At 39.4% G+C, this 72,089-nt stretch overlaps 1 protein-coding gene across 5 annotated transcripts; it reads left to right on the top strand.

The window, feature by feature from the left end:
* Positions 1-41,302: 41,302 nt before the first annotated feature.
* On the top strand, positions 41,303-66,892 carry LOC100551817 (kynurenine/alpha-aminoadipate aminotransferase, mitochondrial). Of its 5 annotated transcripts, XM_008115224.3 has the most exons (15): positions 41,455-41,514; positions 49,787-49,875; positions 50,319-50,435; positions 50,821-50,989; positions 52,684-52,816; positions 54,903-54,977; positions 60,138-60,347; positions 61,359-61,424; positions 62,057-62,139; positions 62,357-62,453; positions 62,816-62,877; positions 63,463-63,527; positions 65,217-65,323; positions 65,455-65,556; positions 66,419-66,892. In XM_008115224.3, exons 3-15 carry the CDS (start codon positions 50,369-50,371, stop codon positions 66,458-66,460), a joined length of 1,278 nt encoding a protein of 425 aa, XP_008113431.2. In that variant the 5' UTR covers positions 41,455-41,514; positions 49,787-49,875; positions 50,319-50,368; the 3' UTR covers positions 66,461-66,892. The 5 variants fall into 5 exon arrangements, with proteins under 5 accessions (XP_008113429.2, XP_008113430.2, XP_008113431.2 ...); XM_008115222.2 differs by lacking the exons at positions 41,455-41,514; positions 49,787-49,875 and adding an exon at positions 41,303-41,439; XM_008115223.2 differs by lacking the exon at positions 49,787-49,875 and having other exon boundaries at positions 41,365-41,514.
* Positions 66,893-72,089: the final 5,197 nt, after the last annotated feature.

Genomic DNA, 72,089 nt, shown 5'->3' with positions numbered 1-72,089 from the left:
TTCAGGCAAGGTCTTTGAAGTGACCAAATACACAAAATGAAGATAAAAGACCAGGAAGCCTAGGATGTTGAATCCTATTATGTATTTCCCAAGTTACTGAAATACTAAGGTGATTTCATATTTCAAAATGGCATGCCATTTGCAAAGGATGCCTCTTCTTTCTTGTTACTGAGGCCCACGTAATTACTATGAAGTAGCTTGGGACTTGCAAGGCTGGAGAGAGAGGTGCATCTTCGAAAAATGTTAGCCAACTGAGTTCCAACTAAGCTTTATTAGTCTGTACACACTCAAATTACATTGAAATATATCCATACAATTCTGCTTTTGCATATCCAAAGGCTCCAGTTTTGCATACTTATATCTTATGTTAAATAGGCATAGGATTGCACAATGCACTTTTTTTAAAAAAGAGTGCTTAAATCCACACTTCTTGAAATGAATAGACTATTTCCACTTGAAATGTAATTACCCTATGGGTTGCATAAGCCAGAACCCTCAAATCCAACATCACCAGTCTTGTCCCAATAGAATGCTGTTTGTTTTCTATTATTTGGAGAAAACCCCATCCTAATTTAAATGCTGGCATTTCAGACTTGGGATTGTGCTGTGAGAATCTGTCAGATCAGAACAATCACCATCCATATGTCTATTTCTGGTGCCACTTGTTCCCTTTCAGTCTCCAGCACATTTTTTTCATTTTGCCTTGTCCATCTGGCACACTGTTTGTTATATCATTCATTACACACAGAGCGGGCTTTGGACATTACCAAACTACTGGCACTTGAATGGCAAGCAGTAACGCCTAACAGGCTTTGGCTAGTTCTTGAGAAGCGTGCTGGGTAGTTGATGCAAAAATAAATTACCTCCACGTATTTAATACAACTGTTTAAAATGTATCCATACAGTCAATGTCACCAACCACAATACATGTTTATAGAGCAAATAAATCCTGTCCCTAGGAGCATACAATCCAGACTTCATCAGTAGAAGGGGAAAGGGATGGTGATTTAATCTGAAACTGGAGCATGGATCTTTTTAATACATAAATAATAGAGAAACCATAACAAGAAGGATGGATGTGAAATGCAGTAGCGTCTTTTTCATGTTTATTGCTATCACACATCAAATATATTGATCTCATGGGTTTCTGTACCAGGCCAGACCAGGCCAGAACTGGCTCCGTAAAATATCAAGATATCCAATGTTTCAAAATCAATTGAACAATCCTACTGAAATAAGATCAAGAAAGGATTGATCCAAAATCAAGTCTTTGGCATATTGAGGGAAAGCCTGTTCTCCTGCCATTCTTCTACTTTTAAACATCTGTCCTACACATTTCTACTGCTGTTCCAATTTGTATATACTCTGCAATTTTTAGATTTATTTATGTCACCCCATAATATGAGCAAGCGAAAAGGAAAATAATTTAGGAGTTAAATATTAATACTAAAGTGACATAAAATGAGGCAACAAAATTATATTCACAGAGCTGTTCAACCTGCCTCTGCCCATTAAATGGATTTTAAAACTAAGAACTCTTCCACACAGCCATATAACCCAGAATATCAAGACAAATAATCCACAGAATCTGCTTTAAACTGGATTATCTGAGTCCATACTGCCATATAATTCAGTTCAATGTGGATTTTATACAGGTGTGTGGAACGGGCACAAGAGGTTTGGACTTCATATGTCTGGGGTAAGCAAAATGGTTTTGACTTTGCACAGAAAGCACCAAAGAGATGGACCCAGGTCTTGCATATAGAGGCTCAATAACCTTCAGTGGCAGAGCAGTCACTCCTGGGTGTCTACATGACGTCCTGGGACTTACAGCCCTTATCATGGGGTAAATCAGGTTAAACTGGTTTAGTATGAGGGAATGCTACGGAGTTTGGGCAAAACTTTGGAGCAGCGACACGTTGGGCACAATGTGGACAAAAAGGTCAGATCCAATGTGGAGCAGTTTATGGGCCACATGGGCCACCATCACATTTTCCCTGAACTCATCAGCACAGGATACCTGCAAGAGGTAGGAGCTCTTCTGGAGCTCTGAGAGCATCCGGGTGAAGCAACAGGGAAGGGAAGGCAACAGTTCAGTGAGACCAAACTGGTTTCAGGCCAGGTGGATCATGTAAACCTCACTCTGCTGTCACCACAAATCACCATCTCCAAGACCAATTCAGAGTGTTACTGCTTCAGATTGACCACAGTTTAAATGACCAGTTAACATTCACCCTCAGATGAACCACATAAAAAAGCTTATTCAACTAAATGCACATACTTCCAATACACAATAATATTAATTTTAATGGGAAGTCAGGACCAGAGAGTCACAATAAAGAAGCAATTGCTGCCATCATTTGGTCGAGAGCAGGTGTGGACAGATGCCATTGTATTAACAGAAGCAGTAGGCAACAAGCCTGACTACCTGTCATCTTCTTGAAGTTGGCATTTATGTACAAATTCCTGAAGAAGCCAGGACTGCATTTGTAAGGAATATACCCAGCCAGGCTAAATATGTAATTCTCTACCAGATTTGTGTACTCTAACTGGCAGTAGTTTGGCTGAGTTTCAGGGACCTCATCTGCTACCTAGTGTTTTTCTAACTACAGATGTCTGGAGCTAACAGATGACATCCTGCATTCAATGTATTCTCTTCTATTGGGGCTTGGCTGCTATGATAGATAGATAGATAGATAGATAGATAGATAGATAGATAGATAGATAGATAGATAGACAGACAGACATACAGACAGACATACAGTCAGACAGACAAGTAGATCAGGGCTAGATTATGTTTCAAACGGTTCAGGACCTGCTTATCTCCGTGATCGCCTCCTCCCCTATGAACCCACGTGAGCCTTAAGATCTTCCGGGGAGGCCCTTCTCTCACTCCCACCTCCGTCCCAAGCATGGCTGGTGGGGACGAGGGAGAGGGCCTTCTCAGTGGTGGCCCCTCGACTCTGGAACTCTCTCCCCAGGGAGATCAGACTGGCACCTTCATTGTCCACCCAGAAGGATTTAAAAATGTGGATGTTCTGGTGCGCATTTGAGTAGATAGTCCTGCCAGTTGGCAGCTTTTTTACAATTCTTCATTGCACTTTATCTCTGTTCCTATTTTTTACTTTTTAGATTTCCAGTGTCTTGATGAGACTGTTCTTTTTATTCCTATCCTTGATCATCTCTGTACTTCCCACAAACCTTACTTAGAGTCCTGCACTAGTCACCCTCCGCATATGCTGTACTTGAGACTAGATTTTAAGGTAATTTGCTGTGTTTTATGTATTTTATGCTGTTGTATATTTGTTTTGTTTATATTGTTTTAATCCATGTACTGTATTTTAAATCTATGTTATATATTGGGCTCATCCCCATGTAAGCTGCCCCAAGTCCTTTCGCGGAGATGGTGGTGGGATACAAGAATAACGTTGTTGTTGTTGTTGTTGTTGTTGTTGTTGTTGTTGTTGTTGTTGTTATATTGAGCCTAAGGATGCCCAATTAGCATTCAATTCTAACCAGTGTTCAGGACTCTTGTTTTCTAAATTTACATTGAAACAACAGAAACAGTAATGAAAACAAAACCTGTAAGATCCTTCAAATGCAGGATTAATATTGCTGGAAAGGCAAACTTACTTACTTAGGCGATCCCTTGTCGTTCGAGGACGATAGTCTTCCAACCTTGGTATCTTGGGCATGTGTTCTTAGGTGACTGAAGAGACCGATTCTTGACCCGCATATTCTCCCGCAGTGAGGACATCGGTTTCCAGGTGGAAGGCGGTCCCGGTCGGGGTTAGCTTGACGCTCCTTCCTCTTGGCACGTTTCTCCCTTAAGCCCTCCATTCGTGCCTCTTCGAACTCTGCAGCACTGCTGGTCACAGCTGACCTCCAATTAGAGCGCTCAAGGGCCAGGGCTTCCCAGTTCTCAGTGTCTATGCCACAGTTTTTAAGGTTGGCTTTGAGCCCATCTTTAAATCTCTTTTCCTGCCCACCAACATTCCGTTTCCCATTCTTGAGTTCAGAGTAGAGGAGCTGCTTTGGGAGACGGTGATCAGGCATTCGGACAACGTGGCCAGTCCAGCGGAGTTGATGGCGTAAGAGCATCGCTTCAATGCTGGTGGTCTTTGCTTCCTCAAGCACGCTGACATTTGACCGCCTGTCTTCCCAAGAGATTTGCAGGATTTTCCTGGGGCAACGCTGATGGAAACGCTCCAGGAGTTTGGTGTGACGTCTGTACACAGTCCACGTTTCGTAGGCGTAGAGCAGGGTTGGGAGGACAATGGCTTTATAAACAAGCACCTTGGTCTCTCTACGGATGTTCCGATCATCAAACACTCTCTGCTTCATACAGAAAAATGCTGCACTCGCAGAGCTCAGGCGGTGTTGTATTTCAGTGTCGATGTTGACTTTTGTGGAGAGGTGGCTACCAAGGTAGCGGAAATGGTCAACATTTTCTAATGTTACACCGTTAAGCTGTATTCCTGGCTTTGCAGAGGGATTAGCTGGTGCCTGTTGGAAGAGCACTTTGGTTTTCTCGATGTTCAGTGAGAGGCCGAGCTTCTCGTATGCTTCTGCGAAGGTGTTTAGAGTGGCTTGTAGGTCTTCTTCTGAATGCGCACAGACTACGTTGTCATCAGCATATTGGAGTTCTATAACAGATTTTGTGGTGACCTTGGTTTTGGCTCTCAGTCTGCTGAGATTAAATAGCTTGCCATCTGTCCGATAGATGATTTCCACTCCGGTGGGAAGCTTCCCATCAACAAGGTGAAGTATCATAGCGATGAAGATGGAAAATAAGGTGGGGGCAATAACACATCCCTGCTTGACACCTGATTCCACCTTAAATGGGTCACTTTGGGAGCCGTTGCTGTCCAAGACTGTTGCCATCATGTCATCATGGAGGAGCCGCAGGATGTTCACAAATTTGTCAGGGCACCCGATTTTTTGGAGGATGATCCAGAGAGCGCTGCGATTCACTGTGTCGAATGCCTTTGCAAGGTCAATGAATGCCATGTACAGAGGTTGGTTTTGTTCCCTGCATTTTTCTTGGAGCTGTCGAGCAGTGAAGATCATGTCCACTGTTCCTCTGGAGGGGCGGAAGCCATTCTGGGATTCTGGGAGGGTGTCTTCTGAGACAGGGAGAAGGCGGTTTGCAAGGATTCTTGCGAGGATTTTCCCGGCAGAGGTTAGAAGGGAGATACCACGATAGTTCCCGCAGTCTGTTCTGTCCCCTTTCTTGAAAAGGGTGATGATGGTGGCATCCTTGAAGTCAGCTGGGATTTTCTCGGTCATCCACACCTTTTCAATGAGCTGGTGGAGTTGTTGTATCAGCTCAGGTCCACCCTCTTTGAAGATTTCAGCAGGAATCCCATCAGGTCCGCTAGCTTTGTTGTTTTTTTGTTGGCTGATGGCATTGCTGACTTCTTCCAAACTAGGCAGTGCTGCAAGCTCATCCCTGGTTTGTTGTTGCGGGATTTGTGAGAGGGTCTCTTCGGCCACATTGGAGCTGCGATTCAGCAGGTTCTGGTAGTGCTCTTTCCAACGTAGTGCAATTGATGTTTTGTCCTTCAGAATTTTGGTTCCATCTGATGAGCGTAGGGGCTGTATGCCATGGTTTCTTGGTCCGTAAATGATCTTTGTGGCTTTGAAAAATCCCTGAGCGTCATGGGTATCTGCAAGGTGTTGGATTTCTTCAGCCTTCTTTGTCCACCAGATGTTCTTGAGTTCTCTGGTCCTTCTTTGGACCTCAGCTTTTGCACTGGCATAGATCTTTTTCTTGGCAGCACAGTTGGTGTCTCTCTGCCATGTTTGGAAGGCTTTCCTTTTGTTATCGATCAGCTGTTGGATCTCTTTGTCGTTATCATCAAACCAGTCTTGATGTTTCTTAGTTAGGTATCCAATGCTTTCTTCGCAGGCTGTGATGATGGAGGTCTTCAGTTTGTTCCAATGTTCCTCAACATTTTCGGGGTGTTCTGTGGGTAGATGATCTTTGAGTGTTGTTTGGAGAAGGGCTCGTTTGGAGGGCTCCTGAAGGGCTTGGGTGTTCATTTTGCGCCTTGTTTTTCTTCCTTGGAGTCTGCGTTTGGGGACGATCTTGATAGCCATCGTGGATCGGATTAGCCTGTGGTCTGTCCAGCAGTCATCAGTACCTGTCATGGCTCTTGTGAGAAGCACATCGCAGCGGTCTCTGGCATGTGTGATAACATAGTCCAGGAGGTGCCAATGCTTTGACCGAGGGTGCTTCCATGATGTCTTGAGCTTGTTTTTCTGGCGGAAGAGCGTGTTGGTGATGACAAGGTTGTGCTCTCCGCATTTGGTGAGAAGCAAGATGCCATTTGAGTTGCTGTTTCCGACCCCGTCTTTTCCTATGATCCCTGGCCACAGGTCAGAGTCCCTTCCGACTCTTGCATTAAAGTCCCCCAGGAGGATGATTTTGTCCTCCTTAGGTGTTCATGTCCCTCTATCAAGAAAGGCAAACAACCCTTGATGGCAACTGTTTTTAATGATCGCTCAAAGAAAAGTAACTCAATTTTCTTTAAAGAACTAGCATTTCACAATTAGTGAACGCAAAAAACAATTTCCTAAACAATCTACACAGTCAAAAGGAGGGAAATAAAAATGAGTAACAGTTTCAAAACTGTGCACTACCAGAAATACAACTTTTCAGAGAGTGCAATTCCACATTTGCTCTCATCTCCTGAAATAATGTTTCTTAGGATCAAGTTGATACCCATTTGCACAATAAGCCAACAGTTGGTATTTTCTCCTTTATATGTCCTTCTGGGCTTCAGATGAGGGTAATAAGCTGAAATCCCATCAATAATTCCACCATTTAATGCTTGCAGCAGGAATAGTTATAGCAGCATAATGACAACACCCAGATTCACTGTTGCTGAACAGATTGATTACAAAAGGCTAGATGCTCCTGCAATGGAAAAAGCTAATGAATTCCAGAAGCAACTCATATGGCAGCCATTTAGCCACCTGGTTGCTTTTCATTAGTTTCTGAGACCAGCAACCTAAATTCCTGTTTCAAAAAAAAAGAATACACAACAGAGAAAGCTCTGTTGCAAACAAAGCATTTTGCAAATATGTGGCATGCTGTTTCATCCCTAGTTCTTTCTCATGCTTATTGGTGGGTTTTTGTTTCTTTTTTCTCAAAAGGACTTTCATGTGTTCATGTCCCTCTATCAAGTATACAATCCAGTCACTTTGTGCAAACTATATACATTTTCAGAACCCTCTCCACTAGCTTGGGTTGGCTTTTGATCATGCCCTACTGCATTATTTCTATTCCAAAAAATCAGATTAGGATCCCAGGATGGTCAGATTTGGCTTTAGGGCTTGGGGTTTTTCACTCGTGCTCTACACCATTTCCTTTCCTTTATATAAACAGAGTGTGCAACATAAAATATCTCCAGAACTCTCCTGTGCCTCAATGGGCAGAGCTTGCAGCTCAATTGATAAGAGCACATGCTTTCCACACATTCCTGAGGTTCAAACCCCAGCATCTTTTTAAAGCAGTGGTTCCCAACCTTTGGGCCTCCAGTTGTTTTGGACTTCAACTCCTAGAAATCCCAGACAGCTTACCAGTGGTTAGGGAGCTGAAGTCCAAAACACCTGGAGGCACAAAAGTTGGGAACCACTGCTTTCAAGGAACATTAAAAAGCAAGCGGGATGAAAAATCTCATATTTCTGCTAGACAGATGTCTAGTCTGACCTGAGATCAACACCTTCCTAAATTTACATTACTGGGGAAGTTAGGCAGTGCGAGACAGAACTGCATGCCTAAGCAAAATACCATGCCGAACCATATGTGTCCTTTTCAACCAGATTTGTCCAGACAGTTAAAACAATGGTTATCTTGCTATGTTACTATGCAAAGATGTATGGAGCTGACTTGCAGCAAACTGCCTTTAAATTGGTCTGCTCACTTTGAGGGTCTCAAGGCCAAGCCTCATGGTATGTTTTCTTCCATTTACCTTCAATTCAAGTAGTATAATTTCACATTTTCACATATTTCCCATTAAAATGGGGAAAATATGAGGTGATGTTTTCCCCTTGCAAAGAGAAAAGGGCCCCTGCAAAGAGAAGTCTTCTGTTTCCTAATATATGTGGGTCTTTGGACCTAGGAAATGTTTGCTAAGATCTTTTCAGGTTGCTGCTTTTCAATGCAATGTGATGGGACCAGGGAAAGCATTTCTGGGTCACTGCCTTTCAATATCCATCAGATCATTATGGTCTCGTAATTGTGTGCATTATAACAGTGTCACAAATCTGAATTACTGTAATTATGTTGTTACCCCTCAAACCATTGGCATTCATTGCCCCGTTATAAAGCCTCTAATGTGCAATGACCAGCCCCTGAGCAATATCTGCTCATTTAACTTGCATATCCATTCCAAGCTATAGTCCTGGGTCTATTGTCCAGCATACAAAATACACCTGTCATCTTTTTTCACCCTTTTCTCTCTGCTCAGGTAGAGAGTTCTGATAATAAGGTGTGCTTAATGGTATAACTTTTGTCCCCATGCTACAATGACTATCTTGCCAATATCTGTAAATAAGAACCAAGAATGGACAATTACCAAAGACGTTGCTTGATGAACATAAACCCTGATGAGAACCAATGTCACAAAGGATTTTGGATGCTCTTTCCCCAAGCAACAGGAAGTCAAGGATGACCTTTGTGAGGTCATTTGAAAGAAATTCAACAATTACTATTTTGTTCTGTTTTTTTAAAAAAAAATCATGTTTCAAAATGGTTATAAAAGAAATTAATGATTATCTATACAACTAGGCCTGACCCAAAATAGAGATAGATAAACTAACGCCATTCTGAACTTCACCCCATAATCACGGTCCTGCCTAGTATTCCAGACTGGACGTTTTATTTTGGCACTTTGGACAGAAAATCCAACAAGAATTTCTCCCCAGGAATAAAAACACAATAAAAAATAAATTAGCTAACAATTGGCTGCCCTTTAAGTGACATCCAAAACTTTTCCCAGGCACTGAAAAGAGGAAGGGAAGTTTTGGCAGGCACAGAGTTTCATGTGCACCTCGTAATCCTTGTTATCAGACCAGAGCCAACAGATGAAGATGACATTAGGGAGTTATTAAGAAAAGCTTGCGTAAAAGGCGAAAGATTTATACGATCTGAAGAGCGTAGGGACTTCCGGTGAGCGTTTGATGGCGGCGGACGTGGTGTACCAGGCTCCTGGTAACCGTCTCGATGTCGCGTTAAGGGGTCACTAAAACCCCTCTCCCTACCGTGGATCGAAGCGGAGGGAGATTGCAGAACCCAGCTAGACACTCAATGGCCCCGGTAGCGTTCCTCCCCTCAAGGTGGGATTGCTGAGTGGGTCCGGGAAGGAAAGCTGGCGGCAGACGCGACACGGGGAGCGGTAGATCGACCGCACAAGCCGACCGCCCCGCTCACTTAAAAGCTAGAAAAGGATGTTTCCACAAGAAAGAAGCCGGTCTAGGGGGGACCGACGGTGAAACGTAAGTTTCCATAAATCTTCTGTTATTCCAGTGGGAGAAAGAGAAACGGAGAGGAGAAAGAAGGAAGAAGGAAGGAGTGGGTGGTAGAAAGGAGGGGTTATCCCCCACAAAACTCGGAGACGAAAGATTTGGCTGGAAGAGCGGAGAGTAAGAAAGGAGGTCTCGGGAGAGAGTTATCTTTGCAAACCATATAAATACTCTGGAGGCTTATTCAAAAGATCAACTCTCACCGTCAGCCCAGCCGGTCACGTAATAATTAAAAGGAGGAGAAAAAAAAAGACGGAAGAATTAAAAATCTGGATTTGGCAAACGGGAGCCTTCAGAGAGGCAGAAACTAAATATACACAACGATATAAAGTCTGCAGCAACCGCGGATCGTGGATCTGGGAGTTATGGAAAGGACAATTTGAAAATTTGTATAGCGGTGGATTAACTACAAAATATTAAATGTTATGGAAGTAGGAATGATAAGCGGACTGAGTTATAAATAAATTAATAAGAGGAAGGGCAAAGGGAAAAACCAACATTGACCTTGGAACTACATGCGGTGTCTCCAGAGCAGATAGCGCGAGGGGGAGGCAACCCCCACTGTTGCAAGAAAGGCTGAGGCCAAGACGTGGTGGCCTTGGAGGATAGGATAAACGACAACCCGAGGGGAAGCTTTTACAGGGGACACCATCAATAGAGATGGCAGCATAGAAGGGTCAAACTTCCAGAACGAGAGAGGCCCTTTAAGAAAACGGTCCAGGAGGACTAATACACAGAGAAAACAGGACTGGAACTAAAACTACAGAAGGAAGAAGAAGGAGGAGGAGGAAGCGAAGGAGGAGGAGGAAGCGAAGAAAAGAAAACATTAGAAGAATTGAGAAAATAAGAAGTAGGCTGAAGAGGGGAAAGAAAGAAATTCTGGAGGCCTCTAGAGAATAATAAGGAGGTAGGAAATAAGAAAAAGAGAAGGACCAGCAAGACTGGCATAGCAGAGTGAGTGAATCCAGAAAGAGAACATTAATTATAGTTTTATATACAAACCCTTTCTCATTGTATACATATATTATACAATTAAATATAATCAAATCTCTGGGATTTAATAAATTAATAATTACTTAATTAATTGGAAATATCAGAAATTAATTGGAGACGAAGATAATAATTATTTAATTAATGAGAACTAATTACACAGAGACACTTATTGACTTTTTGGAAGGAAATTCAAGCAGCTAAGTATTAAGTGGAAGAAGGATAGGAGTAAAACGAACAACATCATCCATCGATATCAAAGTTAGGGAAATAAAGAAATAAACAAAACAAAACAAAATAAAAAAGGGGGAAAAAATAACACAAAAGAATAAGGAAAGGGATGAATACACCAAAATCAAGAATAGAAAAAGAACCGAAAGATTGGAGGACAATGACAAGGAGAAATTCGTTAAATGATGACGTCAATTTAAAAGATCTTTTACGGGAATTACAGAATATCTCCAACAAACAGGACACTTTACAAAGAGAAGTGAGGAACATGGCAACTAGTCAAGAGGCATTACAGAAAGAAATTCAAGCTATAGCAGCGAGCCAAGAACAACAGAAAAAATTATTACAAGAAGAAATGAGGGAATTAAAAAAAGAAATGAGAGAAGAACTGGGTTCTATGAGAAAAGAACTGGCACAAAATTCAAAGGACATAAACACACTGAAAATGGAAAAAAAGACAATAGACAAGTCTCAATCAAAAATACAAAAAAAAATGGAAGATTTGGAATTTAAAAATACAAAATTAGAAAAAATACAAGAAAAATTGGAACAGAGCGAATTAGATTATCAATTAAGATTTAGAAACGTCCAGGAAGAAACAAGAGAGAACATCAATGTAGTGATTACTCAAATAATTGCAAAGATATTACATTGCACAGAAGAAGAAGCAATTGGACAACTGGACAGAGTATATAGACTACAGACATACTTTTCAAAACAAAACCGAGGAATCAGAGATGTCATAGTACACTTTGTGAAGAAAAGTACCCGAGATGAAGTTTTGCGAAAAAATGTGTCCAACCCAGTGCTCTATAAAGAAAGAATAGTAATTCTGAAGGAATTTTCTCAATCAATAATGAACAGAAGGAAAAAAAATACTATTTCCTAACGGATGAATTGAAGAGACGCAACATCCGATTTAGATGGGAAAAGTATGAGGGAATAATGACGACATACAATGGGGAAAAGTTCTGGCTGACGACGGAGGAAAAAGCGAGGGACTTCTATAAAAAACTAAGGAAAGACCGCGAACCAGGATTACCAGAAACTTCTCCGGAAGAGATGAAAAATCCGAAACAAACAAAGAAAAGAAGATTTGACTCACCAAGAGAAACATCAAGAGAAACCAAGGAAGTATCAGGACACCAATTAAAGGATGGGGAACAAGACGGAATGACAGAGGAAGAAGAGGTGGAGGAGGAGGAAGGAGAAGATATTCTGGCAGATGAGTAATTTCACACAATCAATAAAATGTTTTTCCAATAACATTAACGGTCTAAATGAACCCAGTAAAAGGAAAAGACTATTTAACTATTTAAGAAAAGGGAGATACAGTATAATAGCATTACAAGAAACACATATAGCCCAGAAACATGCAAAATATCTAATCAATAACCAATTAGGACAAGAATACTATTCACTAGACCAAGGAAAAAAAAGAGTGGTAGTACTTTATATAGACAAGAAATTTAAATCAGAAGAATCATTCAAAGATAAAGAAGGAAGGATAATAGCGGTAAAAATCGATCTAGGAGGTAAAAAGATTCTCTTTTGTAATATCTACGTACCGAACGGCCCCAAAACAAAATTCATTAAATTATTAAAGGAAAAATTAAATCAATCAGAATGTGATCAATTAGTGATTATGGGAGATTTTAATGGAATACTAGATAAAAATTTGGATAAAACTTGGAAAAAGGAAAGTAAAAAGAATTCTGGCCTCCTTCCAAAAAATTTTATATCTTTAAAAAAAGAATTTGACATGCAAGATGCATGGAGAGAACACAACCCTAACCAGAAAGACTATACCTTCTTTTCAAATAGGCATAGCATATGGTCTAGGATCGATATGATCTGGACTTCGAAAACAATTACAACCAAAATTAGTAAAATCCAAATATTGGCAAGAGATCTTTCTGACCACTGCCCAATAATTATGGAGATAAACAATAATAGATATCCAAGAACATGGAGGCTAAATGATAATCTACTAAAACAGGAGGAGGATATAAAGAAACTTAAATTGGTGACACGTGAATTTTTTATGATAAATGACACCCCGGAAGTCAAACCACAAGTAATATGGGACACATTCAAAGCAGTAGCAAGAGGGTTTTTCATCCAACAAGAGGCGATTAAAAATAAGAGGAAACACAAAGAACTAGATAATTTGAGGAAAGAAATTGAAAGGAAGGAAAAGGATCTGAAAGCAAACCCAAACAATCAAAAAGTGAAAAGGAGTCTGGAATTACTTAAAAAAAATAAAAATAATTGGGAATTGGAGAAACTAGCCAAGCAAATGAAGTGGGTTAAACAAAACCATTTTGAGAATGCAAATAAACCGGGTAGATGGTTAGCTAGATTAATAAGAAAAAAAAGACAAAGCCAACAAATTACAAAGATCAGAATAAAGGATAAAATTGCAGTAAGAGAAGAAGATATAAGAGAGGAATTTAAGGACTTTTACCAAAAATTATATACTGGGGACAATATTAAAATGGAGGAAATAGTATCTTATATTAGTAAACAAGGCCTAGAAAAGATAACGGAGGAACAAAGGGAAAATTTAAATAAAGAAATCACAGTTGAAGAAATCCAAAAAGTGATTAAAGAATTAAAGGTCAATAAATCCCCCGGACCTGATGGCCTAATAGCGGGCTTTTATAAAGTACTGCAAAATGATATAGTCAATTTTCTGAAAAAGATAATGAATTTGGCTTTAATAAACGGAAGCATCCCAGAATCATGGAAAGAGGCAGAAATTACAATGATCTATAAAGAAGATACAAACCCAGAGGAAGTACAAAACTATAGACCCATCTCGCTACTAAACAACGATTATAAAATATTTACAAAAATCTTAGCAAATCGATTTAAAGACTTCCTGAAAGATTGGGTATCAGAAGAACAGACAGGGTTTCTACCCAACCGAAGTATAAGAGATAATGTTAGAACAATAATTGATACGTTAGAATACTATGAAGTCAATCAACAAAAAAATTGGAATTATTATCACTGGATGCGGAAAAGGCTTTCGATAAATTGAATTGGGATTTTTTTAAAGTACTGCTGCAGGAATTGGATGTAGGGTGGCAGTTCCAAAATGGTATCAAGGCTATATATATAAAGAACAGTCAGCTAAAATTCGGATTAACGGTCAAACAACGGAAACCCTATCAATAAATAAAGGGACCAGACAAGGCTGTCCCCTCTCTCCCCTTATATTTATTTTTGCGTTGGAAATACTAATCCGCAACTTAAAAGAGGACAAAAACCTAAAAGGATTGAGAATAGATAAGCAAGAATTCAAGGTACGGGCTTTTGCGGATGATATAATTTGTATTATAGAAAACCCCAAACATAATATTCAAAAATGGTTAGATAAGATAGAAGATTTTGGGAAGGTAGCGGGATTTAAAATTAACAAAAAGAAGACAAAACTCTTAACCAAAAACATGACAAGAAGCAGCAAGGATGAATTGAAAGAAGAATCAGGACTAGAAACTCCCTCAAAAATAAAATATTTAGGAATTTGGATTTCAGCCAGAAATAACCAATTATTAGAACTAAATTACATCACAAAATGGAAGGAAATAAGGAAAGATTTAGACGTGTGGAAAAATCTAAACTTGTCTCTTTTAGGAAGAGTAGCCACAATTAAGATGATCATTTTGCCTAAGATCCTCTACCTCTTTCAAAACATACCCATAATAAGGAATAACAACATATTTAAAGAATGGCAACGGGACATTTCTAGATTTATATGGAACAACAAGAGACCCAGGATTAAACACAGTACGATGATTACCCCTAAAACTAAAGGAGGTGTAGGGCTCCCAGACTTAAGATTGTATCACGAGGCCTGTGTTTTAGACTGGATAAAAGATTGGACAAATCTCCAAAAAATAAAAATTTTAACTTTGGAAGGCCATGATCTACGTAGAGGATGGCACGGATATCTGTGGTACAACAAAGTGAATGTGGAAAAGAATTTCCGAAACCACTTTGTGAGGTCCTCCCTGATAAAAGTCTGGGACAAATATAAAAGCTATCTATACACAAAAACACCACTGTGGCTTTCCCCTTTAGAAGCCAATCAGAGAAGGCTGCTAGGGTGGACAGAGTGGCCGACTTACAAGGAGATCCTAAAGAAAGACAGTCTAATTCAAAAATCCCCTCAAATTAAGGAGTTGAGTGAAATACAACAAATTAATAAAAATGTTTCATGGTTCCAATATTTGCAAATTAAAGAAGCTTTTAAAAATGATATAAAGATAGGCTTTACAATGGATAATGGTTTTTGGGATATTGCGACCCAAAGAAAGAACAAAGTAGTATCAATAATATATAAAAAATTATTAGAATGGGAAACGGCAGACGCAGAGATTACTAACTCAATGACAAAATGGGCCCAAAACATAGGTAGATCAATAAAATTACATGAATGGGAAGAAATCTGGACAAAAAAAATGAAATACACATATGCAACAGATCTTAAAGAAAATTGGTTAAAAGTAATTCACAGATGGTATCTGACTCCAAAAAAAATAGGTCTAATGTGGAAAAATGCAAATAATATCTGCTGGAGATGTAAAGAACAAGTCGGTTCCTATTTCCATATGTGGTGGAATTGCAAAAAAGTAACTAGTTATTGGAAGGTAATACAAAAAGAATGTAATAAAATCTTAAAATTAAATTTGGAGCTGAAGCCAGAAATCTTCCTATTAGGCCTTGTAGATCCAAAAGAAAAATTGGACACAAACAAAGATAAACTTTTCACTTATTTTATAACTGCAGCGAGAATCATAATCGCCAAATATTGGAAATCAGATTCTCCACCTACAAAAGATCTGTGGATAGATAAAATCATAGAGATAAAAGACATGGACAGATTAACATTTTTAGTTAAAGAAAATACAGATAATAGAATGAAGAAAACTGACTGGACGGATCTAGAAGAGTATCTAAAGGAAAACTATACGTAAGAGAAATCAGAAAACTGGAAGAAAGAAGAAAGGAAGTCAACCACCCCCCCCCCTAATACACCCCAACCATTAGTTTACCCCTCCTCTCCCCCCTTTCCTTCAAACTACATACCGTAGGGATCTACCCTCTTCCCACTCCCCTCTCACCCAGCACCCTTTCCCCCCCCTTCCCTAGTCGTAGGTTAACCTCCCTCCCTCGGACGATCCTTTCCCAACTTTCCTATAGGGCCTCCTATGTAACTTAAAAGCATCAATAAAAAGTATTACCAAAAAAAAAAAAAAAGCTTGCGTAAATGGGACACAGAGCAATATAAACAAACCCATTCCTTTGCCCCAATGCATCTCCTACCTACACATGTCAATGGCCATGTGAAGTGACTCTAAGAATATATACTAGCCACACTTCACTACGGCTCAGTATGATATGAAATGAATGTGAAAGTAAATATAAGTATTGTAGCAAACACTGATTCACTGAGGAAACATATCTTTCAATTCAATACCCTGCCTTTTGTTACTGTGTCTATGTGGAATGAATGGTAAGGAATGAAAAAGAAGTTTTTACCAGAAATCATTTTTTATTGTAAAGCTAGTGGATTGACTACATTTTTGGTTTGTCTTTTTTCTGCATAAACAGTAAGAACAGATGGTTTACTGACTCTAGAGCATGCAACGTATAATTGCCCATGAGAGAAAGAATTATTTTCTAATTTCAAACCGCAGACTTGCAAAGATTGCCCCTGTGCTTTATTAATAGTCATTGTGATTACAAGGCATATTGGAAGTTGAAGTTGTATGAACTCAAATGCCATGTTGGTCAGAATGAGTGGGATTCCCAGGGCAATCACCCCAACTACTGCGTGTATGTAGAGTTGGCCATGTTGGGTCTGTGTGCCAGGTTTGGTCTAGATCCATTGTTGGCTGGGTTTAGTGCACTCTGGATTAGGGTGAACTACAATTCCCGTAATCTTGATCAATGCCCACAAATTGCAGTAGTATTATCAGTTGGTCATGGGAGTTCTATGTGCCAAGTTTGGTTCTGATTCATTGTTGGGGGAGGTCACAATTTATCTGGAGGCAGGTGAACTATAACTCCTGTCATTCAAGGTCAATATCCTCCAAACTTCTCCAGTACTTTCTGTTGGTCATGGGGAGTCTGTGTGTGTTAGGGATTCCTCCTCTTCAGAAGAAGAAGGGGAGCAGGAAAATGTTCATGAATCTGAGGGTGAGTTGGAATCTGAGGAGGAGACTTTGCAAGTACCCTTATTTCAGGAGAGATGAAAGGAAACATTCAGCTAGAATAGCTGCCAGAAATGCAGCTGAGTAATTAAGAACTGCCCTAGGAACTGGGAGGGGACTCAGGGCTATAAAGCAGAAGCAGGTGCAGCCAGCTCTTGCTGGTAACAAACTGACTCTTTGCTCCCCTTGTGCCTGCTTCAAGTCTGCATCTGGGAAACTGCTCCTAAGGATTTATTGCTGTTTCTTTGTCTGAAGTAAGACTGCTATTTGATTTGGGAGTTTAACAAAGACTAAGAACTGTGTTTACGCTAAGACTTCCTTGCTTCCTTTTGCATTATTCCACTGAGTGTGCTGTACTTTATGTTTTGCTGAAGTAAAGCAGTTTTCATTTACTTACCACAGTGTATTAAGGCTGTTCTTAAAAGACAAAACAGGACAGAGTGCCAAGTTTTGTCCAGGTCCGTCATTTGTGTGGGTCTCAGTGGTCTGTTGAAGTTGGAGCTGAAGCAGGTGAAGGTACTGTAAATCTCATCATTCGTGGTCCATCCTCCTCCTATCAGCACCAGGACATGAAGTGGGTAATGGGGTGTCTGTGTGCCAAATCTGGTCCAGGTCTGTCATTCGTGGAGGTCGCAGTGGTCTGATTCAGGTGAAGGTACTGTAAATCCCATCATTTGTGGTTTTTCCTCCCCTAACCGCACCAGGACATAAAGAGGTGCATAGGGGGTCTGTGTGCCACATTTGGTCCTGATCTGTCATTGGTGCAAGTCGCAGTAGTCTGTGGGAGGTGAAGTGATTGAAAGTACTGCATATCTCATCATCCATGGTTCTATCTTCCCCAAACTCATTATTAAAACACTTGTGTATTGGTATGCCATGTTATGTCAAAATTTCAAGTTGATCGGTTGACTACTTTTCGAGTTCTGCTTACACAAACATACGCAGGCTGTATTATATATAAAGACTAGTAGTGATGTACATACAGGGGACACCACACTTTTATGCTGAAATTGTTCCATGTGCATATATTTGTACATGCATACATTTCTGGAAGGCATGGTGCTTAAAGAAAACAGGTAGTTGACAGATGTCTTCTGTATGTGTCTTATTAACACATCTGAATCTTAAAAGGTCTCCTTTAAGAATGCCTCCCTGCTTCCTGTCATTGAGTAGATGACTTCATCTCCCTATCTCCACTTTGTTTTTTTCTTCTTAAAATTTTATTTAGCACTTTACAAAACAGGATGTTCATCTCTATGTCTGAACATGGTTCAAAATCCTCTGTCAAAATGCACAGTCTTGGATAAGTTCCTTTTTATTTGGTTGTTTTATGAAGCAATCTGGCATTCTAGTTGGTTTTTTTAAAACATCACTAAATTTGAAGCATGATAAATAGCTCTCAAGCTGCAGTAATCTATATTTCTATGCCATTCTGTCAAGATATTCAAAGAGAGCAATTGCTGCAGCCTTAGGAATGATGAAACTGGCTTTATATCCCACAGACTATGAGCTGCATCTTAATGGCAGCTTAGTATTCAACAAAACCTCTGCAAGCCACACTTTCTTTTTTGTCTTCCTTTCTCTCTAGGAATCTACATATTAAAGCAACAGGTTTCAAAGGAAGAAGAGGAAATAGCTTCAGAAATCTGTATCATATTCCTCAGCAGCCCATATAGTTAGTACATCATGGCATCAAAGCACATAAACTAGTAAGGTACAAAGAGGAAAAGTTTGCACAGAGCTCTTTTAACAAACTAACAATACTACTTTTTATTTTATCATTTACTAGCAAAGTACCCAATAACAGGAAATGGTAGGGGTGTGTGGAGGGGGACTGGTGCTTATGCTGAAAAAACAGATATCCAACTGATCAGTCAATCAACAATATTTAAATAAGGAAATAAGACACTAGTCATTCCAGAATCCAGCACGAGCATGCTAAGCATCATTCATGTGGACCTGTTGAGCAGCCACCACTGCTGACCCTTCTATTAAGTTACATGGTTAAGTTCCTGTGGGATCACTATCGGGTGTGTGTGTCAAGAGGAAAAGACTCACTCTGATTAATTGCAAACCACAGGATGAGTAATTAAGGTCAATCGGTTTGAGCCACTCCCAAAGGGGTATAACTAAGGAGTGTTTGTTCTATGATTTGGGCTTACTGAAAGTTTGCTCTTGGGCTTACTGAATGTTTGCTACTAAGTGTAAGCTCCTGACTTGCAGCCCATCTGATGCTGGCAACTTTGTCTCCACATCCAATGATGGAACATTGGAAGAGACCTATTGGAAGAATTGCATGAATCAAATGCATTTATTTATTTATTTATTGACAGCATTTATATTCCGCCCTTCTCACCCCGAAGGGGACTCAGGGCGGATGCATGGACTATATGTGAGTGCAATACTCAGAAGAATTGTGATTGTATTATTGATTTGTGTTGAACTTGCTATTTTCTTGAACTCTGCTTACACAAGAATAAATTTGAGTTTTGCATTCTTCTATTTTGAGTTGCTCATCTTTGAATAAGCAAAGGGGCTAATCTTCTGGATATGCATTCACTGAACAAACCACAACACCTTCTGTCCTCCAGCCTCTTTCTGTCATGCTCATCCAGCGAAGTATGCATGTTTGTCTATTTGTATCACAAAAACTGTTGCTAGGTGAAGTGGCCCTCTGGGATGCCATTGGGAAAGAAAAGGTGACATGTGTATGAGGAAGGGAGGGAGGAAGGAGCCACAAAGAGAGCCATGTTGTTATAAAGATCTTGTGAAATAGGCCTCCTCGGGGTTGGAGAGAGGAGAGAGGAAGGGAGGGAGGAAGGGAGGGAGGGAGGAGAAATAAAAAGGAAGAAAGAGAAATGGGGAAAGGTATGAGGGGAGGGGAGGGGAGGGGAAAAAAAAGAATGGATGAAAGAAGATGGACAAAAAAAGATTAAAGAGTTAGAACCTGAAAATATGCCCAAACCAAGGGCTGCTGCTTCCTTTCAGGTGCTTCCTCTTCAGAAGAGGACTCTCGACCCATAAACCCCAGTAAATGGCAATACAAAATAGTTGTCCATGTTGATGAACCAAGGTCTCAGAAAAGTCTGTTGACACTCACTTCCACATGCAAATCGGCACGCACAGCAATACATTTCGGCAGCAAAGCCAGACGGACCTCTGAGCCTCATGGAATCAGAAGAGAAAGGCTAAGGTGCCCAATTACAGTAAAGAACTCATTATGAGTAAAGGGCTCTTGGTTATGTAAGGGTTCTCACCATGAATAAAACTTCCTACAGAAGATTATGATGAGCTACTGCTGGATATAAGGTTTATTTCCAGACTAGTAAAATTATTTGAATGATATATCTTTCCCAGCTTGGAAGCCAATATTCCTTACCTGCTTGGTCCTTGATCAGACTTTTTACTTGAATTTAGTATGCTACTGTATTCTGAAACCTCTGCTTAAACTCAAGAATTAATCATTTCAGAAACGTTTAACACACTGCAGAAAATTATGAATGATTTTGCATGGGAGGTTTGTTTTTTGTTGGGGTTTTTTTTTGCACTTTGGGACTTTTAGTGCAAAGGTAATGGGAATATGATTTATGTACAAAACGCAACATAGAAAATGGTGTGTTGTGTGCAAAAAATACCAGGGTTTGAGGGCAAATGAATTTTTCACACACAAAAAGTCCAAAGTGAAAAAAATGTCAAAACACTTTTTTATTATTTGTCAAGGACAAGAAATTTTGAGAGGATTCTTCAGACTGTAACATGCTAGCAACTGAACCCAGCAGTGCTTTAAAAGCTCATACCCTACAACAAGAGCCAGAGCATGCCACCCGTTCTGCAATGCCAACATGTGTTCTTCCTGGCAGGGAGAGGAAGGAATCTCCCTGTAGTCCTGACCAATGAGACTGAACTTTATGTGGGAAAAGACAGAGTAAAGTGATTTTAGTTCATTATGCAAGGGCATAGCTATACTGACCCATTACCTCAAAGGGATGTGGTGGGGGGAATGAGCTCTGTGGTGGCTGCATATTCATGTAGAGCTGTCCAAAGAGACAGGAGAGGATGCAGGGCAGGAGCCAGGTTAGCAATTAATGAGAGGGAAATGCCAGGTTGAGAATGAAAAGTTCTGAGAAAAAACAGCTACAGCATTTATTCTACTTTATGTATTTGCATTATTTGTGCAATTGTTGTCATATTCTGTTATCCTTGTATCTGTTATGCAGCATAAATATTTTAATTGGTTGTTTCTAAAATAAAACCTATCCAACACTTTGAAAGAAATCCAGGAGCTATGATGGGAAAATCTGAATATGTACCATCTCGGAAATATTTACTTGCTGGTTTTAACTTTGTTCCAGTGTTCTTCCCATGATGGATTGTTTGATGGCATTAGTTGCCACAGTTGTTGATGGGCAGAATGGACAGAATAAGGTCCTCTTAAGTCAGTTTCAACTAGTACTGATGAAAGTAATATTGCTGTGTAGATATAGGAAGATCCTGGATGAGGCCTGGATGATAATTTCATTACACAAACCACAAAACAGTGATGTTCCTATAGACCAGTGGTTCTCAACCTATGGGTCCCCAGGTGTTTTGGCCTACAACTCCCAGAAAACCCAGCCAGTTTACCAGTTGTTAGGATTTCTGGGAGTTGAAGGCTAAAACATCTGGGGCCCACAGGTTGAGAATCACTGCTTTAGAGCTTTATTTCACATGTTTTTGTGGGAATTTGTTGTGTGGCTACTGCAGTTTGAAGTTAGTTTGGATCTTCATTAAATAGTTAATGTAGCTGGGGCTTCAGTCTCAGATGGGGCCGGGTGTATTCCAGGTAGTATGGCCCACCATTCCTTTCAGTGTGTGTGTGCATTGGCTTAAAACAAGGATTCCCATTTTAAATTTGTTGACTCAGATTTTGAAAGTCTGGGGAAACATTGCTTAAAGGTTTGCAGTAGAAAGAACACCATTAGTTTATTTTAAACCCAAAGAAAGCACCAGTGATCCAACTGCCTGCTTTTAATTTGTCACTAAAATCACAGAGCATACAACATTTTGTTTATTTTGAAACAAATTCAGCCCAGAATGGATTATTTGGTAGACAAATGAACACCATCTTTTCTGCTGTAGACAACCACACAGTCTGTCATTTTCCTAAACTAATAACAATCACTTTAAAATGCACATTTGCTATGCTACAGAGAATAAAGCATTGCAAAATCAGTGACCACAGCTAAAGTGATTAGTAATTCTAACTTATTTTGGTTTATGCCTCCACATTTCATTTGCACTATGCTGGCCCTGGACCATTTAAGTTAATGGGTACCATTAATGGATTTAGTCCCGGTGTGGCCAGCTTCACTATCATGACATTGTGACCCCTTAAGAAAGGTGTTTGGATAGCTTGGTGATACTTCTTGCTTTCCTCTAGTTTACATTTTCTCTTAATGGCCAGAGGAGTTTTAATTTTTTTTACTTTTTGTAATATCCTTTGGTTTTTAGTACCAGGCAAATCCCCTGTTTCACCAGCTCTTGTGCTTTTACACCCTGTATTTTATGTACTTACTCCACCAATTCTTTGGGGAAAGTACTTTGTGGGGCTTTAAAAAATGAACATTATGCAGATATATTGAAACAATAGTGGCAATGGCTACTGATGTACTGGTGCACAAAAGAAACACCCTAAGCTTTATTATTATTGTTGTGGCCACCAAAATTCACACAAATAAAAAGTTCATGGAGGTTTTAATCAACAGCAGAAGGGGATTCCAAAGCCGGAAAACCAGGTTTTAGCACAGCAGGTTAAACCACCAGCTCCAGCTGCAGTAAATCTTATCAATCCAAGGTTGACCGTTCAAAGTCCGGGTCAGAATGATCTCATAGCCTTTAGCCTAGCTTCTGCCAACTTAGTGGTTCGAAAGCAAAAAAAAAATGTGAGTAGATAAATAGGTACCACTTAAAAGCGGGTGAGGTATTTTAAAGGCACCCCAAAGGAAATATGCCAGAGAATGCCAGCAATTCAACCAAAAAAGGAGGAAGTTTACAATGAAAAAAAAGCTCTTCAGTAGGGAGATGGAGCGACAGTACGCCCCCCCCCCCCCAATGTGAACCGAGCACAAGCTTCCAAATTGCTGAGGATGGGAAAAAGCCTATATACACCCCCTTCTATGTACAATTTTCTGTTTTGTCTGTGTATAAAACGGCATTGAATATTTGCCGTATATGTATGTTCTGTGATCCTCTCTCCCCCCCCCCCACCCCGAGTCCCCTTCGGAGTGAGAAGGATGAAATATAAATACTGTAAATAAATAATAAATTATTAAAATTGTATCTTTGTGATATAGTTATAAAAAGTGGATCCTGCTTATTCATGTCTTCATTCAATTGAATCATGGGATGTGTAGCTTGGTGATTTGTTTAGAATTCTCTGCTAGAGAGCTATAATGCAATGGTTCTCAAATTTTGGTCCTCTAGGTATTCTGGATTTCAAGCCCCAGATGCCCCAACCAGCTTAGCAAATAGTCAGAGATTTTGAGAGCTGACAGTCAAAACAAATTGTAGAATAAAGATTGATAACCAGTTCTCCAGTACATTCTACAACACAAAAGCTCTCTCACAAACAATGTTAATGCCAGAATTTCACAAAATGGGGCCCTAACAATTAAAGTGGTTTTAAATTTCTGGAACTATGGCCCCCATATACATTGACAATTTAATGCAATCTGCACTAGCTTTAAACTGCAGTGGCCAGATAACAAACTCCCATGAAAGCATGCAAAAAAAAAGTCCTTAATGTGCATCGGTGTGCTGTGACTTATGTAATCACCATCTGGTGTCCTATGTAACCACTTCCTTTGATACCAGTTTGAAAATGCATTAAATGGTCAGTGTAGATTGGGCCACTGTTATGCCAATATACTCTGAGTTTGGCCACTATTGCCTTAGAGCCTAGGGAAGTAACAAGAGTTCCAGTACCTGGAGGGATCTGCTACTGATGCTATCCCTCAGCCCATCTCTATTTATTTTAAATGACTCAATACTCTGTGCAGGACCAAGTGGCTGAAACATTGTAATGCTGTAGGGCATTTCCACTGTAGCTAGGTGTAGCTAGGTAAGCCTATCAAGGGCCCCAAAGGAAAAAAAGAAGGAACATAGCCTGGACACAAGTCATCCACGGAACTGATTCTTCCTGTTAACTCCATATTTTCACATCATTCATATTGATGTACAAGATGACACTACCAAATCACTATTTTCAATTGCCCAGACTGGGTTCCTGGAGGCTCTCAGAAATATTGTCCACATGCTAGTTCAGCAATTCCATTTATTACCATTACAACCCATTTTTCTTTTGCCTACTTTACATTCATCCATCATCCAAATGCATTTTCCTTGAAATTGGGTTTTATCTAGCCATCTCCCTCTTCTCACTTTGACAATGCAGCCTACTAAATCTAAAAAAATAGAATTACCAGTAACCTGAGGATTTGCCTTCTCATTTTTCAGCCGAGCCGGATTCATATCCTCATTTTGGCTTCACGGCAGTTTAGATTTCTTAAGTCACCAATGCTTTGACTTCCATGGTAATGATCTAGCTTCTGAAGTGTGATCTATTGTCTCTAGGGTCTGACAGTTAGACAATAAAAAATAGAAAGCTGTTATAACAAATACATCTTCTCTTTCCTCTATTGCTGACACCCCAGCCCTAAAGCTCTAAAAAATTCTGAACTATTTTGCTACCTAGTTCTACTTACAACAGCTTTAAGTTCCCTAAGGGGAGAATGGATTCTGTATTAATTATCTGCATTAACACTCCTGTAGTGCTCCAAAACTAGACTATAAAGATGAACAACTGATTCCTACACAGTGTTTCCCCTGCATAATGGATTGCAAAATTCGTTGAAATCTGCAGAAGAAATTCAGTTTTATCGTGGCTCTTTTCAAATGAAAAGAAGAACCAAAGCACTGTGTTCAAATCAAGATGCCGTTTTCCTTCCACTGTTACCAAACCCCCTTATAAGAAATAAGCTAGTGGAGATACTGGCCAAGGTGTTGCATCAGGCTCCATTTACACTGCCATTATAAGGGCAGATTGAACAGGATTAGTATATGGTAGTGTAGACTCAAATAATCCAGTTCAATCTGCATCATATGAGTCTACACTTACCATATGATGAAGTTCAAACTGCATTATATGGCAGTATCGATGGAGCTTCAGAGACAGAGTAAAGAAAACAAAGAGGCCTGTAATGGAAAGAAAATACCCTGGAGAACAGCGAGGGTTCGGAGCGAACCATACAGATGGATTCAGACTTGGAATCTGAAGAGAGCTCTTTAGTTCTTCCTATTGAAAGACAGCCTTAGGAGACACAAATCCAGGCTCCATTGGCAGCTGACCTATCAATGGAATCCGCACAGTCTCCAAGTCCACAGACTTGGCAAGCTGAGAAGATAACAGAGCAGAGAAGGTCAATGAGGCTCCTTGCCAGGCAGCAGGACAAGCATTCCTGATTGGCTGTAGCCTCTGTTAGAGTCACCTCTGGTTGGTGTCATTCACTTCTTCTTGTTTCAAGACTCTAATACCTGTCTGCCGACCTGCTGGATCCCTAAATCCTGGATTGCTGGTGACTAGGCTTGTTTTCTCAAATGGCCCTAACTATACTTCTGCCAAATGGATCTCCACAATCAAGGATGATTTCGGAGACTGTTGATATATTGCCATTGTCTGAGAGGTCTCCTAATTCTGAGGCTGAATCTACATTGCCATTTAATGCAGCCTGAACTGCATTATATAACTCTACACTGACCATATAATGCAATTCAAACTGCATTATATGGCATGCCAATCTAGCCTGAGTAATGACTTCCATTTCTCATTCAGTTTGTGAGTGTGTGCTAGCTAAACCAGAACAACAGGTGTATTAGAAAGAAGAGGATGCAAGTTTGTGGTCTGCTGCCCCAGAAAGTAGGACCAGGTGTAAGTGCTTTAAATTATGGCAGGTAGTTTTCAATTAGACTCATGCATTTGTATAGAATCGCTATCTGTTTCTGTTTGTTTCATTTGTAAGGCCCCCATTTTCGATTTGGAAAGGGGCACCTTTCTGAATGGTTGTTTTTGTTCTGCATCCAAACATACAAACATTTTTTACCCATTGGGCCACTATGGAAAGGCTTCCCTTCAGTTTAGGGCTAGAGGGGTGAAAATTGCCATACATGGAGGACACATATAACAATAGGAGCTCAGCACTCATGTTTGGAAAGAATCTAGTCACATTGCCCTGCAGAGCCCCACTTGCCAGTACTGTACTACAGAATTCTGCTGCTTGGATTAACTGGCTTTTAAGATAGGTTTCATGGGCATTGACAATAACAGCAAAGTTGTAAATGTGAACCAGGAACAGTTACACCATTGTAAATTAAACTTGCAACATCGTAACTGACTAATACAATACCAAATGTTGTTTTTACAAGAAAAATGTATGAGTAAAATCAAAGGTCAGGGCTGTGTAATAACATTAATGGATGACAAATAAAAAATCAAAGATTGTGGGTTCTTTGAAATCTTCTACCAGTATTATACAGGTTGCCAAGGAGAACTTTGCATTTTGCTTCTAGTTCAGTATTTTGTATTTAAAATGCTTCTTATACAAAAATACAGTACTCGGTATACAAATATAAGGTTTCTTTTGGAGAGTTTTTTTTTCAAATATTTTCCAGCCATGGTTTGCTGAATCTGTGAATACAGAACCCATGGATGATGAGAAGGAGGAAGAGGAGGAGGAGGAATAAATGCATTACCCACCTCTTCCTGCCACTTGAGGCAGGATACAACATCATTAAAACAAGAGATAAAACACTATTAAAAACATACAACAAAAATACAAAGTTAAAATACAAGTTAAAATCCACTAATGAAGTGCAGATTAAATTTCGCAACTAAAAATTGACCAGGTAGGCCTGCCGGAAGAGATGGGTCTTCAATTTGTCTTATATTTCAACAACTGTTCTAGCTGTCGAAAGGGCTGTACATCTTGGATTCATACAATCTGAAAGACTTAGGACCTTATCACATTAATGTCGGGATTTGCCACACATTGTGGCAAATCCATAGGGGTCTTACTGGAGTGCATGGAGAACCCGTCGCCCGACACCACGCATCACCTAACTTACCTTTGGCCCCATCTCACTGAGGAAGCGTATGCTGCTTCTTCTCCCCTTTTGCCATGGAACCCTCCTGGAAGTTGATGTATGTCCATGGCAAAAGGGGAGAGGAACCAGTGTACAATGGGAAAATTAGTCTGTATGATATGATCGTATGGGTGTATCTATCTACGCTATAGAATTAATGCAGTTTAACACTACTTCAACTGCATGGCTCAATGCTATGAATGCCTGGGATTTGCAGTTTGATCAAGCACCAGAATTCTTTGGCAGAGAGGGCTGAGACCTTATAAAACTATAACTCCCATGATTGCATAGCATTGAGTTGTGGAAGTTAGTGGTATCACACTGCATTAATTCTACAGTGCAGAAGATGCATCCCATGTCTCTTTATATGAGCCTGAACAAATGTTAACATCCTTGAGGAAGGACTTTTGACATTCCCACAACAATCACAGGCCTGTCTGGCGATGACATGGGGGAAAGCCTTTTCAGTGACTTTTCCCAAACTGTGGACTTCTTTTCCAAGGGAAACAAGGCTGCCCCACACTCCTTTCGCCAGCAGGCAAATATTTTTCTGTTCAAACAGATATTTAATGATACATTGGTTGCCAACATTCCTGTTTATGAGATCTGTGTGCTGTATGTTAGGCTTATGGATGTGTTACTTTTAAAAACAATTAATGGTATTTAAATATAATAACTTAATAAACTGTTTTTTAACATTTTTATTATCAGGATTTTAGATTTCCTGCTTTGATATTTTTGTAAGCCACCTTGGCTCCCTACATATTGGAAAAAATTATGTGATGTAAATTAAATAAATATTCACAAGAAGCTTAAGATACATTGCCAACCAGGAGGCTACGGAATCCAGATTGGTTCTATTTAAAAAGTGGAACATATTCAGTACAGTCCCTGTATCTGTGGGGAAAATATTCTCAGGATTTTGCATAGATATGTGAAACTGCAAAGTATAGTGAGGACTTCTGGCCCAATAATACCATACAGTCACACTGGAGGACCTAGAGAGGACATATTTTGCTGTACATAGATCAGTGATTCTCAACTTGAGAACCACTGATATAGATAAATGAACCCATGGAGATCAGTCCCATGGATATGGGAGGTCATACTGCACTGGCTATTTTCTTCTCAAAAGACCTGAAAAGGATAAGGTATCAACAGACCAGACTTGACTCTAAAATCCAGCCTGATTATGGAGCATATGCAGGTGAATCATTAGTACCTAGAAGAAAAAAGATTGTGTTTTACATCCTTCTCATGCTGCAACATAGATATAAATGGTCAAACTAGACATTCAATGGAATATGTATTCCCTGAACACAACGTATTTTCTCCCACCAATTAAATGTACTCAGAAATGTATGCTGTAACAGTCAGTAAGCTTTCATTCTTCTTTCAGTGACAAGTCACAAAACAAAGCACATCAAATGCTTGCTAACAATAAAGGAAAGGAAAAATATGAACTACAAGTTGGGTATCCTTTATCCAAAGTTCTTGGGACTCAAAGTGTTTAGATTTTGGATCTCTGTACTTGCATATATGTACATAACAAAATATCTTGGAGATGGGACATAAGACTAAACACAACATTCATTTATGGTTCATATACAGCTTATACACCTATCCTGAAGCTAATTTTAAAATATTCACTGCATTTGTGCACGTTGAACCATCAAAAAGCAAAGGTATAACTATCTTAGCCACCCATGTGAACAATTTTGGATTCCGGAATATTTCAGATTTTTGAATTCCAAATAAGGGATAACCAGCCTATAGTTGTTTTTAATATGTCTCAGAAAGTTTTTATAACACAGAATCAGATGGAGCCAGCAGAAAAAAGTGAAGCTAAGTTAGTTATGAAATACTGCTTTTTCATATGAATTTTCTGGTTATCGGTGGCTTGGGAGAGAAAGGCTAAAATCCATGGATTATCTTCACAGTAACTGAATTATTCCAGTACCGAAAACTGATAGACTTCTATATTAAGGTTTGCAAAATACTTGCAGATTGCTAACAAAATAAATCTACACTGGCAGATCCATAGGTTTGTGGGATAGTATTTATCTCCAAATTGTCATGAAAAGTAATTTCATTTCTTGTGATTCGTTTCATTTATATTTTAATATATTAGCTAGATACATTATTGATCTTTGCTCCATCCAATTTTGACTTCACCATAAAGACAAAAACCTGATCTGAAAAATGTCTGTTCTCAGTGATTATTTAATAGAAATGCTGATGATGACTAGTGCTCAAAGTAATTATGGTGAATCTTAAAACAGAACCATACACTTTGGGAAAACGGGCTGCTTGGATATTTGAGAGACGGAGTGTTATAGCTTTAAAATCGTAGCCTTTCTATCACCATCTTCTGTGCATAGTTTTACAATTGGATAGTTTTTGTTTTCCTTCTACAGCCAGAGTCACCTATGTTTGATATAATATGTCAAACATCACTGAATCCATCACAATGAAAAAGCGCATCTCCTTTATAATATGCAATACAGGTTTCAGTTGTACCGTAAGAATTGTCAGAGAAAATGAGAGATGAGAAGCATCAGCAAGCAATTCCATTTGCAGCTCAGGTATAGATCCTCAAAACTAAAAGGGAAGATTCAGTGACGGCACAAGCAAAGCACTATTCTTATTTCCCCTAGTCTTTACTGCCAACTCATTTTCCTCTTCTTCAATCCACCAATCCAGTCCCACACCAGCCATCAACTTCTTCTCTTCTCCTTTTCTCGCCACTCCTTCACACTGCTGCCAGTCTACTGTTATAAAAGTTTAGTTTCTGTGTCCACTGACTATGAATCGAAAGATGCCCAGCCACTCAGTGCAATTGGTGCTTTTTGAAGAGCAGGTGTTGGTGCCAATGGCAAGGAGCATGGTATCACAGAAGGGAGAGAGCAAGGAAATTTGGTACAGCAACAGTGGCACCAACATGGGGTTATAGCAGTGGTTCACAACCCATGGGTCCCCAGATATTTTGGCCTTCAACTCCCAGAAATCCTAACAGCTAGTAAACCGGCTGGGATTTCCGGCTGGGAGTTGTAGTGTTCTGGCTGATAGGAGAGATAACACCAAGAGCGATCGTTTGTTGAGGCCAAAAAGTACGGTTTTGTTTTCAGATGAGACCCTGGCGTGAAATTTCCTCCAAAAGCAAACCAGAGTGAGGATAAAGGCGTTGACTTTCCCTTTTATACATCTCCAAATACAGGCAAAAAACATGCTCTTACATATATATTGTCATCAGTAGGTCACTTTACATGTCTACATACACGGGCATATATATGCATGTCTCAGCATTTTCCTATCTAAGCACTCTAAAAGCCTCTTGCAGCAAGTTAGAGATAACTAGGGTTCAGCTATAGACATCAATCAGGGGCCTATTTTGACTTGTCAGGAGAGGGGAGATGTCCACTCTCCCTCCATTATCCCCAGATGTTTTTGGCCTACAACTCCCAGAAATCCCAGCCAGTTTACCAGCTGTTAGGCCTTCTGGGAGATGAAGACCAAAAACATCTGGGGACCCCAGCTTGAGAACCACTGCTCCAGAGATAGGTAAGGCTGAGTTAAGCTTGGAGCACTTCCAGAAATAGCATCTGCTTTGTACACATTCCAGGAATTTCATTCTAGGTGAAATCATATATCTGTCATCAAGTGTTTTTGGAATGATGACAGCCAAGCTGCTGGGGATGGTGAGAGTGGGATTTTGGGAAGCTGTCTGGTTTTTAAGTGTTGTTTTAAATGTATTTTAATATTTTTATGTCCCATGACACAAAGATTTAATTGTTCTTTATTTTTTATATTCATATGTTAATGCATCTGCCCTGTTTTAATTGTATCATGTAATGCTTGCTGTTAGCCATCTCAAGTCCCTATATCAGGAGAAAAGTGGGAAATAAATAAATAAAGTGATATAGAAATTTAGTTCAATTTCTTCCTCTTCTCCAATGTAGGATCCAGTAAATGACTAAAATAATGATGCGTGATATAATCCAATGTGCAATGAAAATCCAGAGAAAAATGTTCATATCTAAGCCCATTTTCTGCTCTGCAACTCCAATGAGTCCACAGTGGGCCCTTGGTATCTGCTGGGCTTTGGTTCCAGGGCTCCCTGTGGATACTAAAATCTGTGAATGCTCAAGTCCCATTAAGTACAATGGCATACAAAAATGATGTCCCTCATATGAAATATCAAGATCAAAGTCTGCTTTTTGGAACATTTTGCCAGGTGAGGGGATATTTTCAAACCATGGATGGTTGAATCCATGGATACAGAGGACCAACTGTAATCACATTATACACACACACACACACACACACATATTCCACTTGCCTCACTCTCAACAGACTTCTGAGGCCCCTTCCACACAGTCATATAACCCAGAATGTCAAGGCAGATAATTCACAGTATCTACTTTGAACTGGATTATCTGAGTCCACCCTGCCATATAATCTAGTGTGAAAGGAGCCTGAAAATGCCAGCCACAGATGCAGGCAAAACTTCAGGAGAGAATGCTCCTGGAACATATCCATACAGCCCAAAAACCTCACAGCAACTCTGTACTCACATTGACCAACATGATCTCCATTGGTATAAGGTAAAGGTTTCCCCTTGACATTACGTCTAGTCAAGTCCAACTCTGGGGGGGGGTCTCATCTCTGTTTCTAAGCCCAAGAGCTGGCATTGTTCGTAGATGCCTCCTAGGTCATGACCACATGGAACACCGTTACCTTTCCGCCGAAGTGGTATCTATTGATCTACTCACATTTGAATGTTTTTGAACTGCTAGGTTGGCAGAAGCTGGGGCTAACAGCAGGAGCTCATCCTTCCTGCAGATTTGAACTGCCGACCTTTGGGTCAGCAAGTTTTGCAGCTTAACCGACTGTGCCATCATGGCCCCACCACGGTTTAACATTGGTATGCCTTTCTGTTATATCAAGACCTCAATATTGTCTAACCAAGTTATGTCAAACCAGAATGTTGCCATACTGGTTTTAATGCTGCCTTAATGCAGAGCCAATTCAAAAGAGTTTAGGACCTGCTTTATATTGCCCAGGAGATTTTCAAATTAAACCTAAATGCAGGGATTAAACAAAATGACCACCAAGATGCTTCTGACCTACAATTCTGGAAAGGTACAAGAGATTAAAGACTACGACAGTGCCTGCTGCTGTTGTTCTTGTCATCTGTGGTAGAACATAAATGCACATACAAAGTATTCCTCCAAATAACAAGTCTGCCTCTGTATTATCAAGGCCAATTTTTGGTAAAGCTTTCACAGAAGAATATGCAACAGCAGGGGGGAAAGATGAGATTAGGAAACAAGCACTATACCTTGGAAGGAACACATTAAAAGCAGTAGCTGTAATATCATGTAATTGTTTTTATTTTTTTAGTACAGTGAGCTAACATGGGGACATGTTTTGTTTGCATTTTAACAAAGGCCCATCTACACAGACCAGTTTCTGAATGCAGATTATCTGCTTTAAACTGGATTGTATGATTCTACAATGCCATGTAATCCAGTTTAAAGAATATAATCTCCATTAAATGGAGCCACCAAATCATACAGTTGGAAGGCCACAAGGACTATTCAGTCCAACCTCCTGTCATGCAGGAATACATAATCAAAGCACTCTTGACAGATGGCCATTCATAGCCATGGCTCTTTGCTAGTGCTGACACTGGCCAAAGTACTAGTGCAATCGGAGAGAAGGAAAATGACTTTGATAACTGTTCATTCTCTCCCTGAATATTTAGATATATGCTTAGCAAATATGAGAATTTGTAGGCATTGTAACCAAGAACCTCCTAGGTTTCAATATTTGTTTATCTAGATTTTGAAGCTGTGTTTTTTCTTCCAGATGTACACACTCCTCTCACTACATTAATGTCAGATGGCAGCTTTCAGTAGCACCTTTAGGCATGTTAAGAGCAAAGGCAAACAATGTTAAGCACTACTACAGTAGTGTCTGAAAAAGCCGCATGGCTTTCTAGGACTACACAAGTGATTTTTCAAGGAATTCTTCCCAGACAACCTTACATTTCAAGGAACCACTTGGAAGACAGATATTGCACAAACAGGTGGCTTGAAAGCCAGTACTGTGTTACCAACGGGATACCAACGGTATGCTGACTGCAATGTTAAATTGTAGGGATAATTTTGGTCTAATGTGATATTCACTATTGGAATGTAATTCCAAATGGGTGTTTAAGTGTTTGAATTGCGCAAACTGCATGGAAGGGAGCCTTAAGAGAGACTTCCTGGCGTTATGAATGTAAAACAGAGAAATGGACTGAAACAGTGAACTATCCTTTGTTGTTGCATTTTAAACAGGGGTTGGATTGACAAATGGCAGAGTTGCTTTAGCAGTGAATTCATCTACTGGCACAATTCTGATTGGATGACCCATGAGATACCGTCTGCTTCTATGATTACATGATGGCATTCAGATAATATTTTACTTCCTGGAGGTTAACAGAAAAAGCCAAGAACTAATGGGGGTGGGAGTTAAAAAGAAAGAATTCATACATATATGATGAAAATATGCAATACTTCTACGTTTTGGAAACATATAATAGATATAGGAATATACAGAGATGGTAGAAGTAATGCTTCCAAGAAACATCAAGGAAGAGGTTGCTGTTCATTATCTTTGGGGGAGAATAAAAGAAACTTCATTTTCAGTGTATTAAAACATAAAAAGGTAGTTTTATTGTGTGTTTTGTGTTTTTATGTTTAACTGCCTGAAAGCATTTATTATCTAGGCAGTTAACATAATATAAAAATAATTATAACAATGCTGATGTTGTTATGTTTGTTAACTTCCTATTTGGGCAATACACCATCATTATTGGTATTATTATTATTACTGAGATAATAAAATACATGAAACAAATTCAGACAAATAAATAATTCAAAGCATTTGACAATGATGGGAAAATAGAAACAAAAATCAAATGAAGGGTGGATCTACCCGATTTCATTCTCCTTGTGAAGAGAAAAAGTGGAATATAAATAAACATATTACTAATAATAATAAACAGTGTTCAACACTCTGATTCTGAGAAGATATGATATTACTTTTCTCAGTTTGGATTTTCACTATCAGTATGCACATAGTTTTTCTGTACCTTAAATGGTAGTCCAAATGACATTTCTTCATGGAAAGAATTAAAGGATATAATTTTATCTTGGAAATAATCGTTCTGACTATCCATTACACTTAAGGTGCATCTGCACTGTAGTTTGATACCCCTTTAACTGCCAGGGCTCAGAGCTTTGGATTCCTAGAAGTTGTAGTTCAGTGAGGCACCAGCACTTCATCACATTCATTAAATACTACTGAGCCACCGACTTAAGAAAACAAAAACCTACTGTGTTCATCTCATGACGTAGGCTTCAAGTGTATGACAGAGATAGCTTGGTATTTTAAAAGGGTTGCAAAGGGTTATCTTTTTCAGACGCTTTCTAAGCTGGTTGGCAAGTGACCCTTTTGCAAATTATCTGGATAGAGATGGGCAAAATGACCAATTCTGTTGTGTGATGGTATTTGTCGTTCTCAGCTTCAAATGGCTTTCTCAGGACCAGGCTTTAGCCAGCTGGTTAATCACCAGCTGCAATAAATCTTACCAATTGAAAGTCTGGGAGTTTGAAGCCCGGGTCAAGGTAAGCGCCTGACCTTCAGCCCACCTCACTGCCCACCTAGGCAGTTCGAAAATAGCTGTGAGTAGATAAATTCATGTTTGGGTGCTGTGTTTGGTAGGCCCTATGTAGACTTGTTCACAGCTGCGTGGTATACGGCAGACTCCTGAGGAGGTGAGAAGACTCAAGGAACATGAAAGGCACTGCAGACTAACTCAACCAGAAAAGTCAACCATAGCAGAGCACTTGATGAACCAACCTGGACACAGCATATTCTTTGAGAGCACAGAAATTCTGGACCACTCTAACAACCACTATGTCAAACTACACAGAGGAGCTATTGAAATCCACAAGCATGTGGGCAATTTCAACATAAAGGAGGAGACCATGAAAATGAAATCTGACTACCAGTATTAAAAAAAAACCCTCTAAAATCAGAACAGTACAAAGGAATCAGGAATTCCAGACATGAAACAATCAGGGCCAGTTAACATCTCCAAACAAAGGATTCCCCAGGCATGAAGAAGCCATGCTTTGAAGCTAAAAGGCTATTGAATGCTAATCAAGGTGGCCAATTGCAACATTCACACCTGCCTCCAGCAGACAAGAGTTTTTTCTCCCACCCTGGGCATTCCACAGATATATAAACCCTATTTGCCTAGTTTCAAACACACTTCACAACCTCTGAGGATGCCTGCCATAGATGTGGGCAAAACATCAGAAAAGAATGTTTCTGGAACATGGCCATATAGCCCAGGAAACTCACAGCAACCTAGTGATTTCAGCCATTAAAACCTTCGACAACATAATTGAGTTGAATAAAACAGGATCGTTTACTAGAGTGTGATGGAGATAGGAAAATCATCCATTTAATTTTGAAACGGAGTATGCCTTAGCAGTATGGTAAACTGGCTTTTCCAAACACTTGACATGTTCAGTGGGATGAAGTCTTTAGACAGAGAAGGTAAAGGGCTTTGTGAAACGTCCAGGATTCCATAGTGCTACTAAGCCTTCAGCCTTCCCTGCCAAAGAGTGCTAGTGCCTCACCAACCTACAACTCCCAGGATTTCATAGCACTAAGTCCTGGTAGTTCAAGTGATATCAAACTGCATTCTAAAGGATCCCAGGAGTCATCTAGTCCAACCCTCTGCTGGTACAGGAATCCAATGCTTAAGCAGCCTTCATATGTGGCTATCTAATATTTGCTTTAAAAAAAAACCCAACAACGCAGGTGCTATCAATTTCAGAGAGCATCCATATTGCTATCAAACACTTCTTCCCACCAAGCAGCTCAATTCACAGACTCCCTAGTCATGTCGATCCCTTAGAGGAGCCCAAAATAGCTTTTCACAGGCGGCTTTCATCTGCGGGACAGAATTACTAATAGGATTCCAATGAGCAGCAAAAGGTGGCTGGCCACGCAAGGGTAGCCCTATTAAAGCAAAACACCAGCTGGGCCCTGAATGGTGCCTGGTTGACAGCTGATACTGAATAAATGCTTATAGCAGCAGCTTGCAGTTCTGTGGCAGGCTTGTCTTTATCATATCAAAGTTCTTTCTTTGATCATCTATCATAGCCTTACCGATGTCAAAGCAAGCCTTACATATGCACACATTTGCAATGCCCAGCTAACAATATCATTGTCTACAGTTTCTGTTTGGTTATATCGCTAACCCCTAATGGATCCTGACTGGAATTAGCCCTCGCAATGAAATTCCAGGCTTGTAATAGCTCAGGCAGGACTCCTTCCTTCCAGTTTCACAAACTGCCTGCAGTGAAGCAATTACTATCAAATGGAATAAGAAGTTCGCAAATATATTTTTTGCCTGGGTTTGCTTGTTCTCTGTTCTAAATGAAAAGTGCACGAGCGACATCTAGTGATCAAATGAAATGAATTATATACAGAAGACTCTCAGTTAACCAGCACTCATGGGGATTGCTAGATGCTGAGTAAATGTAATAGTCATAAGGAGAATATTACTAATAATGACAATAATAATAATAATAATAATAATAATAATAATAATAATAATAATAATAATAATAATCTGCCTCTTCTTGTGACTCGAGGTGGAGTACAACATGATTAAAAACAGAGAGATAAAACAGGACACTATGAAAATAAATATGACAAGATATACACAGGTAAAATGCAGGTTAAAATTCACCAAATAATAATAATGTAGTTTCTGGTTGCTTTCGAATTACAGTAGAGTCTCACTTATCCAACATAAACGGGCCGGCAGAATGTTGGATAAGCAAATATGTTGGATAATAAGGAGAGCTTAAGAAAAAGCCTATTAAACATCAAAATAGGTTATGATTTTACAAATTAAGCACCAAAACATCATGTTATACAACAAATTTGACAAAGTAGTTCATTACACATTAATGCTATGTAGTAATTACTGTATTTACGAATTTAGCACCAAAATATCACAATGCATTGAAAACATTGACTACAAAAATGCGTTGGATAATCCAGAACGTTGGATAAATGAGACTCTACTGTACTATTAAAAGTAGGCCTAACTCATACTATACATTATATACTACACCATACATTCTGTACTGACTTGATATATATGTTTTTTTTTGTGTCAGGAGTGACTTGAGAAACTACAAGTCACTTCTGGTATGAGAGGCGTTGCCCAGGGGATGCCCAGATGTTTTACCATCCTATGGGAAGCTTCTCTCATGTCCCTGCAAGGGAAGCTGGAGCTGACAGACGGGAGTTCACCCCACTCCCAAGATTTGAACCACCAACCTTTCAGTCAGCAGTCCTGCCGGCACAAGAGTTTAACCCATTGCACACCAAAGACTTGATATTAATATTGAAATACAATATTTACAAGCAAATTAAGATAAAGACAGATTAATGTAAGACACTTTTACTGTATTATGTATTTTAATTTTCATTTAAAGTACGATTTCTTCAAATTTTTGGCTAGATGCTAGAGAGTTCTGGTTAACAGTGGCCCCTTCTACACTGCCCTATATCCAAGGATCTGATCACAGATTATCTGATTATCCCAGATTATCTGGCAGTGTCAACTCATATAATCCAGTTCAAAGCAGATAATCTGGGATCAGATCCCAGGGTAGATCCAGCCTGAGAGTCAAATGTACTTAAAAGAAAATCCACTTTTTTATCAAAGAGCTTCAGAAACTGGGTATCAAATGACTACCTGAAATGTCTAAACATTTAATGACAACACCACCAAGACTACTGGATGGCATATGTTCTGAATCAGAAACTAGAGCCGATGTGGTCTATCCAATGCAATTTTCTGAGTCATTACCCCAAATAACCAAACCAAATCTAAAGTTGATCAAAAACTGATTCATAACCATTTTGGTACTAATGTTGGAGAATGGTGCCTGGTCAAAGTTGCCCCTGGTCAAAAAAAAAAAAAAAAAGTTTGGGAATCACTGATCTAATCCAAGCCCTGGCAAAGAAACAATAGAACAGGAGCAAAGAGAAGAATCTGAGTCATTGGACTTTATATTAACCAGACTGTTTCTGATGACCAAGTGAAAGTTCAATTAGTGCAAAATCCACAGACTCCATTGCCAGGATATGTATTTCCTATGGATAAAGAGAGGCACCTAAGTTTTCAACCTAAATGATTCAGCAGATTTCCCTGGTTAGCCTACTCATTTCATCTACAACATGCACTCTGTAAATACTGTGTGGTGTTTGGAGGAGAACTTGGGGGTAAAGGTGTTCATCAGAAGCTTGGTGTATTGGTTGCTAAACCATTTGAGTGATGGGAAAATGCAACAGAAGTTTTCGACAGACACAAAAAAGCAGGCACCATCAGACCAACTTGTGCTTGGCTGAAAACTTCTTGCTAATTCAGTGGAAAATATCTAGATGGTAAAGGAAATAAAAAGAAAGCAGAAGAAAACAGAAACCTCTGCCAATTGTAGAAACTATTGTTCTTTGTGACCGAATAGAACTGGTTTAAAGAGGGAGGAATGATTCAGGACCTATTACTTGTGAAGAATCTTAGCACAATGATGGTAATTTCAAGGTCTTGTTGAGATCTCATGCCAGATTGGGAGACACAAATTTTCTTTCTGGTTACGGGCCTGATCTATGTACATTTCAGACTAGCTTGGGTACCTGGCAATGCCCAAGTTATTTGAAAAGGCATTGTTTGTTTTTGGATGTTAGGTAATATCAATTTGGTCATATGTTACACTATTTCTTAGAAAAAACCTCAGTCTTTGCTTTTGTTTTTTATGAATACTCCCATTAGAAAATGCATAAGGATGTGGGTGAACTACAATTCCCAAAAATCTTGGGTCAACCCTCCCAAAACTCCCCCAGTTTTCACAGTTGGCCATCTTGGGTCTGTGTGCCAAATTTGGTCCAGATCTGTCAACCGCTGGGCTCACTGTTCTCTGCATAAGGGTGAATTACAACTCCCAGATTCCCAGGGCAATCACCCCCAAACTCCGCCAGCTTGCAAAGTTGGCCATGTTGGGTATGTATGGCAAGTTTGACCCAGATCTGTCGTTGGTTGGGTTCAGTGTTCCCTGGATAAGGGTGAACTATAACTCTCTGATGCCAAATCAATCACCCACAAAGCCTGCTAGTATTCAAAGTTGGCCATGTTGGTTCTGTGTGTCAAATTTGGTCCAGATCCCTCACTTGGTGGGTTCAGTGTTCTCTGATTACGGGTGAATTATAACTCTCTGATGCCAAGGTCAATCACCCCAAGTTGGCAGTGTTGGGTCTGTGGCCCAGATCCATCAGTAGTGGGGTTCAGAGGGCTCACGGAATGCAGGTGAACTATAACCCCAGAGATAAAGGTCAATCACCTCCAAAGTCCACCTGTATTCCCAGTTGACCATGTTGAATTTGTGTACCAATTTTGGTACAGCTCCATCATCAGATGGGCTCAGTGTGTCATGGTATGCAAAGATACTATATATGTGTTAACTGGAAAAACAAATGCATGATGCCAAATGGCTGAGTTTGCAAAAACCTTGCTATCAGTTTGCAACTGTTGCTGCACTGCTACTGGAGAACTGGTTTGAACAGGTTTCTCTGTGTGTGTGTGTGAGTGTGTGTGTGTGTGTGTGTGAGAGAGAGAGAGAGAGAGAGAGAGAGAGAGAGAGAGAGAGAGAGAGAGAGAGAGAGAGTCTGGCTAGAAAGAAGATGGCTATGTAGTCAGAGAGGCCTGACTATTTCTGAGACCTTGTTCACTGCTGATCTTCACTGAAGCAGATGTATGCACTAAGAAAGGACTGCTAATGGCTGCTGAATTCCGTAAGCAATCAGAGGGACTATTGTAAATATCATTGTTCTGTTGATCTCTTGGACTTAGTAAAAGTTCCTGTGTTATTTGTTCTGCAAAGCTGAGTGGTACATCATTCTGCTGGATGACCCTGGGTTCATGGGCACACGTAAGAGCTATCTTACGTGTGCACACCTATCATCCACAATTCCCAACACAGTGTTCTCAGAATACAAGTGAACTATAACTCTTGGATGTCAAGGTCAATCACACCCAAACTCCGCCAGTATTCAAAGTTGGCCTTGTTGGGTCTGTGTGCCAAGTTAGTTTGAGGTCCATCAGAGTGTTGTTATATGTTTTCCGGGCTGTATGGCCATGTTCCAGAAGTATTATCTCCTGACGTTTCGCCCACCTCTATGGCAGGCATCCTCAGAGGTTGTGAGGTACACATTACCTATACATCCCAGGACTTACAACTCCTATAAATCATGGTGAATTCTCCTCAAACCTTTCCAATGTGTTCAGATGCTGATCAATTCCTCTGTTTGCTGTGTACCATAGCAGAGGGTTACGGGAGAGGCAGTGGGCAGGGTCATGCAAATAGAGGGAGAAAGGAACACTGGGATGCGCTCGCTGTAACCTGCCATGTCTACAGAGGGAGGTTTGTTTTGTTTTTCGTGTCGGGAGCAACTTGAGTCGCTTCTGGAGTGAGAGAATTGGCCGTTGGCAAGGACGTTGCCCAGGGGATGCCCAGATGTTTTGATGTTTTTAACCATCCTTGTGGGAGGCTTTTCTCATGTCCCCGCATGGAGCTGGAGCTGATAGAGGGAGCTCATCCACACTTTCCCCGGGTGGGATTCGAACCTGGGAGCTTTCAGGTCAGCAACCCAACCTTCAAGTCGCGAGGCTTTAGTCCACTACGCCATCGGGGACTCCTTACAGAGGGAGTGACTTGGTGGCTACTCAGCACTGTGAACTATAGTCTGTTTGTGGAGGCTAGAGGGTATCTGTGTGAGTGGACACTCATGCCACATGCACACATACAGATTAGATAGAGAGAGTGGTGTCAGTATAGAGGTGCACCTTATAAGAGTCATTTCTACTTCATCCTGGTGCAAGCTGTATTATTCTACTACACTGTAGAATGAATGCAATTGGACAGGACACCCCTTTAACCGTCCTGCCTCAGTGCTATGGAGTCCTGGCAGTTGTGGTTTCTCCAGGTCTTTCGCCTTCTCTGCCAAGAGTGCTGGTGCCAAACTACACGCTTCGAGGGGAGGGAGCGTGGAGTGACGTCTTTCGCGCATTTGGGAAGCCTTCCCGATCATGCGCTGTTTGCCTGCCTACAGGGCGCTCGCTTGCTCTCTTTGCAACTGGAGTTCAAAGGTAAGTAAGGCTCAGGAGGAGAGACAGAAAAGGGGCGGCGGAAGGTTTGCCCTTCTTTCCTTCCGGCCTAGACAGGTAAGGGACAGAAAGCTTCCCCCTGCGCCTGCGCAAGGGACCCTAAAGCCAGCCGCCTTCATTCGCATGGCTTGTGTGTCTGAGACTCTGCACGCCTTTGTCGGCCCCGGTGGAAGAGATTCTTTGGAGAGCCACGCTGGCAAGCCTTCCTAAAATATGGAGACGAGATCCAGCAAGGGTCCCTTTTCTCTCTGTCTCTGTTTGCCCCAGAACCTCAAACCTGTAGACCTGATGTCCCAACCATTGTTCCTGCAGGTGTTTGGGACTCCAACTCCCAGAAGCCCCGGGCAATTTCTCCAACGCCTAGGAATTCTGGGAGGTGAAGTCCTAAACCCCTGGAGGACCAAAGGTTGGACACCACTGAATTCACTATGTAACACGATTTTTCCTGGGTCCTACATATCATTTCCTAATTGCTTCTATAATAAAAACATGGGGAAAGTGTATCCATTTGCAACAACTTTGTTGTGGGACATCCTGCAGCACATTTTGCTATATAGTTTTTCAGTGACGATCTCCTAGAGCAGGCATGGGCAAACTTCAGCCCTCCGGGTGTTTTGGACTTCAACTCCCATCATTCCTAACAGCCTCAGGCGCCTTCCTTTTCCCCCTCAGCCGCTTAAGCGGCTGAGGGGGAAAAGGAAAGTGCCTGAGGCTGTTAGGAATGATGGGAGTTGAAGTCCAAAACACCCGGAGGGCTGAAGTTTGCCCAGGCCTATCCTAGAGTCTCGACGAATTCAGTATAGTTCGTGGCATCTACAAAAACATAGTTTCTGGGATACAACTACTTTGAAAGTTAGTACCACTCAATGAAACCGGAAATAACACTTTCAAACCAAGGACATCATTCTTTTTTTCTCATTTTGTTACATAGTGTTTCTACTGCATTTTGCGATGCAGCTCAAGTCACCTACCTGTCGACTTGGGGCCCTTCCACACAGCCATATAACCCAGAATATCAAGGCAGAAAATCCACAATATCTGCTTTGAACTGGGTTATCTGAATCCACACTGCCATATAACTCACTTCAAAGCAGATAATGTGGGATTTTATACAGCTGTGTGGAAGGGGCCTCAGACAGGCCCTTTATCCCAAGATCTGATCCCAGGTTTTCTATTTATCCCAGATTATCTGGCAGTGTGGACTCATATCATCCAGTTTAAAGGACACCTGGGATCAATCCTAGGATATAGGGCCTGCCTGGAAGGGCTCTTAAGTCCACACTGCCATATAATGCAGTTCAATGTGGATTTTATACAGCTGTGTGGATGGGGCCTTAGGAACTTCATAGGGTTTTCAACATAGTTTGACCCCCGCTCCCCTTGAACTGCACTGGCTCAGTGCTATGGGATTGTGGGAGTTTTAGTTTTATAAGTCCTTTGGCCTTCACTGACAAAGAGTGCTGGGGCTCACCAAACTTCAACTCCCAGGATTAAAGGGCATTAAAAGTGGCATCAAACTGTACTCATTGTACAGTGTGGATACACACTTCGTTAATTTCACAGGGTTTTCCTTGGCAAGGAGGACTTAAGAGTTAGTTTGGCCGGTCCCTTTCTCACCGTAAGGTGCATTTTAATACTATTTACTATCCTCCCCTTGTTTGCTATCCCCCTACACATACACTATGTCAGGGGTTCTTAAACTTTTCCCACTCATGACCACTTTCCTCCCAAGAAATTTTTTAATGACCCCAGGTATATCGGCATATAAAATAGGTATGAAAACCAAACATTTACAGATAATAAATCAGCAATTACAATAAATAATAATAATAATAAGCTTTATTTGTATACTGCCCTATCTCCCCAAAGGGACTCTCGGCGATTTTCTAACAGGTAAGGCAAACATTCATCTGTAGGAGACAAAACCGTACGGACAATAAATCGAAATAAACACATTCAACAATATAACACAACCTAATTAACTTAACAACCAAAATATCATCCTAAAATACCAAAAACCTGTTAAAACACACTAAAAGTAAAAAATAAAATATTTAAAACCCATTTCATTGTAGCTTGGTAGCCTATTTCAAGGCCTGCGAAACAGGCCGATTTTCCTTTTTTATGGAGTGCAGCTGAAGCATTTTCTGCAGAATCCACTGTAAACACTGCAGGTTGATGCCAAAATTTTTGGCATACTTTTGGATACTTTTTACTGTATGCCAAAATTTTTGTAACTCCAACATTGAGCTAAGGGGACCCCATTTGGGGTTGGGGCCCATTGTGTAAGAAGCAGTGCACTATGTCATCCAAGTGTCCCACTTTAGCAGGGACAGTCTCGAGCTGCACCACTTTTTCAGTTTGTTTATGTGTCTGTTTCTCTCTACTCCTCCCACTCTCTCCCTTTTGTCCTCGTCTCATGCCAATTGCTGAAATGGGTTTCAAAGTGCAAATGTTAGTTCCAGGAGGAAAATAAAAGAGATGGCAACATCATCATGTCATATCCTATAGGTTCAGGCAAACTGCTGAGCCTCACAAAGTTTTGTCTGTTCTTATTCACGTTGTTAACTGCTGTCAAGTTAACTTTGACTTATGGTGACACTATAAGTAAGAGCTCTCCTTGGGCACATCTACACCGATCACTTACTGTGGATTGAAGGTAGCTTAGAAAGGCAGTGTTTATATGATACATATAAATGCGCTGTGCAGTGTGCTTGAAGGGCTTTAAACTAAGGTGACCAATGTTAGGGAATACCAACCAAAATAGAGCTTCTAATGTGCACCAGTGAGCTGTAAACCACATTGCATGGTAACAGAGAATTAAGAGACAAAGTACGACAGTCTCAACCACCTTGGCTTCTAGAAAGAGTTCAGGTTTGATTGCTGTGTGTTTTCCGGGCTCTATGGGCCATTTTCCAGAAGCATTCTCTCCAGATGTTTTGCCCACATCTATGGCAGGTATCCTCAGAGGTTGTGAGGTCTGTTGGAAACTAGGCAAGTGGGGTTTATATATCTGTTGAATGTTCAGAGTGGGAGAAAGAACTCTACTCTGCCTGAGGTAAGGGTGAATGTTGCACTTGCCCAGTTTGATTAGCATTGAATAGCCCTGCAGCTCAAAGCCTGGCTGGTTCCTGCCTGGGGGAATCCTTTTTTGGGCCTGACTCTTTCTTATCTGGATTTCCCCTGTCTTCTGAGTGTTGTTCTTTATTTCTTTACTTACTGTCCGGATTTTATAGTTTTTGCTGACTGAAAGGTTGGTGGTTCGAATCCAGGGTGTGGAGTGAGCTCCTGCTGTTAGCACCAGCTTCTGCCAACCAAGCAGTTCCAAAACATGCAAATGTGAGTTGATCAATAGGCACTGCTCCAGTAGGAAGGTAACACCGCTCCATGCAGTCATGCCAGCCACATGACCTTGGAGGTATCTACAGACAGTGCCAGCTCTTTGGCTAGGAAATGGAGATGAGCACCAACCCCCAGAGTCAGACACGACTAGACTTAATATCAGGGGAAAACTTTTACCTTTATCTTTTATACTGGTAGCCAGATTTTGTTCATTTTCATGGTTTTCTCCTTTCTGTAGAAATTGTCCACATGCTTGTGAATTTCAATGACTTCTATGTGTAGTCTGACATGGTGGTTGTTAGAGTGAACAGGGGAATTCCAGATAAGAAACAGTCAGGGCCAGTTAACACCTCCCAACAAAGAATTCCCCCAGGCAGGAAGCAGCCAGACTTTGAAACTGCGAGGCTATTCAGTGCTGATCCAGCTGGCCAATTGCAACATTCACACTTGCCTCAGGCAGACAAGAGTTCTTTCTCCCACCCCGAACATTCCACAGATATATAAACCCCACTTGCCTAGTATCCAACAGACCTCACAACCTCTGAGGATGTCCATCATAGATGTGGGCGAAACGTTAGGAGAGAATGCTTCTGGAGCATGGCCATATAGCCTGGAAAACTCACAGCAACCCAGTGATTCTGACCATGAAATCCTTTGACCGTTCAAGTTTGGTTTGCTGTCTTTTCAGCAATGCAAGATATTGGTGGATCACTCCTCCAACGCTTCACTTCAAATGAATTGATTCTCTTCCTATCAGCTTTCCTCACTCATACCTCTTGCTGTTTTGACCATGGTGTAGCCACACCTTTCTCTGTTGTCCTCGATGAAATGTTGGAGGTATGAAAACACATGCACCCCATCTAATTTATTTTCTATTTGTCAGCCTTATCCAAAGATAATACAAAAGTTGTACTGTTCAAACAGTTATAATCCATTTATATAGTAACCATACTAAAGAAATAGCTTTATTTCCCTTGTCCTGATAGAATGGAAACATACCTTTGAAAGCCTGTGATAATACACAAAATTATTTTTCCACTGAGATTTCAAAGGGTTTTTTTTTTTAAAAAAAACTTGAATTATGAAAAAATTCTTTTCAGACGACATTTATGTTGCAAAAATAAATAAAATATTGCACTGAATGCTGAATAGAAGATTTACTTCTCATCTCTCCAATAAATACACATAATGCCTTTACATACAAAGGAAGATATTCAGCAGGGACATAGAAAGTGAGAAAGAAGAGCAATTACTATGAATTCTGAGTAATTTGTAAACCTGAGGTAGAATGTAGCTCAGCATTCCAAGCTAATATAATGTTATTTTCTATAGGTTCAATAAAAGGTCTTACTTTCCGTATCCCAAATTCTTTGCAGTTTTTGATCGTTTCAGTGTTTGGAAGGCACATATGGCCACACAAACACCTTTATATCTTACTTAAATGGACACCAGTTGGTTTTTCCAAAGTGAGTTTCATGTATTAGATAAAATGTTTTCATTAGATGATAGGGTTGTTTTGAAAACAGAAGGAACCGTGAAATGAAAAACAAACCCTTTGAAATGTTTTGAAAGACTGTTTTCTTTTGTTCTTTCCAGAGACAGAAACTTCTCTTCTAGTGTGATATGTTATGACACCCCACGACTGCTTGCGTTGGGTGAAACATTTTAACATACTATTTTTAATATAGCTAAGGAAACAAAGATGAGATCTTCCTGCCAAGAACTTATAAGCACTACACATCTGTCACGCCTCCCTGTCTGTTTTAGTTCTGTTTAAAATCGCTCCTTAGTTTTCACTTAAAAATAAGAGGCAAAGGAACATCAGAATAACTCAGCTGTTTCCAGAGGAATACAACAGAATGTGCTACTTTCTGACTTCCAAATTTGTTGATTATAAGAAATTTTGATTTACATTGATCTTTAATGTAGAGCTAATCCATGCAGAGCCCTAACAGCTTTGGTTGTGCAACACTTGAATTGGTTGTGCAACAGTTGCGATTAAATGAAAGGTCTAAAAAAACTTTCATTTAATTATATCAGGATTGGTTTGCAGCATGTGATCCTGTGAACAGATAAAATATGAATCAGTTGCACAAAAAATAAGACAAAAGCAACCATATAATCATTGCATTGTAAACTGGTTGAAATGAAATTCGTCCTTAGCACAGAAAAGTGATCTAGAATTATATGGATCAGGTTTTGGACTTCTTTAAATACGATAATTGATTTTAAGATTCAACGGCAGGTTAGCACAGTGGGTTAAACCTCTAAAGCTGCATAAAATCCTTCTCATCGAATTTTTGGCAGTTCAAACCTGAGTTGGGGTGAGCACCTGCCGTTAGCCTGAGTTCCCTGCCCATCTAGCAGATCGAAAACAGAAATGTGAGTAGATAAATAGGTACTGCCTTAAGCGGGGAGGTAATTAAATGTGCCCATAAGGACATGCCAGCAATTCGATGGGAGGATTTTTAAGGATGACAAAGCTCCTCAACATGAAAGATGGAGTGACAGCACACGCACACATACAAACACACATCCCCGTGGCCGGAGTTGAGCACAGCCTCCAGATGCCAGAAATGGAAAAGATGGGAAAAGCCTTTACCTCTGTTTATGTATTGTCTGTCCTTGTAAATTGAATAACGGCATTGAATGTTTGCCATATATGTTTTCTGTAATCCGCCCTGAGTACCCTCAGGGAGATAAAGCAAAATATAGAGTTTATTATAATTGTTATTATTTAGATACATAAGGATTCATAAATCAGGATAATAAGTAAATAGATACAGTACTGTTCGGTGTCATTCTGCAAAGTAATATATAACTTTAGGTATCCTTGCCTCATTCTGAGAAAATCCCAAACTGGATTCAACATTAGTCCAAGTTAGACCTATTTAATGGAATATAACCATTCAAATCCATGATTCACTTTATCCAGTTGATTTCAGTGAGTATAATGTTAATACTATGAGTCCAATGAGATTGGACTCCTTATATTTAAAGAAGACCCCATCTGTTCTCTGGCAGTGGCAAGGAATTAATTAAGAGACTTGATCTTAATTGATAGTGCAGTTTCTGATATTTTCAGCAAGTATGGAGGCAGGGGTATACATGCGTCATAGTTGTGTATCGTAAGTTCACATTTAAAAGTCTAGGCATTCTCTGGTTGACTGCCTGAGAAACCCCCTGTTTTTTTAAAAAAAATCCTTTCCAGCTGAGCAAGGTTTTTCTCTTTCTATCTTAAACTTTTCTACATTCCAAATTTCTCAAATCACATAGCCATATACAGTAAGGCCCCCTTTCAGCTTCTTCCTACACAGTTTCATTTGCCCGTGGTTACTTCTACTGGAAGCATTTGTGAGTATTAGGCTTGTGCATTTCAGCGGAACCTCGATCTGTTTCTGCTGGGAAAATTTCGAGAGATCCCCAGATCTGTTTTCACACGCCTCCGGAAACTGGGCTGGTAGTCGAATAGCCATTTTTGGTCCACAGTTGAAAAATGCAGCTAGATCCAGCCCATTGGCAATAAGGAGGGGCCAAGGAGGAGCCATGACCAGCTGCTCCGTGGTCCATTTCAACTGGAAAAAAAACATGACAGCTGAGCCCAGCCAAACAAGCCGGATTAGCCAAAGGGAACCAACCAAACCGAATTCATGCACAAGCCTAGCGGGCATCTCTTAGTACTCCAACACAACTTTGTGTTGTGCTAGAGCAGAAAGTTAACTAGCAAGGTAGCAAGAAGAGAAATGTTGGGAGCCTATCAGGAGCAGGTGAGCAGAAAGGGGCTTCTCCAATCATGGGAAGCATTACATTTAGAAAAGACATCAATATCATATGATAATGAAAATGAAAGTAGAGCTTTTGCTTCATTAGAATACCAGAAGCCAACTTTTGTGTAGGTAATTACTGCCTTTTACCAATCTTATTTAAGTGTACTTTGCTCCCGTCTATTTCAAATGAAGCTTTTAAGACCCTTTTAAGACAAATTTATTAATAGAGGTTAATCATGTGTCTATTGCAGTGTTCACTGGTTCTGACCAATTAAGAAGCATAATTAAATTTCTTCATGGCACTACCTAATCAGTAACCATACAATTAGCTCTATTCACTGTGATTTTGAACAAAGGGCTTATTTCTTATCCTTAATGGGGATGACAAGTTGCTATTTGCTTGTGTGTTTTTATATTATGACTATTTCCTGCCTTTTCAATATGAGGTCGCATCATGGACACATAACTGAGTTGAATATCTGTGAATTTTGAATAAATTGTATTCAGGTAATGAGTAATAAGGGGGTGGTCCATTCTCTATGGAAGGGATATGATTTGGAAAGTACAGTAACTTATTTTTTATTTGAAACTAGCTAAACCCGGCCACACTGTGCTGTGGCATTTTTAGTTTGTCTTTTTTCTGCATAAACATTAAGATCAGACAGGTTACCAACTCTAGAGCATGCGACATATAATTGCCCATGAGAGAAGCTTTTTTTTCTAATTTCAGCCCACACACTTGCAAAGATTGCCCCTGCGTTTTATTGATAGCCATTGCGGACGCAATGCGTATTGGTAATTGAAGTTATTTGAACTCAAACACAATGTTAGTTGGAGTGAGTGGGATTCCCAGGGCGTTTACCCCCAACTCCTGTGTGTATGTTGAGTTGGCCATGTTGGGTCTGTGTGGCAAGTTTGGTCCAGATCCGTTTATTGGCTGGGTTTTGCACACTCTTGATAAGGGTGAACTACAACTCCCGTAATTAAGGTAAATTCCAACATACCACAGCAGTATGTTTAGTTGGTCATGGGGGTTCTCTGTGCCAAGTTTGGTCCCGGTCCATTTTCGATGGGGGCACAATTTCTCTGGATTTAGGTGAACTTTAACTCCTGTAAATCAAGGTCAATATCCCCCGAACTTTTCCAGTATTTTCTGTTGGTCATGGGGAGTCTGTGTGCCTAGTTTTGTCCAGGTCTGTCATTTATGTGGTTCTCTGTAGTTTGTCGCAGCTGGAACTGAATCGAGTGAAGGTACTGCATATCCCATTATTCATGGTCCATCCTCCTCCTGTTGGCACCAGGACGTGAAGTGAGTAATGGGGTATCTGTGTGCCAAATATGGTCCATGTCCGTCGTTCATGGGGGTCACAGTGCTCTGTGGTAGCCAATTTGGGTGATGGTACTGCATATCCCATAATTTGTTCTCTGTCCTCCTCTAACTGCGCCAAGACATAAAGTGGATCATAGGGTCTCTTGTGTGCCAGGTTTGGTCCTGATCTGTTATTGGTGCAAGTCATAGTGGTCTGTGGGAGCTGAAGTGATTGAATGTACTGTATATCCCATCATCCATGATTTTCCCTCCCCCAAACTCATTTTATTATAAAAGCATGTGCATATTGGAATGCAACATTGTGCCAAATTTTCAAGTTAATCACCCATCTACTTTTCGAGTTCTGTGTACACAAACATACGCAGGCTATATTTTTATATCTACAGATATGATATTCCCTATTTGTTTTTGCTTTATTTCAGCCTAGGTCCAGTTTATTTAGAAGCCGACTCTGGTGCCTAGCCTATTAGCTATGAATTATTCACGGTTTATTACTGCAGTAAGTGCAGCAAGAAAAGCATCACCAATAAGAGTTCTCAGTAAGTATGTATTTTTGTTACTATATGTTACCCTTAGGTCACTAATAGGGCTCTGGATTTCTATCCAGAGCCCTATCTAGTCTTGCTATGAAATAATATAGCTTTCAATACAGATACTGTAACAGAAAAAAGGGGAACCCACTGAGGCACCTCCTATGCACCATCTGAGCATCATATCAATATCTTGGCATTTAAAAGGGGATTTTTAATGGCTCGTTTATACCATTTTACAACTTTTGTTACCAATTCTGCCAGCTCAGGACAGAGTGAGTAAGAAGTTCAAATGAATGAGGAGGTAAAGTTAAAAAGAAAGTAAAGTTTCTGATATTTGATTTAGGTATAATTTCCCCCTTTTATTATTATTTTTTTGTCTTGTTGAATTTAGCTGAGCTGATGCAGAGGTCGCCGCCGTCACTAATCTCCCTGGCTGGAGGGGCACCAAATCCCAATACGTTTCCTTTCAAGACGGCCAGCATTGCCATTCGAGATGGAACGACAGTTGAAATTGGGGAGGAACTGATGAAGAAAGCTCTCCAATATTCTTTCTCAGCTGGGTATTTTTACAAGCATTTCAGATAGCTAGATTTTTAAGTTTCAAACTCATAAAAAGTTATGTTGCACGCAACTTCTATAAAGGGAGATATGTGGCCTTGCATCCTTTGGAGCACTGTACTAAGTACTAGTCGTGCGCATTCAGAGCAAACCTTGATCCATTTCATGTCCCGGCTTTCGGTGGGGGCCCTGATCCATTTCGATTTATTATGTATAAAATTTATCTTCAGGCTATGTACATAAATATATATGCAACATGAATGAATTTTCTATTTAGACTTGGGTCCCATCTCTAAGATTTCTCATTATATATATTCAAGTATTTCCAAATCAGTCCAAAACACTTCTGGTTTCAAACATTGTGGTTAAGGAATACTCAACCTGTACCATCCAAGCCACATCCTCTTGCTGTTAAAAAACTGCCTGCAATTTTGCCTCCATTTCTGAAAATGAGAAACTCCACAGTATGTGCCATGTTTTAATTCATATTCTGATACAGCTAATGCTGATCCCTTTTAATAGTGAAACTAAACGAAAGCTAAGATAAACTAGATTAGGAGGGGGCATAGTTTCAAATTAACCAAAATGGAATGAAATTGATTTAGAGAAATAATGTTTCATTATGGCCCTTTGTCCTGCTGCCCTTCTATTCTCATTTCTCTCCATCAGCTCTTCTCTCGTTTCTGTCCTTTGGCTTCTATCGCTTTCTGCCTCATACTCTACAACTCAGCACAATTGGTTAATCCTTAGCTATTCAAGAATGCATATAGGGAAGGGAATCCTTGACTGACCTGCTTCCATGGTTGCCCTTTTGTTTTGACCTCATTTGCTCCCCCTGTTTCTTCACACAGATGCATACAGAGTCCCTTTTTTCCATTTTGGAGGGGATGTTTCATCTCTCATTTCCATTGTATATACTACTTTATCCACGTTTCCCCAAATTTGCAGAATTCTTTCTTTTTTAAGGGGTATTCGGTTTTGTTACCAAGATACACACTTCAGGATACAAAAAGGCTGTATCTGAAATTACTGTTAGGCAGAGGAGTGAAGTACCCAGAATATTTTTGCATTTGACCAAAATAGAGGCCATGATATATGTATTTTTGATGTAGATCAAAATTCAGTATATAGCTTTGATATTAAATAATGCAACATCCAGTGGCTTGATGCTGATTTGCTACCATACCTCAAGGTAAAGGTAAAGGTTTCCCCCTGACATTAAGTCTAATTGTGTCCTACTCTGGGGATTGGTGCTCATCTCCATTTCTAAGCCGAAGAGCTGGCATTGTCCGTAGACGCCTTCAAGGTCATGTGGCCGGCATAACTGCATGAAGCACCGTTACCTTCCTGCTGGGGCGGTACCTTTTGATCTACTCACATTTACATGTTTTCAAACTGCTAGGTTGGCAGAAGCTGGGCCTAATAATGAGAGCTCACCCCGCTTCCCGGATTCAAACTGCTGACCTTTCAGTCAGCAAGTTCTGCAGCTCAGTGGTTTAACTCACTGCGCCATCCTACCCTACCTACACACACTTTATTTGAGGTCCAATTCTTTGTAAGCCAAGAAACAAAATTCTAATCAAAGTTAATGGATGAGAATCATGAAAGTTAACACCCAATACTTCTTTTTGGTTAGTTGTAATTAGTACCAACACAAATCATGAGTAGATTAATTACACTATGAATTTATGTCCAGCATTCCAGAGCTGCTGTCTTGGTTGAAGGATTTACAGAAGAGCCTCCATAAGCCTCCGACAGTTGATTATAAATCCGAAGAAGGACAAATGGAGTTGTGTGTCACCACCGGAAGCCAAGAAGGGTTGTGTAAAGTAAGATAAAATAAGATAGTACATATTGAGGATTTGAATAAATAACGATTTCTTCCTTCACTGGAAAGATTTTTCCTTTCAACAGTGTGGTACATTATAATCTTGCATTGCAAAGATCCTATAAGCCAACTTAAATCCTATGCTGAGAGAATGGCAGGATATAAATTAAATGAATAAATAGTTGTTGCAAAAGACAGGTAGACAAAATGTTAGGGCACTGGCTCCCACCAGTGGACCACCAGAGGTCAACAAGAACTAAAATATGGTCCGCAAAACATTTCACATTTTAAACCTTTATTCATTATAATGAATCTGTTGCTACGCAAGCGGTGCTGGCGGGTAAGATGTCGGGCAAGTGACTGATGTCGCATGTCATGTACTCATGTCACCCAGCGTCAGTCAATCGCACGCATTCTTTTCTCTTGCTCGGCTGTGTCAGTGATTCTTTTTTGCTGTTTAGTGATTTGACGGCTCCAGTAGTTTTACTGATCATGAGTCCTTGATATTCATATTAATTTTTGAATTATTTAATGTTGATTGAAATTGGAGAGGTTGCAGAAGAAATCCAGGAAGACCTCATTGAATTTCAAAATGATAGAAACTGCAAGGACGCATTTGAATCTGATTCTCTTGAGGAGTTTTGGTGTAAAAAAGCTATTTTATACTAAAATTCGAGGAATCGTCTTGCACTATTTATGCTCTCCTCCACAACTTATTTATGCGAACAAGGGTTTTCTGCTTTGCTGGTAATTAAAAACAAGTCCAGGAATCAATTGAAAGTAATTGATGGTATGTGTAGCTTTGAGCAATAATATTAGCTCCAGGATTACCCAACTTGTAAAGAAGATGCAAGCTCAAAAACCACATTGATGCAAACCTAATTTAATTTTCTATTTAAAATGTTGGTTTTTTATATTATAATAGTACTCTTTATTCATGTTATTTAGATTAACACAGTTTGTTATTCTTGAATCTTTTGGTCCCTGCTAACAACAACAAAAAAAATCAAAGTGGCTCCTGGTCAAAAAAAGGTTGGGAACCACTGTGTTAGGGGGAAAGTGTATGCAATGAGATTCTTTCATTCAGGACTTGTCCCCATCCCAAGAGTTGTATGAAAAGTAGATTTTGTACAAAAAGAAAATAGATGTCTGTGTAAATGAATTTTTCACAAGAAAGTCCTAAAATTAGGAAGAATATCACAAATACGCAAAAATTCTCATAATGTCACAACAGGGAGGAAGGGTTTTTGAAATCCTTAAGTCATATGCTTAGGTACTTTCGGTTGATGTGTGTGCAATTTAAAAAGAAAAGGACTCCTGCATCGTCAGTGCTGTGGTCATATCCAATCCCATCCTGGTCACATTCCCTTCAAGTCTTCCTGCATCATTTAAATTTCCCAGTAACTGATCCTATATATCCTTAAGCCCCATGTGGTAGATGTAGAGCAGCAGTAGTTTGACTGGGAGCTACTAGAAGTTCTTTGTTTCATTTCCAGTAGAACAGCAAAAGTCTTGCAGTTAAAAAAAATCATTTTCAATCTGTGTAGGAGATCCCCAAAAAAGGAGAAAAACATTATCTTTGGGTGGGGGGGGAGTGAATATAATGTATATGTACTATTATATCCCATGATCTGTGAATTAGACAAAGTTTCTCATGAAATACACATTTAAAAATTCCACTGTAAGTAAAGAGGCACTTAATGGCTTTTCAGTCCAACTCACAGCTACTTACTTTCTCCGAAACGCAAACATGGACTGCAATGAAACAGTTGAGTGGGATTTTATGTACTGTAAGTTCACAGTTCTAGGAGCTTAAAATTGTCATATATTATGCTAAAGATCTCCTCTTTTCTCTAACTTGTTTTTTTGCTGCAATATTGTAAGACAGTATGGGGAAGGTGAAATACGTTTTATGTCCTTTTTAATGGTTTGCATTTAGCATGCCTGGTAATTCACTTGATGGTAGTATTTCTATCTCCCTGCTTTTTAATGTGCGGCAGAGCTTAACCTGCCGACACCTTTGGCAGAAGTGGAAAGGAATGTTATTGATATGCCAGAGATTTCTGAAGTGTTGTTTTTATTTTTAGGTATTTGAAATGCTTATTAATCCTGGAGACAACATCCTCTTAGATGCACCCACCTATCCTGGGACACTAGCCGCTGTGAGTATGGCCCAGGGATTCTGGGAACTGTATTCCATCTGGTGACCTTTCTGAGCTCTGTCTACATTGTATGACATTGTATGAATTCTGATGTTTACTGAATGCAGAACTGTTGATGTTAATAAGTTAGAATGCAGTTATAAATGTCAGTCTAGGCTTTTATTACTAAATGTGCATTTTCTTCCATTTCTGATCTAACCTGGGGGGAGAAGAATATACTAAAATTGGCATGGGCTCCATAGAATCATAGAGTTGGAAGAGACCTCATGGGTCATCCAGTCCAACCCCCTGCCAAAAAATAGGAAAATTGCATTCAGAGCATCCCGGTCAGATGGCCATCCAACCTCTGAGATGCCACACAGCCTCCATGCCACACAGCCCCTGAGGATGCCTGCCATAGATGTGGGCGAAACATCAGGAGAGAATACTTCTGGAACATGGCTACACAGCCCGAAAGACATGCAATAACCCTGTGATCCCGGCCATGAAAGCCTTCGACAACACATCCAGCCTCTGTTTAAAAGCCTTCAAAGAAGGAGCCTCCACCACATAAAAGCTTGTTAGGACTGGCTTTTATTAACAGCACTCTGAAAAGGCCCCCTTGGAGGTCATTTCTTTACAATACAAGATGTCCAGTCTTTCTAAATATTCATATCTATGATATATTGTTGCCTATTGCTTATTTTAAAAGGTTATACCTAAAATGAAAAAAAAGCCTAAAAATATTTAGGGAGCATCTCCGCTGTGGAATTAATGCAGTTTGACACAACTACTGCCTTGGCTCAATGCTAAAGAATCTAGGTATTTGTAGCTTGGTGAAGCCGCAACACTATTTGGCAAAGACTAAAGACCTTGTATAACTACAACCCTCATGATTCCATAGCACTGAGCCATGGCAAAGTGGTGTCAAACTAGATTAAGATGCACCCTTAGACTATTGAGTTTTCCTGAGCGTATCAATGTTTTCCTCTCCACCAATTTTCCCCTATGTCCAAGATCATAGGAACACATTTCACGCGGGAACAATTTGGACTCCTGGAATGGATGAAACTGCAGTTTCCCCAAGTATCAGGGTCAAAGAAATGATGCTCAGCTGACTCTTAAGTACACCATGAGCCAAAGGAAACCTGACACTAAATGTCTATTACAGCTGAGTGAATGTCACCTTTCCTTTTAGTAATAACAGACTCTGGGGGCCAACTTGTTGCTGAAATCACTATATGTAAAGGAAAGCTGGTTTAATTCTTTTCTGACAACAACCAACAGTCCATTCAGGATGATTCCAGGGAATGTTACTAGGATAGACTAATGAATGTGGACTGGAAAAGACCTAGTCCTGTCTGACTTACCAAATGTTATACTCTAGTTGGAGAAGATGTTTGTAAATGTAACATTATTAAATAAAATATACTCAGGGTTGCTGTGAGTTATCCGGGCTGTATGGCCATGTTCCAGAAGATTTCTCTCCTGACGTTTCGCCCCCATCTGTCAGACATCCTCAGAAGTTGTGAGATCTGTTGGAAACTAGGCAAGTGGGGTTTATATATATGTGGAAGGACCATGGTGGGAGAAAGAACTCCTGTCTGTTTGAGGCAGGTGTGAATGTTGCCATTGGCCACCTTGATTAGCATTAAGTAGCCTTTCAGATTCAAAGCCTGGCTGCCTCCTGCCTGGGGAATCCTTTGTTAGGAGGTGTTAGCTGGCCCTGATTGTTTCACAACTGGAATTCCCCTGTTTTCTTAGTGTTGTTTTTTTATTTACTGTCCTCACAGCCACCCAGTAATTCCGGCCATGAAAGCCTTCTACAACACATAAGACATACTCAGCTTCTCAGCAGAGGCCTAATACTGTTGCCACAATTTCCAAGGGAAAAATACTCACCTTCCCTTTCCCTTAATAATAGTCAGCTCTTCTTAAATGGTCTGTAAGATATTAATAGTCAATAAAGGTAGTGGTTCTAAATTAGCAACAAAAAAGTAAGACAAATTCAAAATATTTTTCACTTGCATGAGCAGAAAGCAGGTCTGTGAGTTTGTTGCATGTTATGTATGCCCCTCATCCATTTAGATGAAATATTACTAATGCACCAAGTCAGAAAAATGCTGGAATAAATGGTAGAATAAATCCTATTTCTGTCAATATTACATATAATTGTTCAGCATTTCCTGCCTGTACAAATCGCTGTGGGTGTCCAAATGATTTATTATATGACTTAGTGTATATTATTGGCAATGTTTTTTCATTATCCTTTTGAGTTAGGATTGGGGGGAGAGACCATATAAAACTTAAATGTGGCTGCATTTCATTTATAGCCTAATAAATGATGCACTACTTAGTACAGAAAGAGAAATGGCAGCCTCTTTATTTTACACCTCAGCTATTATTACCAAGTGCTCACACCTTTCTGGGTTTTTTCCCCCCTGGCTACTCCATTAACGTCATAGAAATTTCCATCCAAGTTTCTGAAAGTTTTATGGTTGGAGCAATCTTCTGTTGAGGCAAGTTGCCTGAAAGGTTCATTCAATGACAGACAAGCAGGAAGGTTGATTTGTGCTCCAGCCACTCCTTCGTATGCTCCAAGAAAAGAAACTTTAAACACATTCGTGTGAATGCAGTTTTAGAACTGCACACAATTTATAATCTGTTGTATCCACGCTAACCCAAGAAAGCTTACAGTTCCTCTCTCTACCAATACTCTGTGATCATAGATAGAGACCTATGGTAAGAGCATGTAGTCCTATATCACTGCCATGGTTTGGATTTTTGAACCCTCAAAGACTGTGGGGTATTCTGCAGCTTTCAGGAGAGCAAAGTGGAAGTTGTAATGGGAAGCTGAATCCAACCCTTATTCTCTGATATATTATTATTATTATTATTATTATTATTATTATTATTATTATTGATACACAACAAGATTAGTACACAGCAAACAAGATCACTATGCTGGCTGTTTATTGGATCACACATCGGACACTTCCCAAGGGTCTAGGAGTATGTGATGTATCATTATTATTATTTTATTATGACACAGAAAACAAGATAGATATGCTGGATTTCATATCACAAAATCACAAGTCGAACACTTCCCAAGTGTCTAGGAGTATGTGATGTATCATTATTATTATTTTTTATGACACAGAAAACAAGATAGATATGCTGGATTTCATATCACAAAATCACAAGTCGAACACTTCCCAAGTGTCTAGGACTGTGTGATGTATTATTATTATTATTATTATTATTATTATTATTATTATTATTATTATTACCCCGCTTTATCTCCCCAAAAGAGAGAAGTTTACTATTCATATATGATATTTTTAAGTGTATTTCCAAAACACAGGTGTACACTTACAGAATCAAATGTCAGAAGCAGTCTAGAGCAGGGCTTCTTAATTTCTTTCCACCCACAACTCCTTCCTGCCTGTGAAATGTTTATGCAACCCCGGTTATGTCACTTGAGGTCTATTCATGCTACAGAATTACAGTATTATTCCCATCTCCATGGGGGTTAGGTTCCAAGGCACACATCACTTCCTATGGATACTTAATGCAATGGATAATAGCACACTGTATATTTTCACTATACTTGACTATACTGCAGCCAGAAGTGTATCATAGAATCGCATTGGAGGACCTAGAGAGGTCCACAAGAGGACCATACAGCATGACCCTCATATTTGCTGGATCAATACTAATTTCATTTACCCAAATAGGAGCCCCCGGTGACGCAATGGGTTAAACCTGTGGTTCTCAACCTGTGGGTCCCCAGATGTTTTGGCCTTCAACTCCTAGGAATCCTAACAGCTGATAAACTGGCTGGGATTTTTGGGAATTTTAGGCCAAAACACCTGGGGACCCACAGGTTGAGAACCACTGGGTTGAACCCTTGCGCCAGCAGGACTGCTGGCCAAAAGGTTGGCGGTTCGAATCTGGGAAGCGGGTTGAATTCCCATCTGTCAATTCCAGCTTCCCATGCAGGGATATGAGAGAAGCCTCCCACAGGATGGTAAAACTTCTGGGCATCCCCTGAGCAATGTCCTTGCAGATGGCCAATTCTCTCACACCAGAAGCAACTTGCAGTTTCCCAAGTCGCTCCTGACACACTAAAAATTACACAAATATAGCCTCTCTTGGCATTTTCTAGGTACCCCAGAAAATTATCTGGTTTTGCTCGACTTGGAGCTAAACCTGTCAAAATCAACATAATTGGTAAGCCGCAATCAACTGCGGCTATCAACTATTAGAATAAACTATTATGATTCTACTTTTTCAAAGTATTCTAGGGGGAATAATCAAGCAGTTTACAGGGCTTCACTGGACTAGATATTGCAGCAGCCCTGGGCAGTATAGGATGCTGGAAGTTGTAACTCAACATCTGAAGGACCTGAGCTAGCTCCTACAAAGAACTTCACATTTTACAGTTGTCACAGGAAGGGTGACTGTTGCAATAAGATTGTGCTTCTTTGGATTTTGTGGAGCATTATTTAAGTTTGGGTGGTTTAATAATTAAATATTTGAGGACATGCGAAAACATTTACTGAATGTAAACAATGCGTCGCTCCTCATGAACAGTTCAGTCTTCTCTTGGAAATAGAGCTTAAATCAATTTCTTGCATTACAACTCTCAGAAATTCTCAAGAAGCATGGCTCATGAGATAGACCCCAAAAGTTAATTATACCCCTCCCCCCACCAACCCCCCCCCCCCCCAGAATTAACTTTCAAAATCTTAGACAATTTTAAGAAGTCTATAGCTTTAGTGCAACTTCCAGAACATTGCAGGATGTGGTGTGAAATAAGGGGACTGCTAGAAATTCAGGAATTTATGATATGGGGTGGATCTCTTTGGGGTAAGGAGAGAGAAAGAGAGGGAGGAAGATCACTGAAAGAAAAATCCATATCCAGAAATGGTCAGCTTTTCTAACTCATCTTTCAGTGAAAATTCACCATCTTAAAGTCAGATGTAACTGGCATGATGACCAATGAAATGTAAAAATTAAAAGGATTTTAAAGATACTCTGATGTAAAGGAAACTTGGCACCATTGAAACACTATAGCCGAGTACATATGGAAAAATAATTTATGAAATATAAAATGGATTCACTTAAGTAAGACTTCTTTTTTCCTGTTATTTTGTATTATTATTCTGATTGAAACAGCTGAGGCCGTTGGGCTGTAACATCATCAATGTCCCCAGTGACCAACACGGTATTATTCCAAAAGGCCTGAAAGAAATTCTTTCCAGGTGGAATCCAGAGGATGCCAAAAAACTCAACAACAACCTCCCCAAATTTCTGTACACAATTCCTAATGGCGGAAATCCTACTGGAGCTTCATTAACAACAGATCGAAAGGAAGAAATTTATCAGGTATGCCCATTAGAATCCCATGCAACAGCCAAAAAGTAAAAATGACAGAACACTCCAGCAAAACACTTATCATGAAGAACAGAGAAAGAAGCTATAGATTACAAGGACTCTTAAGAAACCAAAGTATCTTGGTACTTTCAGAGATACATAGTGCAGTTCACAGGATCTGCCCAGATTTGCCACCCTTTCTAGTAGGCTTGATCCACTCTCTAAAAAGTACTCTATTTCACCAAATTTCTTTTTGATTTAATTGCTGACATGCTATATGTGAGGTTTATTATGTCTGTTCAATTTTATTTTTAAGATTTTTATTATAAGCCAACATCAGATAGTAGAAATTTGTTTTTGTTTTGTTTTTTGGGTGAATGTATCTGTAACATCATCAATACAAGTAAAATTAGGATTTTTTTTCCTTTGAACTCTCAACCAAATGTATTTTTTTCTACAAAATGAATCATTTACATATGTTAACATGTGTCATTTTTAGAAGCTATTATTAAAGTACTGGTTAAATTAAACACATCAAATATTGCACAACACACTACATTTAGCCCCAACAGTCTTTCAACCAATGGAATCCAAAAACACGTATAGTTTTTTCCATATCTGGACCACTTTGGGCGATATACTGTATTTCCATAGAAGGAAGAACATTATGTTACTTGTGTGGATTCGTTCCCTTTCAAAAGAAAATTAGGTTCAGTTTTTCCATTTTTCTCATGGTTTAATCACTCCGTTGTATGTATTTTAACATACTTTGCTTCTGGGTTTGTTAGCTTCTTGTATTATTGTGTGCAGTCATATAAATATAATGAATGGATCAATAAATGACAACGTCTTGGGATGAAGTACCATAATTTCACTCCTGATACCATAATTCTACCTAGCATTAATCTTGACTCTATCTGGGACATCTGAAAGCATGAGATGGGATTGTAGAAAGGTTTGGGGCAACTTATTCTAATTTGAACGAAAGCTATACATATATGTGGATTTTTTCTTTTCTTTCAGCTTGCAAGGCAATATGATTTCCTTATAATAGAGGATGATCCATATTATTTTCTTCAGTTTAACAAGGTGAGTTCTTAGTTACTGCTACTTGTATGCTTTCTACATTTAAAAAAGAGCAAATGTTTACACTGCTTTGTTCTGGTAGTGCATTCATGATTGTCTCCTTTTAAAAATAATTTTTATTCAAACATACACACCAAGAAAAAAACATAAAATACAAGAGCACAAAATAAAAACAACAAAATTAAAACTAGCATAAAAACCATTTTTCATTATATAAAAAATAACTAATACTCATGAGTGCGAAATTAGTTTCTCCCATTTCATCCATTTATTTCAATTATTTCGTTCCTTCGGAGGCATGGAACAGGAAGGCCCCTCCCTGTACGAAAATAGACTCGACAGGAAAGTAGGCGGGAGCGGGTACCAGCTTCAAGCCTGCTTTTCGGCATCATTGTTATAGAGGAAAGAAGAGGAGTTACACTCAGGAAAACCTACCTTGCATCACTGCTGAGGTCTAGGGGCGAACCCGGAGCTGGAACGTTCCACATTTACTGGTGGCTTGCCAGGGCCCTGGCATTGTACAACTATTATTTCAAACCTCACTTTTGACCAGCATGATAAATCTCTGTTTCTACAGACTAGACTGAAATGACTGCATTTACTTTGAATAATAAACACCAGTATTTCTTCTTCAGCCTTGGGCACCAACTTTTCTTTCAATGGACACCGATGGCCGAGTTATCAGGACTGACTCTTTCTCTAAGATCCTCTCTTCAGGGTAAAGTTAATTTTATATTTAGGATCTTTTAGTTACAGTACAAGGAGCCCCTGGTGACACAGTGGATTAAACCCTTGTGCTGGAAGGACTGCTGTCTGAAAGGTCAGCAGTTCCAATCCGGGGAGAGCGGGTGAGCTCCAGCTTCTCATGCAGGGGACAGGATGATGTTGAATTTTAATTTTAAGATACTATTTTAATTGTATTTATTTTTATATAGATTAAGGATTGGCTTTCTAACCGGACCCAAACCTCTCATTGACAGAATTATTTTACATATACAAGTTTCTACAATGCATACCAGCACATTTACTCAGGTAAGAGTCCTTCTAGTTTTCCAAAACATGATGTTTGCAATGTAAGCTATGAGGCCAGCCCCACTTGTGTAGCACAGTCTCTTATCATAGTTTTGAAAAGTTAATCATTTTCATAATTTGAGAAAAGATATTTTGTGGTATGAAAAGGTACTATAAAGATTTAAATACAGTGTATAACTCAACATAGTAGAAGTTGTTATTTCTTACTCAACTCTCCCCATGGATCCAGACTGGGAACAAGAACATTAATATGCTTAAAACTACATGGCTTGCAATAGAAATACTTTCATATTCATGACGTTTCTAATTGCTTTAGTATCTATTTGACAGATGAATATTTACAATAGGCTTTATTTCTGTAGATTATGATATCCCAACTTCTTCAGCAATGGGGACAAAAAGGTTTCCTGTGCCACGTAGACAGGTAAGAAACAGAAAGAGAGGGGGAGAGAAAGAGAGATAAATATTTTCTATTATTCCTTCTCATTATTGTAGTTTCACTGTTTCATGTTTGAGGAGTTTTCTTTCTTTAAAAATATAACTCCTACTAAGTCATTCCATATTTTACATGTAAGATTATTATTTGCATTAGATTTGGTGCAGATTTGTTCAGAGTTAGAATCAGTCATGACTGAAATTTTGATTATTTGGACTCAGCTATAGGCAAGCGCACAAGAAGGAAACACATTTTGTGGGCTGAAGAATCAGCAGAAGTGTGGTGCGGAGGAAAACAGGGAATTCAAAATTTACAAACAAGCAGGTGTGGATGACAGCAAGGAAAATGTGTTACTTTGTGTGTTACGATTTACATAGGAATGCTTTTTGCTGCATAGTAAACTACAAAAACTATAGTCCATGTGGCAGCTATTTTATGCATAGCTATTCTGCATTGGTATTGGGTTTGCGTTCCTGTTGTAACTATTTTCAGATTAATATGTGCTTTTAAATTACCAGTTTTGCAATCATTTTATTGATACCCTCAGCAATTTTTTTTCTGTATTTCTTCCAGCGTGTTAGATTTCTACAAACAACAGCGGGATGTGATGCTTAAGGCAGCAGACAAGTGGCTAAAAGGTTGGAGAAAGTTATGAGCAATGCAACCATAAAGTTTTTATAAATTATTTCTTGGGTTTAGGTTCCATGAAAGACTATATTCTTCCATAAGCATCTGCCTGGATATTATGGGATTCTTTAATGTCTTTTGATCCTTCCACCACCGCCATAATTGGTAATCTAGATCCCATTCCTCTGGCTTTCCCCCAAAAAACAAATGTGTTTTGATTCAGACAGGCTTTTGTCAAGAAACTACCAAAGCGAGTTTCACTTCCTGGATACTTTTGTAAATTGATGTCTCTTAACTGAATTTTTTTGTATTTGTCAATATGGTTTAATTATATTTTCCCTTTTCATTTGAAAGTTTGTGCTGTTAGCTTTCTTGGGTGCCACTCTTTAGCTTAATACTGGGATACAGTATAAATAATTACAACAAGGAGTAGATTAAATGTATCATCATAAGGAAAGCAGTACATTATCACTGAGAAAAAAATGTGAAGATATGGCACAGCAGGTAATTAGTTAATCAGTAAATTACTCAACTTTAGGTATGTCCTGCCCTTTTCCCCAGAACTAACACTCAAGTCAGTTTACTGAAAAAGAATTCACAATTGATTTATGTTTCATATATACCTTATATACATAGCCTAATATGATTTTGTATGGTGTCTTTAATAATTTTGTGTATGAAACAAGGACATGTACACCGAACCATCAGAAAGAAAAAGTGAGATGGTGATCTCAGCCACTCAATTTCAGATTTTTGAATATTTCAGATATAAGGATGCTCTGCTTGTATTTATTTATCTATCACTTATCTGCCTACTAGGGCTCCCAAAATGAAGCCCAAAAAATTGAAATATTTGTTTAAAACAGTTATATACAATGTTTAAAAATCATTTTAGTAAACAGTTTTCAGAGAGATTTGTCTTAAGTAAGTCCATATAGGATTTTAGGAAATGAAATCCAACCATAATATAGAAAAGGAGTCATATTAGATAGCCAGAAGGCACTCTCGTAAGAGCAGTGGTCCCCAAGAAATAAAATGTAGTCTGCGGTCTCACCGTTACTACACTATTGCAACAAGAGTGACTGGTCTTGTGAAACCCTCTTATAGTGACGAGGCAACAGGGATGTCGGGAAGGGAGAGGCTGACTACCCACAAAAGGCATGAACAAGCCTTCTGACTGCTGCTTCTCCTCTCCCCCCCCCTCCCCCTGAGTGGAGCCGTTCCATGGAATATCTTGGTGTCTTAGTTTTTAGGCCTGTTCCTGGGGTTATTTGGGGTGCTGATTCAGAAAATTGCACTGGATAGACCACATCAGCTCCAGGTTATTAAATAAGGTTTTCTGTGGGTGAACAGATGGTGATTACTGGGTGGCATATGCTGTGTATCAGAAACTAGAGCTGATGTAGTCTAGCCAATGCAGTTTTCTGAATCACTACACCAAATAACCGAACCGAATCTAAAGTTGACCAAAAACTGATTCGTAACCCCTTTGATACTAATGTTGGAGAGTGGTCCCTGGTCAAAGTGGTCCCTGGTCAAAAACAGGTTGATCAGGGACCAAGAAGACTGGAGAAATGGAAAACAATTCCATTTAATTTTGAACAGTGACTTACCAGTATATTTAAGGCAGTTTTAAAACCCAGATCTGGGTTGATTACACAGTAGGAATGAAAGTTTTGTTTTTTTGTTTTTTGTTTTAGGTTTGGCAGAATGGCATGTACCTGCTGCTGGAATGTTTCTATGGATTAAAATCAAGGGAGTTTCTGATACACAGGACCTGATCATGAAAAAGGCTTTAGAAAAACAAGTAGGAAAAATATATTGTGGGTGGTGTAATTAAACAGGGGAGTTAATAATAATTTAATCATCTCTAATATCCCCCCCCCAAAAAAAAGTGGTTGACAAGGAAATGAAGAGGGTTGTTTTTGTTTGTTTCAGGTATTACTGGTTCCAGGAAGAGCATTTAACATAAATAGTTCTGATCCCAGCTCTTATGTCAGAGCTTCCTTCTCACTGTCTTCTCCAAGTCAAATTGATCAGGTGAGTGTATGTTTTGCTTATCTTCCCTGAAACTATTTAGGCAATCTTCCTATCATTAATTCTATTATCCTATAACCAGTTTAAAACTTTTGCTCTCACCTTCCCAGTGACCTCTTTTTCGCCATATAAAACACACTGAAGTTGGTGCTGCCACTTTCACATCTCCTGTTTCCGATCATAGGCTATTGTACATCTATATTAAAAAAATATTTATGGTATGAGTGCATTGCCTGGACAAATTTGTTACTTGCTGCAAGCCGGACAGGTTTTAAATTAAAGTTAATTAATGGTCCATTAAGTTTCCACCATTTAATTGTATATTACCAATGGAATATTCTTATGAGTAGATAAATGTAATATTCCACTCTGAGATTATCTTAGAGCTACTTTCAATGTTTAATGTATTTCTTTCATCATGTGTAGACATGGTAGGACCTTTTATTTGTTTAATGCTGACATTTTTAGATATATTGGTTTGGGCACTCTAGTCTCTAAAAGGTTCGCCATCACTGATCTACATTGTAGAATGAATGCAGTTTGACATCACTTTAGCTGCTATAGCTCAATGCTATGGAATCCTGGGAGTGGTTGTTTTACAGGTTCTTCAGCTTTCTCTGCCAAAGAATGCTGGTGTTTCACTAAACTACAAATCGCATGATTCAGCCATGGCCATTAAAGTGGTGTCACATTGGATTCATTCTACAGCATAGCTACACCCCAAGTCCAAAATTGTAACCGCTACACCAATTTGACCCCATTATGTTGCTGTTATTTAATGCTGTTATTATTATTACTGGTGGCATTATTATCATTATTATTATTATTATTATTATTATTATTATTATTATTATTATTATTACAGGGTTTCCAAAGACTGGCTGAACTCATAAGAGAAGCTGTATGATACAAAAGTGCTTTCAATAGCACTTGGATTTCCAGCTGTGTTGACTACACTGTATAATGTACATTATTTTTACCTTTTTTCTTTTCAAGCCCGTATGTTAACATCACAAAACAATGTGTTAAGTAATATGTGCAGAAAGGCATTGATTTACTAAGTTGCCATGGGAGTTTTCTGCTCACTGGGTGAGACACCATCTGCCAGTTGAGTTTAATATCTTTCTTGCTATTCTTCTTATCTCTTTATTTGCACTGCAATTGAGAATTATGTACTTGTTCATTTCTGTTCATATTAAGAGGAGATATTAGTTTGTAAAATCCATTGCTTTTTAAATCTTTGTTGTCATCTTCTGTGCTTTCCATTTTAAACAATTGCTCAAATGTATAGACTTGCACTGTAATATACCTGTATGAATAAACTTGCTTTTGCTGCCTATTGGGCTATTTACCCTTTTCTGCTCTCTTTTCCCCAACCCAACTCATAGGATAACTACATAGTACCAAAAGTGGAGGCTTTTATTTTCAAGATGGGATGTGCTGCCATCTGATCTTTTCAAGCAACTGGTGCTTTTAATTGTGTATTAACTAGTAAGAATTGTTTATTAACTACAACAAGAATAGAAGACCTTAGGCCTATAAGCGGTTATCAAAAGAACTGAGCAAGCTGAGTCATAACTGGAGGTTACTATTTTGAAACCTTCAGTTCAAGAAAACACCTTCATTCTGCTCATCTAAAAACTGAAGAGAGAATCAGAAAGAACTTTAAAGTTTTAGGAAATGCAAAAAAAAATCCCCTTAGTCTTTAATTGATGATAGTTACATTGACACCTCCAGGGCCACTTTGATCTCAAGTGAACTCTTAAGTCCCTGGAGGTGCCTTCATGATCTTGGTTTTCTCCAGTGGTCTTGAATTTCAACTCACTTTCCTTCCAGCAAGCATAAACTTTGTTCAAGATACTCTCTGTTTTCCCTTTAGTTCGTATCCTATGTTCGTGAGCATCCATCCATTCTTAAATATTTAGTTGCTGGATTTGTCTTATGGCTCAGTGGGAGCCATGGGGGACGCAGTACGTATGAAAAAGATCTTGGAGTCCTCATGGACAACAAGTTAAACATGAGCCAACAATGTGATGCGGCAGCTGAAAAAGCCAATGGGATTTTGGCCTGCATAAATAGGAGTATAGTGTCTAGATCCAGGGAAGTCATGCTACCCCTCTATTCTGCCTTGTTCAGACCACACCTGGAATACTATGTCATATTCTGGGCACCACAGTTGAAGGGAGATGTTGACAAGCTGAAATGTGTCCAGAAGAGGGCGACTAAAATGATAAAAGGTCTGGAGAACAAGCCCTATGAGGAGCTGCTTAAAGAACTGGGCATATTTAGCCTGCAGAAAAGAAGGCTGAGAAGAGACATGTTGGCCCTGTATAAATATGTGAGGGGAAATCACATGGAGGAGGCAGCAAGCTTGTTTTCTGCTGCCCTGGAGACTAGGACATGGAACAATGGCTTCAAACTACAGAAAAGGAGATTCCACCTGAATATCAGGAAGAACTTCCTCACTGTGAAAGATGTTCGGCAATGGAATTCTCTGCCCCGGGGTGTGGTAGAGGCTCCTTCTTTGGAGGCTTTTAAGCAGAGGCTGGATGGCCATCTGTCAGGGGTGCTTTGAATGCAATTTCCTGCTTCTTGGCAGGGGTTGGACTGGATGTCCCACGATTCTATGATTCAACCTGGCTGAACAAATTGACCTGCTCTATGGTTTTCTGCAAGCATCTTTTTAGGGTGGTAGTAGTCAATTGATACTCTTAATGTAAGAGAAATGACCCTTTCAAAAAAGAATTTGATTCCTAAAGTTCCTACAGATACATTTTATAGTTTTAGAGAGTCACTATTAGACATTCGCCTTAAGATTTTATTTTCATGAGAAGGATGGAGGAGAGCTTCCGCAACCCAGCATACGATGGATGGCAGTTTTAGTCCAATATATTTGAAGAGATTTGAGTTATAGATGGCTGGAACAGAGGACTATCTTGTTGGTTGGTTTCCAAAAGCAGCCATCAGCAACAGTTACTTTAATCAATAACTGCAGTTCATACAAAATCAACAAAATGTTGAATTTCTGTAATAGTGTCCAGTTATAGTTAACTATAAGTTTGGTTTAATATGGGGTGTTTGGGGGTTTTTTGTTTGTTTGTTTGTTTTTAGCAGGAGAGTGTGTATGTAAAAGGATTTGGGGGGGGGTCATTTTTAGTGGCAAGTTTGCTTTGTTATTGATCTTTTAGCAGACAGTTTAAATGATTTATGAGACCGTATTCTCTGATGTTGTACATGAGCAGGTTTTTTCTTGTTGTTATGGCTTATGGCCTGAACAAATAAATTATTTGTCAAAAAATGGAATGTCTCTTAAATAACTCTGCAGATGGAGGAAATGAATCTATCTTAGGTTTTTCTCTCAATATAATCCCATTGTGCTTTTCTTCCTCTCTTGGCAAACCTTTAATACATTTTACCTCATGGAGATTAATTACCTGAACCCTATTTCTAGCACTAACCTCTTAAATCAATGGAACTTCTGTAAGTACTGACTTACTAAGCTACCATTGAATCAGTAGCTTTGCTCAGTTCAGACCAACAAGTTAAAATTGAGGTTGACACTTTGGGAGTCATAAGTTATAAAAATAGAAGTGACAGTGTGTATTTGTATCACATTGTTCATTTACAGAATATGACTTCCAAGGATGATATATGGCTGTGATTCAACCAGCACAATCTGCTGTGATACTTATATATGATAGTTTCTAGCATCCTTCTTCAGTTGGTGTTCAGTAAAGTTTCTGCAAGAAATGTTCTTGTTGGTCCTTTTGGAATTGTATGTCAGAAATCACAAGGATCTGTGATTTATGTACTTCTTACAAATGGATGCTTTCTCCATTTATGAACAGTTCATGAAGATGATCTTGACCATTTTTATTTTTGTTATATTCTACAATTTTCCGTTTCTATACAAGTAACAGCGGAAATAGGCAGACATGTTCAAAGTAGATTCAACCACACTATGCAATGTATAACCAATATGCCTTTTTTAAAAAGATCACCACTATCATGGATAAAAGACTTGACAACATTGAAGAGAGAAAAGCTACTAATGCTAGAAGGATTGGGTGGCATGGTTACATCTGGTATGAGAAAATGAAGATAGAGAAGAATTATGAAGAAGACACGCTAATGGACTAAGACATAAATAGAAAGAGATGAGGAGGAAAGAGACTACCAAAAGAGAAGAAGAATAAAAATCTGGCGAGGAAGAAGAATGGAAGTACAAAAACGTTTCCCGCTCCCTTCTTTTTTTTATTTTTCTTCTTTTTTTCTTTTTCTCTTAACGATTATCTAGATAAAATCTCAATCAAATATATACATTAGCGTGTCTTCATATTAATTATATTATTTAAGTCTTGTTTTCTCTCTGCATGTATATTTTAAATGGTTACCAATCTGTCACCTTCTTAGGTCTTCCCTGATGTCTTGTTAAGAGTTGAGTCACTCTGTCCATGCTCATCACTTCTAAGATTTTACATAGCCATTGTTCTTTTGTAGGTGTTTCTTGTTGTCTCCACTTCCTGGCATGTGTGTGTGTGTGTGTGTGTAACCATTCTAAGTGTTTTGGGGACCAGGTTCCATAGTTCTCTACTAAAATTTGCTTTTTGGATCATAGCATGTTAAGTCTTTTTTTTAATCCTTTTATCTTGCCAACCTTTGGGAAACAGTTCCACTCAAAGCATAAAGGGCTGTGCTATCATATTGGTTTGTAAGGTTTATAAACATTAAACACTGCATTGACTACAACACAGGTGCACAGTACAGAAATCTCTTTTCTGCACAAGCACCAATCACATCCTAACATAAATAATGCAACAGAAACTGAAAGGCAGTTGCACAAAAATGCTCTGAACCACCACTTTGGGGACACAATTGCTATTTTCTTATTCCTTTTGAAGTACCATACAGAAGTAGCAATGATTTCAACTTGGAAGCATTTGGCAAATTTATGCTTCCACTTAACTTCATCAAGGCATAATGTATATACGTTCTTCAGAATTAATCTGGACATTTGATACCACCAAGTGGAACTGTGACATGATCTCCATTCTTTGTGAAAATGTTTGTTCAGGACCTCAGCACAATATAATGCAGTAATGTCTAGAAATCATCTGTAATGATCAATTGGATTGTCGCTGAATAAATGGATCTGTATATTAATTACTTGTTACTGCTCTCTCATTTTCAGTGTTGCGTAATTTCTGATCTGTGAAAAGTAGATGGTTTGTTTTATGTAGCAATTATAATTTGTGGGGAAATGAATAATCTCATACTTGGGGATGAAATGTCTTGAGGTCTTTCAACCATATAAACAAGGTGCTTTGTTACCTATAAGCAGCTTATAGCAATAATTAATGTGATTAGCAATTCAAAACTTTTGGATAATTTGGAAAATGTCTCTAAACCTAGGGCGTTTTTAGTATTCTTAATCGTTTTCAGGATGATTAGCTTGTACTAAATGAGATCTGAATTTAGATTCTATTTATTTACTTCATTTCTATCCAGCCTTTCTCACCTGAAGGGATTCAAGATTGAGAGAGGACTTGAGATTCTACATGAACATGTAACATTATCAATTGGTGATTTTGAGCTTCATTGTTTCTGGAAGAATGATGCCATTAAACAGTTTTCATGTTCATGCAAACTGTTCCACCTATAGCAAAAAATATAATGATAAATCTCCAACTCAATCTTGCTTTATGGTTTCTATGGGAAGTCTGAGCAAAGTGGATCAGATCCTCACAAAATCATTATGTCTTCATTGTACACAGCACTTTGTAGAGGCCCACAGGCAAAAGGAACAATTCTCCCTGCACCAAAGTTTACAGTCTTAAAAGGTAGCACAATAAATGCTTTTACATGGAAACAGAAGAAGAAAGATAACAAAAGAGAGATGGAAAGGTCAACACGAGATGACAAATTCCTAAGCCATTGCTCCTTAGACCTTTAAGAGTTGTAGGACCTCATTTGATCCTGGCTTTGCAACTTGCAGGAACATCATTTAATTCCACATGTTACAGTTTTCTGCAGAAAAGCGTGGTTTAGTCAGAGCAACTTTCTGGGACTCCAATTTACAACAGAAGATGATATCCATTGGACTGAACCAGTACTCAACCTGTGTGTCCCCAGACGTTTTGCCCTTCAACTCCCAGAAATCCTAACAGGTGGTATACTGGCTTGGATTTTTGGGAATTGTAGGCCAAAACACGTGGGGACTCACAGGTTGAGAACCACTGGTTAAGGGACAAGCCACTAAAAACCTTCACTACTTTTTGTTCTTTGTCTGCAGCAGTTTCCTCATAAACTCATAAATAAATACTCCATATACTTTTCAAGTTCCCTGTCTCAGGCTGTATCACACCAGTTGCCTATTTAAGATATTGAAAATTTTTATTTAGTATCGTTATCAGTAGCAATCTGCATATAGCAGCAGTGGCAGGGGAGTAGAATGACATAAAAGAACTGGCACATGGATGTAATGCTAAGCTAACTAGAGTACAGTTAAACTGGCAAGCTAAGTAGAAGCTAAGTCA

Source organism: Anolis carolinensis, chromosome 5, assembly GCF_035594765.1.
Source record: "Anolis carolinensis isolate JA03-04 chromosome 5, rAnoCar3.1.pri, whole genome shotgun sequence".
Classification (NCBI taxonomy): domain Eukaryota; kingdom Metazoa; phylum Chordata; class Lepidosauria; order Squamata; family Dactyloidae; genus Anolis; species Anolis carolinensis.
This window is presented reverse-complemented; position numbering and strand designations above follow the sequence as displayed.

What these genes read in the sequence shown, in the direction of transcription:
- LOC100551817 (XM_008115222.2), top strand. Translation starts at nt 50,369, where the DNA reads ATGAATTATTCACGGTTTATTACTGCAGTAAGTGCAGCAAGAAAAGCA. An exon ending in TCTAAGATCCTCTCTTCAGG is followed by an intron (nt 62,140 to 62,356) that starts GTAAAGTTAATT and finishes ATTTTTATATAG; the next exon opens with ATTAAGGATTGGCTTTCTAA. An exon ending in ATACCAGCACATTTACTCAG is followed by an intron (nt 62,454 to 62,815) that starts GTAAGAGTCCTT and finishes TTATTTCTGTAG; the next exon opens with ATTATGATATCCCAACTTCT.